Below are 72,089 nucleotides of genomic sequence, written 5' to 3'. Positions count from 1 at the left end.
TTCCTTTTTGCAACATGGACCAATCCTAAATGGCTTACTTCCAGACTTCTGTGTTATGTGAAAAAAAAATTTGTTTAAGCTGGGTTCTTTCATCTGCAGCCAAACACAATCCCAATTACTATACTCTTTTCAAATCTAATCTAGTATATGTAAGAGAAGCAAAGTACAAATATCCTTATTAACCATGAAGACCTGATTTTAGGGGTAATGGTGATCATAACTTATGTGATGAAGTCCCCTACAGCTGTTGCACACTGGAGAGCATCAAACTTCAAGGTCAAGGTCAAAGCCAATATTACACTCCAGTACGTTTCCCATGCTCTATGGTTTACCAAGATCTCCTGAATCTGAAATCAGAAGGGAGAATTTCCCTGGAATAATGAAATATTGAAATAAAGAAACATTATTTGTTTGGTATTTGTTTTTGGAACAATGACCTATTTCAAGATTTGAAAAAATAAATGATCAGGTCATTCACTAAGAAAAAAATAAAATAAAATAAATTCTAAATGCAAATAACAAGCCAGATACACACACACACACACACACACACACACACACACACACACACACACATAAATCTAAAATATTTCTAGCATGTAGTTACATTAACTTTATTTGTGATATGAGGCTTGAATTTTATGATTTAATTATCTGAATCCTCTGAACTTTGAAGACAGTTTTGAAAAATAACATTCCACCTTTTTATTTATGCAGTAAATAATTTTCTTTCAAGCTTAGCCATATGTCTAAAACTTTTATTAATTAATTAACAATAAATAATCATTGAGAGTTTGTTGTGTGTACTAGACATCACCTTAGCTACAGTTGGCTTACACCAGCTCTTGAAAGCCTGTTCTCAACCCTTCTCAATCTGCAATGGCATCGCATTTTTAGCTTGAAATCTATCATACTGGAAATGCTTACACTAAAGAAATTGGCTAATGCTGCAGATCAATCCTGTGTGTGTGTGTGTGTGTGTGTGTGTTACTAGTGTTAAACACCACAAGTGTTAAGTGTGTGTTACTAGTTGTTAAGCACCACATGCATACCACTACAAAGGATATAAACCTAAGACACCACTCTTATTTCTTCAACAAATATTAATTTAGCCTAATTCTATGTCATGTACATGTTAGGTTCCATGACTATTACAAAGATATTCTGCATGTTCTTTTCATTCATTCATGAAAATTTTTTAAATGTCCACTACAAAGAGGCATGCCTTAATGCTCTTTGGAGTTGACATTCTAGTGGGCAAGGTCTTCAACTCAAAGTGTTTGAAGTATCACAGGGGTTATTCCATCTTCTCACACACTACTGTAGTGCAAGGCAGTGTGTGTTAAGGACTGAGGGAGGGCGAAGTCAATGGGTAATGTTATTCTGAGCACAGGAGACAACTTGAGCGTGATCTGGTAAGCCTGGTGATGCTTAACCAGAGGGGTGCCATTGGTCCTGAATCTCAACGTCTGGAGAAGAAATTCATAGATTCAAGTGAGTATGCGTAGTGGGCAGGTAACTTCATTACTATTTTGAACTTATTTCTGTTATTTCCTCATATTTTATTGTAATAATGTTTATGTGTCTTTTTTCCCCATCACGCTTTGAGAACTCTTCACAAAGCAGAAGATGAATACTAGTCTGTTTTGTCTCCTGGCACAGAAACTGTCACAGTGCAAACCCTCAACAAATGCCTCTGGACTGAATTCAGATGGGAGAAGTAAAAAGAAAATGCAAGCTGTGTTTAGGAAATGGTGAGAACTGTAATTTGGTTGAATGAAAGATTATGGGAAGCAAAGTGCATTAAGACAGATAAAAAAGAAAATGAGGTGAAATCAGATCATGAATGTGTTACATAGAAACTGACCTTTAGTGGGTATTTAAAAAGTATTTGGTAGGGGAGAATAATCAAAGCATGCTCTAAAAGGATAATTTAACAGCTGAGTTTGAATGTGGATTACAGTGTAGAGAAGCAATAAGACATTTAGAAAATAATGAAATAACGTAGGTTACAAATCAAAATGGACGAATCTACCAAGGGGGCGAAAGGAATGAAATGATAGAATACAGTAGACTTTGAGGTAGATAAAACAGGAGCATTTGTTATCTTATTTCGTATAAAATAGATGAGTTAGATGAAAAAAAAAATACCTTAGAAGTTCTGAGCCAAAGTGACTGGAAACATGAATCTATTGGAAAACTAAGGAGTTTCAAAAACTACTTTTATATTTCTCTGTTTATATTTTCAAGGATGTGAGATTTTTGTACATGCTGAGTTAGTCTATTAGACGGTTTATAAATATGTGAGATATTCAGTAAGAAAAATAAATTATTCAGTATATATGTTTATTTGCAGAATATTATGACACATACTTCAAAGAAAGTCTTATTTATAACATATTGAATTATCACTGAAAATATATAACATACACCAAATGTAGTGCCTAATTTATCTTTATCTTTAATCAAAATTTCTATGTTCACCCAAACCAGTAAAGTTGAAATAAATTACCTATATTCCATCAGGTCATAAGATACTGGTAAATTTTTCTAAGTATACTTTGGGGTTGTTTAGTAGTTGTCATTCACCAATCTGAAAAAAAAAATGACATAGCTAATCAAATTGATATGTTACTTGCTAAGAGACTACAACACAATTGATCTAGTCCCAAGAATCCCATTGAACTTGTGTGTTTCACATATAGCTTAATGACTTTAGTTTTCCCCCAGTTTTATTGAGATATAATTGACATACCTCATTATATAAGTGTATAACATATTGGTTTGACTTTAGTTGTGTGACCTACAGTGCACCTTATGTTGTAAGTTCATATTTAATGAGATTGATGGTTCTTATTTAAATGACAATGGAACACAAAAAGTCAAGTTTTATTTACAACTAATTCATCTGATTGACTTTAAATAAAATGGTTATATTGACCCTTTCTGGATGGCAAGTTAACCCTTTTTTTGCCACTAGCTATTACTAAAAGTGAGCTATATTCATGTTCCTTGCTAAAATAAGGCCTATTACCATGTCTGTAAAACCATCTATGAGTTCACTTTTTCAATTAAGTAAGCAACACAGAATAATATTTGAGTCTGCCTCAGAAGAACATCTTTTTAAAGATTTATTTATTTATTTTAGGGAGAGAAAGCACACAAGCAGAGGGAGGGGCAGAGGGAGAGAATCTCAAGCAGACTTCCTGCTGAGCAGAGCCTGATGCAGGGCTTGGTCTCCCCACCCTGAGATCATGACCTGAACTCAAATCAAGAGTTGGCTGCTTAACCGACTGAGCCACCCAGGCACCCCTCAGAAGAACGTTTGTGAGAAAGAATTAGTTTTAAATGCTTTGAGTTGTTAAGAGGAGAAATTTCCATTCAATAGCTCCAAAGTACTATGTGTTCTGCCCCCTAAGTCATCTTTCTTTTTTTTTTTTTTAGATTTTATTTATTTATGTGACAGAGAGACAGCCAGAGAGAGAGGGAACACAAGCAGGGGGAGTGGGAGAGGAAGAAGCAGGCTCCCAGCGGAGGAGCCCGATGTGGGACTTGATCCCATAATGCCGGGATCACGCCCTGAGCTGAAGGCAGACGCTTAACGACTGCACTACCCAGGTGCCCCCTAAGTCATCTTTCTAACCTTATCTTTTGCTATTCTTTTCTCACGCCATTCTAACTGCATTAGTCTTTCTTTCCACCATCATCCTTGACATGCTTCCACGTTACTGTTTTCCACACTAACTATTCTGTCTGCTTGAACATTGTTTCCCCATATATCCACATGTCTAGCTCCCTTATTTCCTTCAAATCACCCTCTCGTCAAGGCTACCTAGACCACCCTATTTAAAATAACACATACCACACAATATTCATGGCCCTCCTAACCCTGCTTTACTTTACTTTATGGTATTTTTTGCCTTCTAACTTGCACATAATTTACTTGCTTATTATGTTTATTGTGTGTTTCCCTGTTGGAATTTTTCTTGCTTTGATCACTGATAAATCCCAAGCCTTAGAAAAGTAAGGTATAGTAGATTCTCAACAAATATTTGTTGAATGAATGAAGACTTTACTACAGTTAAAAGAGTTGGGGAAAAAACAATAACCTCTTACTATTTCGAGAAAAATTAGCCCAACAATAAAGCTTAGAATGCCAATTAGTCAGTGAGCATAAATAATTAAACTGCTACTGAAAAATAAGACAGGTACTTATTAAAAGTCTGCCTTCCTTTATATGATTTAAGTGTCTGTTGCATTTCTAGGCAGATTATAAAGAAAGCTATAGAGCAGTCATTGTGTCCATAGAATTCTTGGTTGGCTATAATCAGGGAATTACTTAGAGAAACCACACCACTATTTTCTTAAATATTAAATTCAGTGTAATATCATACCACTGTATTTTAAATAAATATAAACACAGTATATATTAGGCAATAAAATAATCTGAACTTCAAGCATACGAAAAATATATGTTCATCTCTTAAGGTCATTCACTTACCATAATGATTATAGGAACATGGTATATTCAATGGTGTAGAAAGTATGTGAGGTTCCAGTTTCTTTAAGAGGGTCTTACACTGTCATGGAAAGTCAGTACTGGCTTAGATTTCAGATGTTCTATAAACTCATTCAGCTGAAATGTCTTTTAGCTTCTGTCGTTCAAAGATTATAATTTTTTCCTAGCACAAATAAGTCCTTTCAAAAAAACAACCAGCTTACCACTGAAAGTCCCTCTCTGTTAAGCAGGGTAGTGGGAAATACTTCTGTGCCACAGTCCACAGAAACGGATGGAAGAAACTGTGAGTTTAAAGTGTATCATTCTAATAAAAGCAAATGAAATTAGATAAAAGCTGCATTTGTTGAAATATTGTTTCATTTTGAATATAAGATAAATTCATATTAGCTCTTTTAAGCAGGACAATTGTACATTTGGCCCAAGGTCAGGATGTAGCAACTTAGGTTTCCTTTGAGAAAAAAAAAATGTAGAAAATATTTCAGCCCTTTTTTTAATTAAAAAAGAGAAGTAAAAAAGTGAATACTGCTTTTCAAACTTTATCTAACTAAGCACAAAGCACATGGAAAGATGCATAAATGTAAAATTAACTTTTTGCTGTTCAGAAAAAGGATTTGGATTTGAGAGCAAGTGAGCTAAAATAAAAACATGCATAATTTACACTACAGATGGGTATATTCTCTGCATTAAATGATACCTAGCAATTTCAAGGAGAAAGAAAATAAAGTGACAATCAACATTAAGAAGGTGGCAGAAGTAATCAAACACATGCCATGTGTAAGAAAAGGCATAATGAAGTTTCCATAAGAATCTTTTTTTCATGACTCAGACACCAAATAACTATTTCACAAGCTTCAGCAGAAGTTCCCAGTGCACTTATCAATAATGCATCCAGCCACAGCTTTAGATATTAAAACAAGAGGAAGTTGACTATATCAAAGATCCAAAGTTCAAACATATTATACTATGGAGCTTAAAACCAGACAAGGAAAATATGGGGGTAAGGAAGGTGGATTGTGTGCTGATCCAAAAAAAAAAATACTTTTGTTGAAGGTTGAGAATAAATTAGTAATGAGATACAAGGTCTTAAATCTTGCAAATCAGAGTTACACCAAAGATCCCATAGGTGTGAACAAAATGTTCACCATTTAAATAATATCTGTTAGGCAATGGAAAGATGGAGATCATTGTAATTTAAAGTATTTGCATTGCATGAGACAATTCCATTGGCAACTACAATGTTTGCTGAAAATCTCAGCAGAAGACAAAGAGCTATAATGTAGATCTTTACATTCAGGATTGAAGCACATTAATAAAGCAACAAAGTGAAGTTTCCTTTGCCAGTTTTGATAATTATAGTTGTATAATTGCAGACAGAGATTCAATCTGGCCCTAATTATAATTCATAAACAAAACGTTATGGGGAAAAAATCCTCATTATAAGAATAACTGAGAATGTTGTTTGTTGTGCTTTAACAAATATTATAGTAAGTACATGGTACTTTAATTTACTTGGCCCTTACCATTTTGCATTGCTTTTTGTTTACTATTATGTTACTGAAACATTCTGGAAGTATTTCAGTTTATTTAGGAGTCTGCAAAATACATATTTTATGTCATTATAAGTTTCTGATAAATATCTGAAAATTATCTCTTGATTAATTAATAGGAAAAGGAATTAATTAATAGGGCAAGTAAATAAAATAAACATTCTTTGCTTTCTGTTTGGTTCTATGGAAGCCAGCCAAATGAACTTCAAGTCTAGACAAAGCTATTAGGTAGCAAAAATTCAGAAGATTTAGCAGATGGCAATCACATATGTAAAATTCATGTTTTTAGAATACCAAAAATTTTAGTTTGGGTAAATTTTAGAAATTTTCTTTTGACGTTAAAGCAATTAGGGCACTGTTTTCTAGCTTGGTATCTTAAAAGTTTTGCTTGGATCATGGCTATAGTTTCTGTGCTTGGGAACCTAACTTAAAGATGTTAAATCTGATAGAGCTTATATCTGGATCATTCCCAGGCTTCATTGATTCAGATCATACTGTAGTTAAGTAGCAAGGGAGTCATGTATCTACCTTACTTCTTCATTAGACCCACTTAGAAATCTTAACTCCAAAACAATTTAAGGAAGAAAAAAATATATTAAGATAAAACTAAAAATATAAAGGTGTAAATACCTTTGTGTCCATCTAAAAGTCACCCTTAAAATAAGAAATGATGTTTATTTCCCCCATGAACTATCAATACAGTGTTTCTAGAAGGAATGGTGATTTCGTTTTCTTATAGGAAGACAATTCAAACTCATAAATAATTTCTCAGTGTAAAAATGTTTGGACTGCTAAGTCAGCAGCAGTAGGCTTCCATTCTAGAGCTGAATAGCAGGTCATTTTAAGTTGCCATATTTTTAAAACATGAGGTGCTCCTGTCAATTGACAGCGTATCTGTTAAAAACTCAAGGGGAACAGAATTGAAGAAAATATGTTCTGTTTGGCTTCACTGGGCTCAGGACACACTTAGTAACTTTAATATGTGCTTTAACCCACTTTAGAAAGAAGGTTGGTGTCACTGACAAAGACAGAACTTGTAATGGGACTTTCTTAGAGACTATTTTCACCTCAGATGGCCTCCCTGCAATCGTGGCCAACATGCAGAAGTGCGTCAGGTTGTGGACCTCAGGTGAGCAATGCCACCAGGAGATATACTTGAAATTAAACAAAACGTCACTGCTAAGTGTTTTAATTTTTATTTTTCTGTTAATTAAGGCAATTAACATGATTATAAGTTATTATTTTGTTTTCGTATTGCAACCTAAAACCAAGTAAATTTGGAAATGAAGTAAAAATTAAGGAAAGAAAATTCAGGAATATTGACTTTGATTGCTCTTAAATATAATGTAACTTCATTTGATTTTCACTTCAAATTCTGCTTCAAGCAATGAAGGATGCCCTAAACTCCTTCCCCCAAAATGTGACCAGTGCAAGCCACTTATATACAGTTAAAAATAGCTATTTGACACAGTTGCCCTCAGAAATGCTTTTTGAATTCTAGTGATTGGATTTCACAAATGAAATTTATATACATTTTAATATTCTTCATAGATACTATACTAGCCTAAATATTTCTTTCAGTCAATACCAAGCTTCATTCTATTGAAAAGAAAGACTACAGTGCACTGAGTAAAAGCAAGGATACTAAAATCAGACTATCTTGTGTGGAATTCCAGAAATTCCAGTTATAAGCATTGTGATCTTGGGGAAATTATTTCCATATTTTGTGTCCCAGTTTCTTCTGAACAATGGGATAATAATGGCTCTATAAGATTGTTGCATCAACTATACTCAAATATAAAAAAACAGATGTATCAGCAAAAAACAGTAATCATGCTGCTGGCTTACGGTAAGCTATCAATAGATGTTAGTTACTCCTACTTTTAAAAAGTCTTCTTATTCTTCCTCAAGTGTAAACTCTTAAGAAAGCTGAGCTGTTGTTCTTGTACTGAAAGGTTAAAGCATATTTCAAGCAAGGCGCGTTTTAAGTTTCTGAACATAGCCGTTGAGTACTTCTATTATTCTAGGGACCCATAAGTTATATGGGTCAAATACATAAAAACATTGTTGTACTTTGTTACTAATATGCTGAACAATGTTCAGCTAATGAACTAATGTGTTCAAAATTGTCATGCTTTCAGGTTAGTTTTTGCAATTTTTGTATAATTTTTATTTTTCCAGGATAATGCTCAGCAGCAAGGCAAAACAATCACATTAAGACAAAAGTTGTCAAAATGACAGGATAAATGCATAAATTACAACTCTGCTGATAGATTACCAAAAAACTGAGGCTAGGTATGCGTAGTGAGCCGATTGTATTCAAACCTGCCATTTAATTATTTTTTCTGGTAGCTTATTTGATTAACGTGGGTGATACTAATGCAAACTGGGGAAGGAACTGCTGCAGGTATAAACAATGCTACTTCAGCGCTCTATTTAGCTAAATAAAAACCAAAGCTACACTGATTACAAGTAGCCTGGTTTGTCTTTTGCAACATGGTCATTTTTCTGATTACTACTATGAGCTAGCTTTTCTCTATAAGATTTCACCATTATCTAGAGTTCTTTGTGTACAGATATTATCTCTTCCAAGTGATTAAATAGGCTCTTTGTATATAAGGAGTATTTCCCCAGTATCTAGCAACTCTTTGTTTCAAAATTGAAGTGAGCAAAAACAATCAAGTACCTGGGGAAAGAAGAAGAAAAAAAAAAGAATAAAATGGAACTCATGAAGCCAGAAGTTCAGAAATCCTTGAAAAATAAGCATTTCATTATAATCAGTAGAATTGTTCAAAAATAGATCTAATCTATTTTAATTTTGAACAATATGCCATAGTTCATTTTAATATAAACAGAAAAGGAGCATTCCACTAGTTTGAACAAAAAAAGGTTCCTGATTATTTCTCAAAACGTTTATACTTTTACAACAGATGTTATTAGGCAACTTGAAAGATCTTGTATACTCACTCAGTTGCCTCTAATGATTTTACTATCTCATTGTGTATATATTTCCAAGCATGAAAACAAATGATTGTGCTAAAAGATAGTCTATGTAGTGAAGTATGTGGTATTATCACAGATTTCAAATGAAAACAATTAGTAAACTGTAAACATAAAAAGAAAATAGCTGTCAAAATAATATTTAGCTTATCCAATAAAAGATAACTTATTTTCTCTGCATTCATGATGAAATTCAAGATTGATTACAACAGTGCAATAATTGAGGGATTATTTTTTTTTAATTTTCATGATAGTGGATTTCTTAAAATGGAGTTGAAGCATCAATGAGAGAAGAGAAAACATAAAAGTGGATATGTACAATACTACGCTACAATAATCCAATTACTTTCCATAGTCCAGAAATAACACGTAATTTCCACACATGGGAATATAGTAGGATATTACTTACACAGTTTGATTCTGAATATATAGAAAACTTATTTTTTTCTGGGCCTATTTTTTCCTCCTTCTCTATCCCTAAGTTAAAAGTGATGTTTCTTTCAGCCTGCTGTTTGGCTTGACAAACAACATTGTTCCTTCTTCTCCTGGGATAGACTTGATTGAAGGAGATGCATCAAGTAGGGAAGTAAAAGTTTGTTTCCCCATTGCTCTAGTAGTACCGGCTGCTGACTTCCCTTAAGGGAGATGACAACACTTTCATAAGGTCTTTGCAATTTCATATTTGCCTGAAAAGGGACATAAAATTTAAACCACTTATAGGAGCAATATACAATCTGGATTGGAAGGAGAAGCAATTCTATTTAAACTTAATCCCCCCTTTCAATCTGGCAACTCTTCCACTGAAAAATGTTAACATTTGAGACTTACTATCTGGGAAAGAACCTATGTTGTTTTGATGAAGGGAGAAAAGTTTCCATATTTTACCATTTGCCTGCAAACAAAAATACATTGACTTTGTGGTTGAATTCTTAGTCCTTAGAAATACTAAATTGACTTTATTTATTCAGATATCTATGCTCTTCATATCGTTTGCAGAAATGGAGAGATTATATTTGTTTCTGGAAAAATGTTTATTGTGAAGTCCATGAATTAAATACAGAAATAGCAAAAAATAAAATAAATAAAATAAAATAAGCCAATTTTGAGAAAACACCATGAAATAGTGTTTTGATAGGCAAAGATGTTTTTCTATCAAATCACTTGATTCAAAATATTTACCTTCATATCCATACAACTGAGATACACTAATCATAACTAAAAGAGTCTTAGCTCGTTAAATCAAACACTAATAAAGCGAGCCTGATTTTCCACATATCATTCCTTTCATTCTTGATTTCTAGACCTCTTCAATTTTGATTCATCATTTAAGCCCAAACAGGCATATTTATTGGATGCATTGTGATTCCTGTCATCTTCTTTTTAAGTGCCCAGTATTTTGTGTTGCCTGGTCATTTGGTGGTATGTCAGTTTCGCAAACACTGAGTAGGTGAACACTCCCACCTCACCCTCAAAAGCACCACAAATATATCTTCCAATACTTGGGTTAATATAATGCTATATTATAAACTAAGAGAGATCTTAAATCAATAACTAAACTACCACTTTAAGACACTAGAAAAATAGGAAGCTAAACCCAAGGTAAGCAAAAGAAAGGAAATAGTAAAGATTATATTAGAAACAAATGACACAGAGGGGTGCCTGGGTGGCACAGCGGTTAAGCGTCTGCCTTGAGCTCAGGGCGTGATCCTGGCGTTCTGGGATCGAGCCCCACATCAGGCTCTTCCGCTATGAGCCTGCTTCTTCTTCTCCCACTCTCCTGCTTGTGTTACCTCTCTTGCTGGCTGTCTCTATCTCTGTCGAATAAATAAATAAAATCTTAAAAAAAAAAAAAAACAAATGACACAGAAAACAGAAACAGTAGAGAAAAGTGAACAAAACCAACAATTAGCTCTTTGAAAAGATTTTTTATTTTAAATGACTAAATCTTTGGCTAGACTTACCAGGGAAAAAAAGGGACAAGACTTAAGTTACTAAAAGCAGAGATTAATAAGAAATGCAGGAATTATAATGGACTACAATTAACAATTGTATGCCAACATGTTAGATAACCTAGATGAAACGGACAGAGAAACACAAAGTGCTGAAACTGACTCAAGAAGTAAAACATCTGAATAGATATATAACACCTGAAGAGTTTGAATTAGTAATAAAAGAATCTTCTACAAAGGAAATACATGAGCAAATGGCTTGACTGGTGAATTCCCAGAATGGCTATAATAAAAAAGACAGATAATAATAAGTGTTGACAAGGATGTGTAAAAATTGGAGACCTCATATATGGGTGGGGATTATAAATGGTCACAACTGCTTTGGAAAACATGTTGGCAACTCTTTTTTTTTTTTTTTAAGATTTTATTTATTATAGACAGCGAGAGAGGGAACACAAGCAGGGGGAGTGGGAGAGGAAGAAGCTGGTTCTTAGCAGAGAAGTCTGATGTGGGGCTGGAACTCAGAACGCTGGGATCATGCCCTGAGCCGAAGGCAGACGCTTAACGACTGCGCCACCCAGGCGCCCCAGCAATTCTTTGAAAGGGTATGAATTATCATACAATCCAGCAACTGACTTGCTTTGGTAGGTAATATTTTAAGAGAATCAAGCAGAAGCCTAAAATGTACTTGTTAGTTGGGATTGCTTACTTCTGCTTCTGTAATAAATATGCCGTGCACCCAGCCTAGTTCAGGGTCCCAGAAGGAAGAGGAGAGAAGTATGAAGTAGTGCCATCCCACCCAAGCTCTGCCGAGATTAGATGACCTACAGTTTATATGCAGCCAACTGACGTGATGTTGCTAAATAAATGCTGATTGTTATAAATTACTAATATTTTATAGTTTGTTTCCCACAATAGTAAACCAATTCACCTCTACTTTTCCTCTTCTCTTGGCAGTCCATAAAGTTTGAAAGTAGCTGAATTAAAAAGTAGCTGAATTAAAGTAGCTGTCTAAAAAAACTGGTCCAATTAAAAAACATTACTGATTATAGTATCGTATTATTGAAACAATCTTAAAAGAAAAAGAAGGAATGGAACATGACCCATAAATTCAACTAGATCTAAATAACTTCTTCTTGACACATGACAAATTTTAGTATATGATGAAAAATAAATTTCTGTCCATCAAAAACTATTTAAAATTTAAAATTTATCGTTGATTCCATTTCATCACCCAACCTGAGGTGTATTGTCTTCTGAATTTCCTTACCAACTCTTGTCTTTCCAAATTCACACGTTTTTTGTCTTAAATTTAAGCTCTTATTTAAAATAATATCATCAAATTATATTTTATTTTTTTAAAGATTTTTATTTATTTATGAGAGAGAGAGCATGAGCGAGGAGGAGGGGCAAGGGCAAGGGAGAAGCAGACTTCCCCACTGAGCAAGTAGTTCTATGTGGGAGTTGATCCCAGGACCCCGGGATCATGACCTGAGCCGAAAACAGATGCCTAACCAACTAAGCCACGCAGGTGCCCCTCAAATTAGATTTTAAATTACCTTAAACATTATAGAAACATTCTCTATTTCTTTATACCTTCCTACATATTATGGAAAATCAATTAATATCTGTAGATTTGTTTTCTTGTGATTGTTACCACAACATTTCAACTAGTTATCTAAGGCTGGCCCCGTATCTAAACCAGGTTGAATAAATGTAATTTGTGTTTTAAAAAATTATGTAATTGTACACATTCTAAGTCATTAAACCAGTCATTAAGTTATATTTCATGTCATACTATCTTACTTAACAAATTTCTTTCTTTTTTCTGTCTTTGGTAAATCACTTTAACCTCTAAATTAACACTTCTGTAAAAGGTTATCTATAAAATATTCTGACTGATTTTTTTAAGATTTTATTTATTTGACAGAGAAAGACACAGCTAGAGAGGGAACACAAGCAGGGGGAGTGGGAGAGGGAGAAGCAGGCTCCCACTGAGCAAGGAGCCCAATGCGGGACTCGATCCCAGGACTCTGGGATCATGACCTGAGCCGAAGGCAGATGTTTAAAGACTGAGCCACCCAGGCGCCCCAAAATATTCTGACTGATAAACCACTGTTCCTCCTAGGTAGAATATTCTGCTTCTAACTCTCTACGATCTGCAGCTAATGCTCATTTTTGGTTATCTTTTAAACTGTACATTTCTTGTCTCATTAGATGAATCAGAGGAATATCATAGTGTTCTTTGTGGAGTTGGAAAGAATTGTTCATGGCAAATTTTAATATTGAAGCTATATCCATGCACAAATGCATATGCCCAGATTGTACTTTTAAACCCTTTTATTTTGAAATGTAAATTGTGGTTCTGTAATGGTTGTCTCTGACAGCTTTCACTGTGTGTGAGACTCCGAAGTGAATTTAAGTTTATGTAATCTCATATTAAAGCAAAAGGAAATAAGATAGAAAAAAAACATACTTCTTCAAGACTGAGATTTCTGAGGTTAGTTTGATGTCTCATCCTCCGTAACCTCAGGTGCCATAGCAACAAAATATTCTTTACAATTGAGAAAATTTGTCTTCCATCTGTGAGATAACGCTGCTGATTTAATGGATAATGGCTAGGGAAGGGAAGTAAGGCAATCTCCTCACTGTCTCCTCTAGGAGCCACGGATCCTCGATAGCCACCTGCTACCACATCCTTTGCATTCAACAACGTAGTTCTCAAACTTATTTTGACGTTTTCTATGAGAGATCGATGCCATGCCCTATTGGACGATTTTTAAAACTGAGCACCTACTGTGTGCCAGGCTGGGCCTGGAGTACACCACAAATATTTTGCTACTTTCTTAATCTTGAATTCCAACTTGGAAAGGATTTAGGCAAAAGCAGTAAAAGAAACTATTTTTATTTCTTCACAATATAAACTTTGTGTTTTCAAAATAGCTTCAGTGATTCACACAATCAAGTTAAACTGTCATGTATAAACTATTGTGTTTGGTAAAATAATGGCTCTAAAAGATACCCAAGTCATAATGACAGAATGTGTGAATACATTGCCTCACATGGCCAAAGGGACTTTGCAGATGTAAGTAAGTTAAAGATATTGATATGGTAATATCATCTTGAATATCCAGATTGGCCTGATGTAACCACAGGAGTTTTATGAAAGGGAGGCAGATATGATGATGAAAGCAGAAGACGAAATGATGTGGGGCTGGGAGCCAAGGAAGGAGGACAAACTCTAGACGCTGGAAAAAGTCGGGAAATGAATTCTCCCCTCCAGCCTCCAGAAGGAATGCCGCCCTGACAATACCTTGGTTTTAGCCAAGTGAAACTGATTCCTGATTTTGTATCCCCAGAATTACAAATAATAAATTTGTGTTGGATCAAGCCCCTAAATTTGTGGTAATTTGTTACAGTAGCAACAGAAAACCAATACATCCATAATCTCCCAAGTTTGTCTTTTTTTCTTTCCTATTATAGTTGTCATTGAGAGATAATACATCCCAGGAGGCTTCACAAAATAGTATGACCCCTTATAGACTGCCCCTAAATTTATCTACACATACCTTCCAGGAGAAATACGAGAAATAATTTAAATGCTCCATACCTTTAGCTTTTCAGCTGTGATGGCTCCTGTTGCATTCGAACATAAGCAAAACAAAATGATTTTAATATGTGCTTAGTAATAAAACCCATGTAATTTTTATGCTTTGCTCTTAAAATAGAGGTCATCTCTCAACCAATCATTTTTTTTCTTATGAAGAAATGACAATAAAATGAGAAATCTTTTTTTTAAATCTTTGCAATGTATATATTTTATCACTCCATCATCCAAAACCATTACCAGTTTTCAGAAATGTCAGTTCTGAGAACAAGAGAATGAACACTCAAGAGTACATGTGTGTGTGTGTGTAGAGACACACACACATACACAGCTTTCTTAGCAACCGGATATAAACTAAGCATCAGAAGCCACCCAAAGAAAAACATATTTTTCTTGCCAAATCTGAAAACACATTTTCAAAACACCTCAAATGCCTCCTGTATCAAAACTGGAAGAGACTTTAAAACAATTTTTCAAATAGTAGAAAAGGAGGCAAGAATGGCCCTATGTATTTTGCTTTATAAGTCATTTAGCTAAATATCCTGTAATAGGTTTGACCAAAGTCACTTCCACTATTTTTTCATTCAAATAAAACAAGTAAGAATGAGTAGACAACTGAGTAAAAAAGTACATGAAATTTAAATGTTTAAGGGTGTCAGTGGAAGCAGGAGACACAAGAATTCAGGGTATGTTCTTGTCCTACTTTAAGGTAATTTATGTTCTCTCATTTCTGAGTGAGTTACGGAGTTTACCTTGCAAGCTTCATCTGCTGTTCTCATATTTTTCCTAATTTCCTCTCTATACTTGGTCTCCCCGTTCCTTTGCAATCCACCCTGACTTCATTTTACGAAATTAAAACCCAAGTACAGTTTCCATCAGTGATTTTAGTTATAAGGAATAAAGTACAATGTTTCTGTTTAAATTGTATAATATTTGTCCCAAATTCAAATGGAGTCTACAGGGGAAGAACATTTTGCATCCCAAAACTAGACAGAATGAGAAAAGATTTAATTGAAAATCAATTAATTTACCCACTTAATAAAATTTTTAAAGAGATTTTATTTTTAAGAAATCTCTATACCCAACATGGGGCTTGAACTCAAAATTCTGAGATCAAGAGTTGCACACTCTACTGACTGAGCCAGCCAGATGCCCCATCAAATATTTTTTGAGCATCAAATGTATGCCAGACAATAGGGTTGAAGAAACAACATTGATCAAAGTTTATCCTCATAGAACTTAAATAGTGTTTAGAATATTAAAAATGCTCTCCAGATATCTCCCCTGACTTCTGATCGTAGTACTTTTGATCTAAATCACCATGTCGCTCTTAAAATCTGTGACAGTATATATAATCTCCCCATTGGTCATCAAAAATAGGAAGTGAGCGTCCCCTTCCAGAGCGCCAGACAATCTTGGTATATCTTTACTTCTCCTTTGATGCCTATGAAAGAGGTTAAAAAAACCTCTTTAGGGTTTTTTTTTTTTTAGGGAGGGCTTATTGTTTTTTGTTTGTTTTTTACAACTTAGTTTTCTATAAGTATATGAGAGCCATGGCTTTTGATCATTTATCCAATTAAGGTTATACCTGCCCTCTCTAAAGTGTCCTTGAAAGAATTTGAAGTGGAATCATTTGGCCAAACTCTCCAGGTGTCACACAATTATATACATTCATCTTCTTTTCCCTTGCAAGAGGTATTAAACTTTATTTGCAAATAACTTGTTCACATAGAAAACCAAAAACTACGAACAGACATTATTGATTCCAGAACTAATCTGGCACATGTTAACTGTGAGTTACTAGTTCTTTTTTTTCTTTTTCTTTTTTTTTTTTTTTTTTAGATTTTATTTATTTACTTGAGAGATTGAGGGAGAGAGCATGAGCAGGCTGGAGGGGCACAGGGAGAGGGAGAAGGAGACTTCCCACTGAGCAGGGAGCCCTATGTGAGGCTCAATCCCAGGACTCCAGGATCATGACCCAAGCTGAAGGCAGACACAACCAACTGAGCCACCCAGGTGCCCCTAAGTTACTAACTCTTAATGTAATCCTTCAAACTCTGGAAACATAACCGTCTCAACCCTTTAAACCTTTAAGAGGCCGTTCAAAATGAAAAGTGCTACTTCTCTTGTTCAGATATTTTAAATATTTTGTTAATTTCATATTTGTGTTTCTAGCCCACTTCTTCTATTGACATGTTCTTTCCTTTGTGTGTTTAAGATATCTTTATAGACTTAAAAATATATACCCTTTCTTTTGTTTTATATGGTTTAATAATTTTTGAGTTTTCCCTTTTTACTTTAACTTGATTTACATAGTTTAGACTAATGTAATTTTATTGGCATTGTGTTTGATTCACAGATAAATGTATGGAGAATTGATACATTGTAACTGAGTGAATACATTCAGGAAGTTGATATGATTCATACTCTAATAAATTTATGACCCTTAGGTGATGTTTAATCTTTTCTCATTCATTTCATTCCTTTTCTTATTAATTTCATTCATTAGTATTTAATATTTTTGCTTACTATAATACATGGGATTATTTTGATCAATATATTTTTAAATGAAATTTATAAATATATATTATATCCTTTTGAGTTTGTGTATTTATTTTATAATTGGTGACTTTATTTAGTTATAAGCCATTTTGTCTGGCATTTAATACTGAAACATTTAATATTATGATTTCAGCTAGAACAAATTAATTTACTTATGTATGAAAAAATGTAGGGAGACTGATCTGTGGTAGATTTTATCCTCAATCTTGAGATTCAATATTTTAGGATACATCTGGATATTGGTTATGTTACATTAATTTTGTCTGCAAAATTGTGAGCCCCTTTTTCCTACAGATCCATAAAAGGTGTAAGTATAGAGTTGGCTTTCCAATACAGTAGCTATTAGCCACAAGTTCCTAAATAATTTTTAGTTAATTGAAATCAATTGCTCAATCACCTCACATTAGACATATTTAGGTTGTTTAAAACAGAGGAGAAAGCTATTTTGTAGGAGGGAGAGAATTTGGAAATAAAGAAAAAGTAACAAATTACCACAAACTGAGTGACTCAAAAATAATGGAAATATATTCCCTAGAGACTAGAAGTCCAAAATTGTGGCTATTGGAAAGAATCTGTTCCATGCCTTTCTCTTAACTTGGGGTATTACTGGCAATCCTTGGCGTTCCTTGGTTTACAGATGCATCACTCCAATCTCTGCCTCTGTCATCACATGGCATTCTCCCCTGTGTCTCTGTCTCCACTCTTTTTTTCTTACAAGGAGACAAGTTATATTGGATTAAAGCCTCATCCTACTCCAGTATGACCTCATCTTAGTTTCAATGACCCTGTTTCCAAATGAAGTCACATTCTGAGATTCTGGGAGGGTTATAAATTTTGGAGGGAACACTACAGTAATCCAGGACTGTCCCCAGCTATTCCCTACTAGGATGTGTGCTCTTTCAGTTGTGAAAAGTATACCTCCACTTATGAATAAACTGACCACATAAATCCACAGGCAAATAGACTTGCTTCTGAAAATTGTTCATCTTAGGTGGCATATGGTTCTAATTAGATTGCCCTTTACCTCTTGCCTCGGCAATACTCACCTCAAATCCTTGCCCCTCACGTTTACATTGGATTCCTTCAGCTTCATGAGATTTCTTCACTGTGCTACTCTTGCAAGCCTAGTTCAGAAAGGTTCACTCTTGAAATATAACATAACATATATTTCCTCTTCCACTTCTGATTTGGTGGATTTGAAATGCTACTAATTCATGACAGTGAAAATGGTAATTGATTTTAAATATGTGTATATCCAGCTAACGTCTTCTAATAGAGAAGGGCATTTGCCAACTTACCCTTAACTAAATAGAGCTGGGTCCTTCCATTGGGAAAACCATCCTATTTTTCTTGAATGAAGGATGGGTGAACATGATAAAGAAGGAATAAGTCTCCTGTCTAACCACCTAGAGAAGAATATTAAATCTTGGGAATTGTTTGGCTTGTTTTTGTCAGAGTCAGATTGATTTCATATATTTGTTCCACTAGGCACTTACTTTAAGTGACAGAAAAGGCCAAAGTGAAATTCTTCCCTATTGATTTTACAAGCACTAATAACAATTTAAGCACCTAAAAAAAAAGATTAGACATTAATTTAAAGATGAAAGGTTAAATACATGAAATACTCAGAAAACCCCAGTGAATGGGAAATAAATCAAGACAAATATACAAAGAATGGAGAATGGAGAAAATTAATACATAACTTTGGTAACTGAAGGCAGATAAGCAAAGAATAACTGACTTATCAGAAAGGAGAAATCTGTCAGCAAGGAAAGCACTATGTTTTGTTTTATTTGTTTGTTTGTTTGTTTGTTTGTTTTAGAGAGTGTGCCAAAGGGAGTGGGAGGGACAGAGGGAGAGGGAGAAAGAAAAGGCTCTGTGCTCAGTTTGGAGTCTGAGTCAGGGCTCGATCTCACAACCCTGAGATCATAATCTGAACTGAAATCAAGAGTTGGACACTTAACTGACTGAGCCACCCAGGCACTCCAGAAAGCACTGTGTCATGCATAGTCACTCAAAGGGGTATGGATTGGTGGCAAAAGATCACTGAAGGTCAGAGATTGAATGTGGGGCTGAAATAGGAGACTTGGTAACAAGTCCATATAATAAGTCTTTATTTATTTATTTATTTTAAAGATTTTTATTTACTTATTTGACAGAGAGAGAGACAGCCAGTGAGAGAGGGAACACAGGCATGGGGAGTGGGAGAGGAAGAAGCAGGATCCCAGTGGAGGAGCCTGATGTGGGGCTCAATCCCAGGACTCTGGGATCGCGTCCTGTGCAGAAGGCAGACACTTAACGACTGAGCCACCCAGGCGCCCCAATATATAAGAAGTCTTTAGACTTCCAGATCTCCTCCACAGTGATGGCAGAAGATTGAAAAGATTAAGAGGGTATGTGGATTGAAAGACACTAGGCCCATTGTAGTATGCCATATCATACTCATAAAAGGATGGTAAAAGTGAATATTTACATGATGAATTCTGGGATTCCCAGCACTCCTCTCTCAGTCATGTTTAAAATGTTAGCAGACTGGTTTATTATTCAAGATTTGGAATTAGAAATTTCCTTCTCAAAATCTAGCCATTGCAAAAAAAGATATTTACATTAGTGGTCCCCAGTGAAATGGTCCAGTCAGATTAGCTAAAAATGAAGTTCACACATTTGGTATGTTGAAACTGCACTCGTAGTTTCCAAATAGCTTTTATAGTCCTTCATTCTGAACTCTGAACAAACGGTCAAGGACTGCCAGTTATCTAAGAAATAACTTCAAAGTTAAAGACCAGAAGGAAGGAAGGAAAGAAGGAAGGAAGGAAGGAGGAAGGGAGGGAGGAAAGGGCAAACAAGCATCAACAAAACTAAGAGGAAAGAGGTATTTGTTGGAGGGAGAGAACTTGAAAAAAAGAGTAAGATTAAAAATTATTATTCTCAGAGAGACTATTGAAAGTATCATCCTCAAAATAAAGAGCAGCTGCTATAAAAAAGAAATTTTGTGAGATCAAGATTTAGCTTTTAGAAATATAAAGCACAATAGCAAAAAAAATTTAAAACTTAATAGAAAGATTGGAAGATAAACCTGTTATGTTCCTGAAAATAGAATAAAAATGTAAGAAGATGAAAAATTATTTTCAAGATGATTTGAACAATGAATTTCAACCCAGGTTTTACCAAGTTAGAAATACTTTGGAAGTACATCAGTGAAAACTTACACATCTAAATTTCAAAAAGAAAAAGTTCTTGATATCAAACATTAGGACTATTTTAATTAAAAAGAAAAAAGACAATTGTCATTATGTTGACATTGTCGATTATGATCAACCTTAGCCACTATGGCCAAGGAGGCTGCACTGGTCTTGCGGTTCTTGGTGCCCCATCTGTTCCAGAAAAGCCTACTACTCTGGATATCCAGAGTTGATGTTTAAATCCTTATGACAATGATGCAAATCACCCATTTGTCTTGGCAATATCCTGAAAGGTGAAATGGGAATTGTCTGAGACTGAGGAAAACAGGACTAGGTCCATCTTCACCCCTACCCTGATGAGTAACAAATATGCTACTTACCTTTTGGTCATTTCCTCATATTGGGTTGTCACTCTTTGAATTTCGTTAAAGTTCAAATGTCCTATTAATACTGAATCTTCACTGGAACTGTAGAATGTGTGTACACATGCATATGTATTTTGTATATCTGCTTTTCCTAGCCGCAGATGGACATGGACATCATAGTGCTGTCATTACATTGCTTTTGGGTTATTCACACTGGACACTGCTTTCCAGTTTAACTATTCATTCCTGGGTCCTGCCAGTTCTGTCTTGTTTTAGGCCTGCTGTGCTGTTGCCAACTACTCAGTGGGACATCGAAGTGACAGTGAATTGGTAGAAAAGTTGATAAATGATATGGAGTGAGGGCCACTTTGAAGTCCTGCAGAGTCACCAGAAATGCCACAGTGAAACCAAAACAATAAGAAGTAGGGGGCAGAGCATGAACCACCCCAAGAACTGGTCCTTAGGGGATAGAAAAACAGTTCCCAGGAAAACTCTTAACAGGGAAAGGAGAGGATAGCAGAAGAGAAAAGACAAAAAATAATTGAGAATATATAAATCTTTTAGTTTTATTCATACAGCTTCTTAAAATTCATGAAGAGTTGGCCTCAGAGACTTTTCATTTAGGATTTTGCTCGGGCGCCTGTTCAACATGTCCGCCTATAAACTGTGTGATGATAGCGCTGATAGACACTCATTATGTGGACTTTTATTCTGAGCATCATCCCCTCTGTTTCATCATCTGTTTCATTTTTGAAAAGTACACTTGACTACTGAAGAAAGGGTCAGAAAAAGTAAAGGGCACAGTGATGCTATCTATTTAGTGATATGTGAATCCACTTGATGTGAATTCTCAAAAGTAGAAGTGAAAAAACGTGATCTACTCCTAAGAAAACACCAAGAGTATCAGGTGCAAGTGTATCAAGCAACACGCCCCGGCAGAAACAAACCTCATTAGGGCAGCATCTGCTTATTGGGCTCCAGAATCAATGTCAGAGTCAGGTAGGAACTAAAGTATATGTTTCAGATACTTTTTACAGAGTCTGTAGGAATTCTTTACAGAGACTTTATCAGGACAACAAATTATTTTTGAAGAAAATTAAGTGTACACTCTAAAAGGAAAACTTCCCTTAAAAGAAAAAAATATATACATATATAATAAAAAACTGAACAATCAGCCGATAGCGAGATGATAGCTAGCTTAGGGTAGATAATATAAATGAGCAAAAGATACATATATATTTTGTATTAAACAATTGATGAGGGAAGCAAAATTTATATATCTATCTCTTGGCTAAGAGACTATGATCAACCTAAGCCGCTATGGCCAAGGGGGCTCTCCTGGTCTAGCAGTTCTTGGTGCCACATCTATTCCAGAAAAGCCTACTACTCTGGATATCCAGTTGTTACTTTCCCTAATACATTTTCTCAAAGCACTGCTTTTAAAACTAGCTTTTGAAGGGTACATATCTCAGTCCTCAAATCCAGGTGTACATGATACCTAAATTCATTTGCATATTGACTATATACAAATTCAATGTGTCAATTTGCTGTATCAATTCTCTAAGAATTCATTAAACACTGAAGTATTCGTGAACATGGGGTGGATATGGTCTACTAGAATCTGGTCTTCCACGTGATTGGTTCATGCAGGCATCTGCTGGGATATCTCTCACTCCTCCTGGCAACACAACCTTAGATCTAGCAGCCTTCACAATTAATTCTGTGCCATGCATTGGCGCACAGAAATCATTCGGCCTCTTCCAGGTCATGCTGCGGCAGAGAAGTATCTCTAAAACCACCGAGGTCAATATATGCCCAAGTACATCACAGAATTATTTCCACTCTCAGGTGTTGCCTCCTCTCGATGGCATAAATCTCCTCAGCTCTCAGATTCAGATGCTTAATTTTGAGATTTTTGCTATCTCCCTGTTCTCTGCTAGGGAAGCAAGGCCTGGAGTCTCCCTCTCAATTGACCCACTAACTGTGCACTCTTACCACTTCTACTCCCATCCCTGCATTTGCTGTCGTCTCCTGTCAAAGCTGCAGGGTCCTTAAACATACTAATTTTATGGCACATTGTTTCCATCCTAAATACTTTACGTAATCAGAATCTTTTCAATTTCATGAAAGCAAGGATCTCTTAGGTAGCTTCAGGCTCAAGGCAGGTAACATAAGTAAATCTAGTAGTTGTAAGATAATAAAGATGACTGATATTGTGCCTCAGTGCTGGAGAGATAAAGGCATGGAGAGTGCTGGAGAGATAAAGGCCAAGGCCAATGAGAGAGCATGTGTCCCAGACAAAGCAGACAACTGATAACCAGATTCTTCCACTGGTGCAATTTGGGAAAATTGCCCCCGTTGCAAGATCTGAATCTTCTAGAGAAGCCAGAAGGCTAGATATAAATATTAAATCATCCAATTTCCAATGTTCACCACCATTTCTAATTTAAAACAATGTGGGGGCCAAGACTACACTAACCAATAAAACGTTTTCTCCAGGAAGGATTTGGCCTGAAGACTGCTAATTTGAGACTTCTGCGTTAAGTACTTTGCACCATTAGAAACTGAAGGCAGGAAGATTCCTTAGTTTCTACTTTCCATAGTGACAGATCCCTCCCTTGTGGTAATGAGCTGAGAATGGCCTAGTTGTTTGAATAAGGGGAGGAAGTGGAGGGAAATGCTGGCTTAAAATAGGAAAAGCAAGTTAATAATTCAGTAAAATCATACCACTGCAGGCTAAATTTTTTAAATTTTGTAATAATATGGAAATATATATATGAGGTAGATGAGGTCTCAAAACCTAGAAATCAGATATATTGGGGTAGTTTTAATACCCCAATTTGTGAGTTGATGAGTTGTTAATAGTTTATGAGAATACATACAAGAGTTTCTTCAGTTTGGAAAGGACACAAAACCAAAACAATAATTTTGAATGATAAATAGCCAGTAATAAACTAAAATAATTATTGATAATTTCACAGAGGAGTACTAGGATGGTTTGCACCCTTGATTGTCACTACTTTCCAGACCATTTTCTGAGAGGAGATAACAATGCTCAATGGCAGATGATTGGTTAACGATCAGCCAAGACCTTGTTGGCTACACAGCAACTTTCAATTCTCTTCCCTTAAAGCCTATTTGAGAAAGAGAATCTGATCATTTGTGAATTCCATGGCTTGCCCTTTAAAGTGTCCTCCTAAAGAACTTAGTGAAAAAAAATTGGGGGAAAGTGCAGGCACTCAGATGCCAGGCATAAGATATTTATTTACCTCATATAGTTCCTTCCGTTAGTTTAGTCCAAGAAATTGTCTAAGAATGAATTATTTTCTTAACAAGCAATAAAGATTACTTTGTTCCTTAGCACATACAAAGTCTATAGCTTACAAATTAATGTCCATCTTCCCCAATTATCGTTAGTTTTTCTGGAATGTACTCTGATTTTTACTATCATCTCTTCATCAGTGGAGAAAATTCCTCTATATTCATAGTTTACTGGGAGTCTTCATCATGAATGTGTGTTGAATTTTGTCAAATGTTTTTTCTGCATATATTGGTATGATAATGTGATTTTCCTTTTTTAGTTTGCTGATGTGATGGATTACATTAATTAGTTTTTTGAATGTTGAACCAGCCTTGTGTCCCTGGGATAAATCACACTTGGTTGTGGTGTATAATTTTTTAATACTTTTTTGCAATTAATTTGCTAATATTTTATTGAGGATTTTGAAATATATTTGTCTTTACTTTTTTTTTTTCTCATAATGCCTTTGTCTAGTTTTAGTATTAAGGTAATAATAGCCTCATAGAATAAGTTAGAAAGTTTTCCCTCTGCTTCCATCCTCTGAAAGAGACTATAGACAATTGGTATAATTTCTTGTTTAAATGTTTGATAGAATTCACCAGTGAACCAATCTGGGCCTGGTGCTGTTTGGGAAGCTTTAAAATTAATGATTCAATTCTTTAATACAAATAGGCCTCTTCAGATAGTCTATTTCTTCTTGTGTGAATATTGGCTGATGTGCTTTTCAAGAAATTAGTCCATTCATCTACATTATTAAATTTGTGGGCATAGAGTTGTTCATCATATTCTTTTATTATCCTTTTAATTTCCATAGGATTTGCAGTGATGTCCCCTCTTTCACTTCTGATATTAGTAATTGGTGTCCTCTCTCTCTTTTTCTCTTAGGTTTCTTCTGCTTACTTTGGATTTACTTTGCTTTTCTTTATTTAGCTTCCCAAGGTGAAAACTTGGATTATTGATCTTAAATCATTCTTCTTTGCCATCATCACTTTCCTTTTAAATATCCGATAATTTTGTCATTTCGTCCCTTAATCTAAGAAGATATACACACACACACACACACACACACAAATTGGTTTTATAAATAATGATTAAATATTCTATTTCTTCTTGAATGAATTTCATAGTTTGTGCTTTCTGGTAATTTGTCCATTTTACCTACATATCTAATATGTTGGCTTTGGTTGTTAATAATATTCTCCTATAATCTTATTTATTTCTGTAGGTTTCATGGTGATATCCACGAGTTTATTTCCTGCTTAGTAATTTGAGTCTTCTTTCCTTTTCTCTTGGTCAGTATAACTTAAGGTTTCTTAATTTTGTTGATCTTTCTAAAGAAGCAAAATTTGGTTTTGTTAATTTTCTATATTGTTTATTATTGTCAGTGTCATTTATTTCCTCTTTAATATTTATTATTTCCTTCCTTATGTAGTCTTAGGGCTTCTTTTTCTAGCTTCTTAAGGCCTTAGGTTATTGATTTCAGATCTCTCTTTTTTAATAAAGGCCTTTAAGATCATGCATTTCTCTGTAAACACGCATTAGCTCCATCGCATAAATTTTAGTAGGCTGTATTTTCATTTTCATTCATTTTGAAGTATTTTCTATTTTTACTTATTATTTTTTCTTCAAACATTTTGTAATTTAGGAGCATATTGTTCAATTTCCATATATTTGTAAATTCACCATATTTCCTTCTACTATTATATATAATTTACTTCCATTTTTATTGAAGAACATAATTTGCATGATTTCAGTCCGCTTAAGTGTATTAAAGTTTTTTTGATGGCCTACCATATGGTCTACTCTGGGGAAAGTTCCAGGGGCAGTTGGGAAGAATATGTAACATGTTTACCTTGGATGTAATGTTCTATAAATGCCTGGTAGTTTTAGTTTATTTATAGTGTTATTCAAGTCCTCTATTTCCTTGATGACCTTCTGCCTAGGTGACCTATACATTATTGAAAGTAGGGTATTGAGCTCTCTCTTATTTTTATTTTTTTATTGATGTATACTCAAACTATTATCTTGAGTTGTCACTTTCTCCTTTCAATTCTGTCAGTTTTTGCTTCTTGTATTTTGGGGCTCAGTTGCTGGAGATATATGTGTTTATAATCATTATAATTTCTGGATGGATTAACACGTTTATCATTACAAAAAGTCCTTCTTCGTTCCCAGTAAGAATTTCTGTCTTAAAGTCTATTTTGTCTGATATTATCTTAGCCACTCCAACTCTTTAATTAATATTTGCTTGGAATATCTTCTTTCATGCTTTTTCTTCTTGTTCTTTATGCTATTTTTTGAGTATTTTTATTAGTGGCTATCCTAGTAAAGACAATTAACACCTTAATTTAAGCAATCTAGTTCATATTAATACTAACTTAACTTTAATACTATACAACAAGTCTGCTCTAATAGAGGTCCGTTTCCTCCTCCATCCTTTTTGCTGTTATTATCACCCAAACTATGTCTCCATTATTTGTAAGCCTATCAACACACCATTATAATTATTGCTTTATGCACATGTCCTTTAATTCTGATAGGCAAAGAAAAGAATTACAAACAAAAAATATTTTAATGCTGTCTATTATACCTACCTGTGTAGTTAATTTTACTGGTGCCCTTTATTTCTTTGTGTGGGTTCAAGTTTCAGTCTAGTGTCCCTTCATTTCAACCTGAGGATTTCCTTTAGTATTTCTTATAGAGCGGGTGCTAGTTAAAAGCAAATTCTCTCGTTTAAAAAAATATGAAAATGTCTTAATTTTTTTTTCATTTTTGATGGATATGGAATTATTACAAGTAGTTTCTTTTTTTGAATTCAACATTTTGAATATGTGACCCTATTGCCTTCTGAACTGTTTAATTTAGTTATTAATCTTTTGTGGACTCTGTACATGATGAGCCATTTTCTTTTTCTGCTGTCAAGATTCTTTCTTTGTTTTTTGTTTTCAGAAATTTAATTATGCTGTACCTACATGTGGATCTCTTTGAGAATAGCCTGTTTTGAGTTCATTTTACTTCTGGATGTGTTGATTAATTTTTTTAATTAAATCTGGGAGTTTTGAGCACTTATTTCTTCATATGCTCTTTCTGTCATTTTTATTCTCCTCCACTTCTGGATTTGCATTATGCATATGTTGGTATGCTTTTTGGTATCCCACAGGTCTGAGCTGAAGACAGATGCTTAACCTACTGAGCCACCTAGGAGCCCCAACTCCAGAATTTCTATTTGCTTTTTTCCCCTCTAATTTCAATCTTTTATCTATATTCTTTATTTGATGAAATATTATATTCTGCTTTCTTTTAATTCTATAGACATGGTTTCTTTTATTTTTTGAACATACATATATAATAGCAGATTCAAAACCTTTGTCTAGTGAATCCATCATCTAGACACCTACAGGGACAGATTCTGTTTATTGCTTTTTTCTTGTGTATGGGCCATATTTTCCTGTCTTTGTGTAATGTATATATATATATATATATATTTATATATACACACACACACACACACACAAGGAAAGAAAGCATTTGGAAATTTCATATCATATTTTTATGAAATATACCTTATATTCCAAAGCTATAGATATATAATTTGTCTAGTAAAAGAAATACATTTACACTTTTGGTACTCTGCCTTTTTTTTTTTAATTCTAAAATCTTTGACCAACTGCTATATTTTGTTTGTAGCATACATTTCTTAGCTTAAAGCAGTTATTAAAGAATGAAGGTTAACAAGGTCAGTAACATAGATTTTCTAATTGAATCATAGAAATATATTGTTGTATAAAATTGACTTAAATTGAGAGATATCCAATAAGGGAGAACAAAAACTGCTCCCATATACTACCCAAATACCTTTAGATTTTTACTGGTTTAAAATATAAATGTGAGTAATTTCTAAATAGATTTTACAGTCTTTTAAATTATTCACAATTATTTTTTATTATAATAATTTTTTATTACGTTATGTTAGTCACCATACAGTATTCACAATTAAACAAAACTTGGAAAAATATAATCACTTGCAATAGTACATAAATGTATTTTACATAGAAATTACAGTATACAAGGGTGCCTGGGTGTCTCAGTTGGTTAAGTATCCGACTCTTGATTTCAGCTCAGGTCATGATCTCAGGGTCCAGGGATGAGCTCTGCAATGGGCTCTGTGCTCAGTGGGGAGTCTGCTTGAGATCCTTTCCCTCTCCCTCTGCCCCATCCCCTGCTCACTCACTTTCTCTCTTTCTCTCTAATAAATAAATAAATCTTTTAAAAAAGGAAATTACAATATACATAAAAAAATATATTGTATTATATAGTGTGTGTGTACATCAATCATATATTATCAGTCATAATGTTAATCTGTTTTAAGTATCTGCATGTTCTGTGAATATACATATATATAATATACACACACAGTTAATGTATATGTTATCATGTGTTTCTTTTTCAGAAGAATTCATTTTTATTAGATTAAGAATTGAGGCTGGAAAGCTTGTTTCCTTTACTTGGGAGAACAAGCTGTCATTGTTTACTTTTATTCTCAGAGCTGTCTTGCAAAAATAAAAGAAAAAAGAAAAAAATGTATTTCCACAATGTGATAAATCCTTCTAACTTCAAGCTGATGTTCAGAGAGAAATTAAGAAAATAAGAGGAAAAATGAAAACCCACTAACACACTTCCCATTACTCACTGAATTTACTTTTAACTGATCAGGGCAAGGAATGTTGAAGTTTGAATAATGAATATATCATGGCATCAATATGCTTTAAAAAAAAAAAAGGAGGGGCCAGGGGGAAGATGTGTTGTCAATTGTTGATAATTACCATGTTAATCTATGAATGTTTCATTGTGAGTACCGATAGTTTAAAACTGTATTCTCTTGTTTTGGGGGGAAGAGAATATTGGGATAATGGATTACTCCCTACATTTGTATCCAAATAAACCTTTTAAAATTCTAAAAGAGAAATTCGGAAGCCAAACACGAGGAATTGTATTCCAAAAGCCGTAATTGCAGCAAAATCAATTAGACAATTTTTCTTGATCGCATTTGAAGCTTTGACATCACACATTCCGTTTATTTGCTTCTGGCCTAATAATCCTCTGCATGCTGGGAAAAATCTTTGTTCTCTGATAGAAGTAATAAAGCTGTCTGCACGATTCCCTCTGGTGAGACATGGAGTGTTCCTATTTTATTTAATCTATGGGTGTGCAGCCTTTTCAAAGTAAATACTTCACACACACTGAACAGAGAAAGACATGCAAGGGGGCTGGCCCGAGAAGTGTAAAAATTAAAAAGTGCCCTGTGAAGAAATAATGATGGCTCTCTAAAAAATTAAATAAATAGGAATCTCAGGTCAAGCGGGCCTTGACTCTCATTGCTGCCGGAGTGTGCGGTGCTTCATATTCTCCCAGCCCCCCTGTTCCATTCAGTTGTTCCTGTTGAATAGAAAGCATCGAGAAAATGAAGAGATCTAAATGCCAGCAGGAGACGAGCTGCATTCTTCTGGGCATGTCCTGAGCCTAGTCACCCAGAACAACTTGTGATCCCTGGACAAAGCCGTTCACAGCAGGTGGCCATATCAAGAAATTTTCCTCCTGGAATTAGATATTATCCCAGGAATCACTACTGAGTCAAACATAATGCCCCATCCTGCTGGGTCAAGTAGGATTCCATTTCAATTTCTTTACACAACGATGCGTTTCATCTTGTCTGCGTACAATGACAGTGCTCAGGCATGAAATAAATTGAAGTGCCTGAAAGGCAGAATTATCCCTTGAACCTGCAGCATTCCCAACCCCAGAAACATACATTGTCAAGTGAGTTCCAGATAAGCAGGATCTTCAGCAAGTGTTTGTGCTGCTTGGCTTCCTTTAATCACACTCCCTTTTGTAAAACGGATTTTCGAGGGGAAAGATAAATCATTGCTGAGGAAAAAAAAAAAAGGTCATTTTAAAAAGGCTTAAGAGGTTCATTTTGTGTGGCTTTCCAAGGTGAAACAGGTAATTCAGAGTAGTGAAAGTCTTTTGTGATCAACTTAATGCATCCTTCATATTATGAAGAAGAAACTATTGAAATAAAGCCGAATAAAGTTCTTTACAGCAATGTTCCTGCAGATAGAAAGTGATTTCTTGTTTGCTAGGGTACGATCCAACTCCGGCAAATGAAAGTTTGGGTTGAGAAGCAGGTTTTTCTTCCACGTTGTCTTCAGAAAATGTAGCAGTTTTCCAGGATGCCTGGCAGATACATTTCAAACTTGTATCAACAACATACTTTTGCCTCCAGAGCACCAAGCTAGCTTCAGCGTGGTTCTGTAGCCAAAGGACATTTTTCTCCAACATCAGGTTACTTTTGAGCCCTTAAGATATACAGACATATGAGAAAATCTAAGAAATCGGCTCTTATTTTTGCTTTATGAGATGAGAGATGTTTCTTTAGCAGTCAAATGTTTTCTTAATCTTAAAGTATAGTCTGCCTGTAACAATAGATTTTTGAATATATTTTGGAAAGTACAGACACAAAAATTAGAGGTATCTTAAATTTTAATAATTATGGACAGCTTAAAAAAGTTCTTATCCAAAAATCACCATTAGAACAAAAAGGAAGAAAATTAAAATATATACAATAGCTTGGGGTTTAAGGTGTATTTCCTATAAAATTATTCTTTTGGTTTACTTTCTTTGATTTAAATGTTCATTTTTAAGCCATGTGGATGGTTCTTTAGAATGAAAAAATAACTGTTCATTTCTAGTTTTTACCCAAGTTTAAAATTCTGTTATTGTTATTTTTATCTATGCAAATGAGTATTCAACAGTGATCCCAACATTTGCTTTCTTCCAAATTGTATAGATTATTTGGTTGTGTATATTGTGGAATAAATTGCTTTAATCCTGCAAATTAACTATAGCTAGAAAAATCATGCAGTTATAAATGCACATATTTGCCCACTAACCACATAGAATCCGAGTGGTCTAGGGAATCTAGAAAAAGAGAAACAGTTGTTACATGGTATTTACTTGGGAGGGTCAGTTTAAAAACAATCCCATCTAGAAAAGGAAAACACTATGCTTTTGGAAATTATGTTAAAAATATAAATCAATTACTAGGTGCTTATATTAATATGCTTCTTGTTTACTGACTTTAATGTTTTTCATTATTACTTCGTTCCCTTAATTTTGAAAAGATCCACTGAAGCTTACATTTAGAGCTCTGAGAGAATCTGTAGTTTCCCCAAGCAGGTCCAGATATTTACCACTCTGAGAAAAGACAATATGTATTAATAATGTTTTTCTTTTTCTCCAAACTCTTATAGCGTTTCTTCTTTATTTAGATCAATATCTGTATTTCTCTGAAATATTTATGTTTTTCCTATATAAAAATACACTGAAGTTGTAACTCATGTTACATAGTTTTATATACCTCATTACACTTAGCTCAGTGTTTTATGTCTAAAGTTGGTCAATACCTGCGTAATAAATGTACTAAAAATTAAATGTTGTATTGAAAAAACAAATCCATATTTGAAATCAATTTATAAAAAGTAAATAGTTGATGACTATTTGCCTTATAAGATTATTTTCATTTTGAAATTGATATTTCTCATTTTTAAATTTAAATATCAATATTTTAAATCTAGGAAACAACTTAATACCTAAATTTTAAATTCTACATAATTTTCCAAAATTCAATTTCAAAATTCTAAAAATAGTCATTTATATACAAAATATTATAGAAGAAATTTCTCACATAGATTCTTCATTAATATATATTAAGTTCCCTCATAAAGCATTTCCAGGGGTAATTTTCCAAAGCACTGAGAATTTTTTGTTTTTCCCACTTCCATGTTTTTGTTTAAGACTATTCCTTACAAATATTTGTCATAAGCTTTGCCTGAATGTTCTTATTCAGCCATGTGTGAGTCTCCAAAGGAAAGACAAGATTTTCCCCCTCCACTTTTATAATCTATATGAGGAAACAAAATTTTCTGCTCCAAAGGAGATTCTCTATGATGTTGTCCACTGGCAAAGAGATGATGTGATAACAGAAATGTTAACTTCTGCTTTCTAGTTTTGAAAATGTAAAATCATCAAGGTTTAAGGAAAGGCATTTTTTTTTAACAATCTAATAAATGGTGGAATATGTTTGCATTCAGGGTCCTGTGCAAAGATATTAGAACAACCAAATGTGTCAAACAGGCTGGGCTGGGATATGGTGCGGTAACAATTACCCACCAAGTCCCATCCACTTACACCCGCATCTCATTTGTCCCGCGTGACCTTATGTGGCACATCAGGGCTCTCTGCTCAGTGAAGTGTTTGGACGTCCAGGCTGAGGAAGCAGTGATCGTTTCAAACATGGCTCATCACCACGCCAGAAGGAAAAGGAGAATGTGGCAAATGGCACATGGGCTGTGAAAGCTATTATGTGGAAGTGACACAAGTCACTTGTGTCACTTCCACTTAGACTTCACTGGCCAAAGCAAGCCATATGCTTCCCACTAACTATAAGAGAGTAAGGAAGTGTAACCCTATCATGTGCCTGCAAGGGAGAAGAAGCAGAATTCGTAGTGAGCAGAATTCATGATTCCCATCAGTCTTCTTTTTAATTTTTTTTTTTTTTTTACTTCCCCAAAGGTTGCAAACCTCTGACTTGAAGAATCATCCAGGACATATTCATTTAAAGCCTCCTATTTGAAAAATGCCAGGCTCTCCATGTGGAAATATGACATTCTCCTCACTCTTAGCTGGACTCCTCTTAAAACACTTTTGTTTGATAACACTGGTGATAAGTTTCCACATATTTTTAATGGGATATCCCACTGATTAGTGGCCACCACTGCATTCAATATTTTTTCTTTATTATTCACATCAGTATCTTCGTTATTAACAAGAGTATCTTAATTAACTAATAAAAACACCTGTGAGCACTTTAAGACAGTGAAGCATTGTATTGAACATAAAGGCTCATAGTTCACTTAAACACAGGCATTGCCCAACTGCTATCCAGGGTCAAGGATAAAAGGGGTGGAGGAACAGCCAGGTTCTGAGATGCATTCTGGTAATAAATTCTGTGCCCCCCGCAGCTTTGTGTCCTGAAGATTATTTCTCTTATAGCATCTGTTCTCAAAACAGTTCAGACCCACCATGGGAGAGACAGTATCTGCCCCCAGGGACAAGAGAAAACATGTTTTTAAAAGAAGAAGAAAGGACTGTTTGTTTTGGATGGTGTTTTAGAGATGTGAAGGAAGAAACAGGATTTGGAATACACAGAATGTGGAATGAGAGGTGGTATGGCTGTGAACCACATGTCTGAAAGACAAAAAAGATGATATTGATCTAATCATGGTAAGAAAAACAAGACTGATAGAACACAGAAGACTTGTGATGATTTCTGGTTTTGAAGTAGGTTAACGATTTCTCAGTGGAAAATATGAAAGCCTAATTTAGCTTAAAATATGAAATCTAGAGCAGTTAATCTTGCCTAAAGAAAGGAATCACAAAACCTTAATTATAAAAATAAAAATTATCCAAACAAAAAATAAACCATTAGAGTTCAGATAAGCAATAGGAGATAAAATGTCAAGAAATCAAGAGGATAATAGTTAGTTGTCTTAATTTTATATTGAAGATGAATACATATCTTCTGTTCAAGATGTCTTCTATTTTTCTATCTTTTGGGCAAAAGAAAATATTTAAACTTAGTTGAAAGTATATATGTAAATGAATGTGTTATGGGGAGAGAAAGAATACAGCTATCTTAGATATTTGAAGTTAATGAAAATAGTGAATCATTTTCTTCCCATACCCAAGGGTTTTGAAAGTAGAGATGAAAAATGGTACTATGACTACTTTGTAGAAAAAGGCCAAAGAAACGCTAAAGAAGAAAACACGTACTGTAACTGAAGAATTCCTGGCAAACATAGAAAAATAAATTGTAAACTGTACTGTTGTAAGATATAGGAAGACTTACTCTTACCATATAACGGAAACAAATTTCTAAGCTAGTGTTTTATAACAAACTCGTTTTACTTCCATTTTTACTGAAGAAAATGGGCCTTTGATATAGAGATGTCATGGAGAAAAAACCCAAAAACAACAAACAAAAAACCCTGCTATGTACACCCATAACTTCCTGAATGGATGTGAGCAGCAACGGTGGACAGGGAGGTTAATGTGGGGCTGGTTAGAGCTGAATCACTTTGAATAACTGAGGGAGAAGAATGTGAAGGGAGGTAGTGAAGCAGAAAGTGGAGAAAGCAATCAGAGAGTCAATAAGGTGGCATGAAGCTAGGGACATTGTGCTGGGAAGGGATCACTAAAAACTCTCTGGTAGTTGATCAAATGGTTTTTAGAAAAACTGTGTGTAACACCAACTATTAAAGTTGAGGTCATTTATGTCTACAAAATTAGCACTCCATCCGAGCCTCACATCCCCTCGACAAAGTCCAATACACATATTTGCACACATATATATCTGATGATGGGAAATTTTTTGGGTGTGAAACTCAACGATAGTTCAGCTTTATGTCTAGGGCCCAAGCAATTTGAAACACAGGTAACATACAGGAGATGGTGACAAGAGCTAAGGAGTGAATTAAGAAAAGAGGTGAGATACAGAGTTAAGTATGAGAACATAAGGCCATCGGATGGCCTTCAATCCAGCAGAGAAATCTTGGAGAATGCTCAAGCACTCCAGTACGAATGATATGAGGGAGAAGTATCCTTGAGGCAAATAGTTCCATTTCAATGGGCAGGGAAACTTCTAATGACATCTGGCTTGCACAGTAAGGTAAGGACTATATTCTTAGGTTGTTCCACGTGATTATTAAATTCTTCTGCAATGTTCTTGGCTAACGGGCTGCATGTTTCATCTCTTCAGTGCAATTGACAGACAATTATTGGGGTCCCCTCATAACAATTATGTAAGTGTCGGACATACAAGTGTGAATAAAATACAGCACTGTGAGTAAAGTCCTCACAATCTATTCATCTCTTGAGCAGGACTGAAGACAGGGACGGCAAATGCACCCTTACGAACACAAGGAAATAGTTCTGCGGTGGCAGTGTGAATCAAGGGCTATGAAGGTAAAGATGAAGGGAGTGGGAAAGGATCACTTCAGAGAAGATAACGCTTTTGATCAGGAGCTCAAAGGATGAACAGCGTTTCACTAGACAGAAAAATATGGCTATTTGGAATCCGCCAAATAAGCATATAGAGAATGAAATTGCCTTGTGTGATTGGGGCCACTTGGGATTAATTCGGTGTAACAGCAGGGAAGGGTGGGTGCCTCCACTGGCTACTGAGCAGGCAGGCATCAGTACTACAAAGAAACAAGATGCAAACAATAAAACAACATGAATGAGATGTTATAAAGCTTTCCTTATTGCTGATTCTATGTTACTGAGTACAACTATTGATTCACATTTCCCAAACCATTCTGTTTGTCTCTTCTCACCTAAGCCTCCCTCCTGTACTTGTGTCCCAGTCACTGTCAGCTTCCTCCAAACAACCGAGCCAGAAAGTTTAAGGTCACAATTCATAGTACAAATTTACCTTTTCTCTTTCCAAAATCTTTGGGTTTGGGGAAAAACAAAAGCAAAAACAAACGAACGAAAAACAAAAACAAAGACAAAATAAAACACACTCCTCCTTACCATAACCAACTTCTAAGTGGTCCCTAAATTTACTCAGTGCATCCTACACAATGTTCCCAATTTTGCTGATTTCTCTCCATTCTTATTGCAGAATCCCTAACTCAGATCTTCATAATTACAGATTTGAATTTCTGCTTTTATTTTCTTACTAGCTCCCCTGCATTCTCCTTATCAATTTCTTCAAGCCATTATCCAAACCGCCTCCAGATGCGTCTCTCTGAAGTTCAGAAACAGGCATGTCACTTCTCGCATCGTGAATCTCAGTAGCAAAATGTTTGATTTGACATTTAAGACCATTATTTCCCTGCTGCAAATTGCAACTAATTTTGCAAAATTATTCTCTGTCAATAACAGTTAACAATGTTAGAGCATTCTTGGAGGTATCTTTCCTCTGATCGCCTTTTAAATCCTATATATGGGTATATGGAAAATGGTAAATAGAGCCTCCACAATTCTGTCAACTGCACTATCTGAAATACATATTATATAAATATAAATATATATTATATAAAAATATATATTTGCTCTATATATATCCTCTATTTATCGTGATTTTCCCATCCCAAGCCTCAGTCCATTGGAAACCTAATACTAACTTGTACTCTCCTACTAAGAACATTGTGGCTTTTAAATTGCTAAACATTTACAGAAAACATTTGAGGGGATTAAGTTGTTACTAACATAAATTCTAAATTTGACTTCACTTACAAATGTTCCTATTAACTAAATCTATAGGGCCCTGTCCTCACGGGCTAGGTTGAGGTGAGAGGTGAGGGACGTAAAACAGAATATGGAACGCATGACTTTTAGATACAGTGCCTGATGTTTTGCAACTCAGAATGTATAATTCCCAAAGGAGTGGAGCTGGAGCAAAGGAAGAAAGTCCTGAAGGTCCTGATTTATGGCGGCTTTCTGCCTGTACAGCTGCACAAGCCCTGGGTGAACTGTGATTCACACTGTTTGTTGTGTCAAGCTTTTCTCGTGTTAGTGAATAGCATCTCCTTTTGGTGTTAAGAAGGAGTGGGAAGCCTTACAATGGAGCCAGGTCCCTCTACCGCGTATGATTTAAAGCTTCCTTTTTAAAGGATTTACTCATCAGCAAAGTTGCAAAACTTATCATGGTATCATATGAAAGAAGAAGCTAAATCTGACAAATTAAGTCCAGGAAGGCAGATAAGGCCTTCATTGATCAAGTTAGGAAAGTAACTTGTCCTCATTTTTGGTAAGAAGTATCACATTTTCTTATTGTAGCTTTCTTGTTTCTGAAAGAATCACCTAAATTTATAATTTAAAACCCAAGGTCAGAGATTTTGTGAGCAAAGGAATGGTTAGGATGAAATGCATTCAGTGAGTTTGACTGGATTAAGACAGATAGAAAAATAGTATTTTATATTTTAATATTTTGTTTGCATAGATTTGCTGTTGAAGAAAAAATCTTTACATAATTAGGGCAATCAAATGCAATCACTTTTTTACCTTAACATGGTGAGTGACCTTATCAATTTTAAATCCTGTAACTGAGAAAATCTGAACATGAAAGATCAAAATATCTTTCTATATTGTATGCAAAAAATGGCCAAGTAGAGATTCTGTGCTAAGGGAAAACACAGTACTGGAATCCACTGAAACAAGAAGGTTGCATTGAAAGGACTTTATCATTTCACTGAAGGGTTGAAAATTAACCTAAGATTATCCACTTCACATGACATCAACACTGAGCATCCAAGGCAACAATTCCTTTACTGCTTTTATAAAATCCCACAGCATAAAAACAGTTGTCAGCTTTTGAATATTTTACGGTGGAAGTTTATTTAAAATAATCTTTGAAAGGATCTTTCTTTCTTTCTTTCTTTCTTTCTTTCTTTCTCTTTCTTTCTTTCTTTCTTTCTTTCTTTCTTTCTTTCTTTCTTTCTTTCTTTCTTTCTTTCTTCTTTCGAAGTTCTTTATTATTATTAAAGTGGTAACAGCACTAGCAGCAACAGGAACCACTTAAATAGAGGTTCAAATTCCCTGTTCCATATAGGACAAGATTTTAGTATTTATATTTTTTTAAAGATTTTATTTCTTTATTTAAGAGACGGCACAGAGGGGGAGTGAGAGGGAGAAGCAGACTTCCCACTGAGCAGAGAGCCGATGCGGTGCGGGATTCGATCCCAGGACCTTGAGATCATGATCTGAGTGGAAGGCAGACACTTAACCGACTGAGCCACCCAGGTGCCCCAGTATTTCTTTTTTTATTTTTAAAGATTTTATTTATTTATTTGAGAGAGAGAGAGAGAGAACATGAGCGGAGCGGGGAGAGGGTGGCAGGGAAACAGAGGGAGAGGGAGAAGAAGGCTCCCCGCGGAGCAGGGAGCCAGACCATGGGCTCCACCCAGCCTGGAGAGCTGGGGCCGATCCAGGGCTCCATTTAGGGCTGGATCCTGGGACACTGAGATCAGGACCCCAGCCAAAGGAAGCCACTTAACCAACTGAGCCATCCAGGAGCATTAGTATTTAATACACAAAGTAGACTGATACCATTTCCTGTGCGGTTTCTTCAAAATATACAGTAGCTATTATGATGCAACAAAGTATTGACATGAAATTAATAAAGTGCGATTTTTACCTTCCTTTCAGCTCCCCCTTCCATTCTTGTCTAAGAATATGAGATAACTTACAGATAACCAGAATTCAACTGAAAAATGCTTGCAGAAGAGACAATATGGTCCACTCATGTGGAAACTCAATTTCCCTTCTTGAAATTGTAAACTTTTTAATGTAGCATCTAGCTGTAGAATGGTATGGCATAGCAAAAGGGAAAAAATGCTGCTTCTCTGATATTGAACTTATTCTGATCAAAACTATATACTATGTATCAATTTGTAAAAACACATTATTCAAAAATCAAAGAGGCCAAGATCAAGAATAACTAAATAATTTTTCAGCTTTTCATTTAAAAAAATTAAATAATAATAAAAACCTACATTGACTCATCATAAAAATAATCACTGGCAAAAATTTTCCAATTTATTTCACAAGATTAACTAAATTCTTTTTTCTGGTACAAAGAGGTGTGAAATATTCTTTAGGAGTGAACACATCATGCAAAGTATTTCTTCAGGTAGAGAAGTATAAGAGCTCTTCACTTTTGAAAAGTGGCAGCGTGAACATAGACTAACATTCCTCAGCTGTTCAATGCCTTTTTCATGCTGCTTATGTGCACGCGAGCTCGCGACTACACGCGCGTGCACGCGCGGGCGCGCACACACACGCACAAGCACTATACTCCGTTAATGGCAAATTGTTGCTGTTTCTGTTTGAACTGATTAAGATATATTTTTAAAAATAGGCTTTTGGCTTTTGAAATGGCATCCGTAATACCAAAGTGACATAACACTGCACTTCTGTAATTCAAATGGGCTGCCATTTAGGCAAGGGAAGCAAGAGCCTCTGTGCAATTTTCCTCCTTTTTTTTGTGAGTTAAGCAGATTTACTCTTTAACGGTGGAGCTTCAGCGGATGATTATGACATCAAAGTGTGACAGACAGTGATTATGTACTGCAGGGAGAAAAGGCGGTTAAAAAGAGACAATTCATTCCCATAGCTTAAAGGGACAATTTCCTTGGCCAAAAGTGAAATAAACTGTCTTGCCAGGCCTCTTTTTAAAAGAAACGAGAGTGGAGGCTTAGTCTGTTCCGTTTGATTTTTCATTTCCTTTCATATTTTGAATCAAACAGTCTCCCCTCGTACCCAAGTACCTTTCCCATCACACTCACTGACCGTCTGCATATCCTATGCGATCTGTTTTTTGACCCAATTATTTGGTGGATTTGAGTATTTTTATCAGCAGATTTCTCAATATCAGGAGCTTTTACTTTAATGAAACTGACATCTGGTGTTTCAGCCTATTTTTTTTTTCCAACTCAGCTATAATCTTTCTCAATTTGTGACCTCTCTTTGGTTTTAATAATGCCGTTGAAAAACTGTACATGCAGCGTTATTCAGTCAGATCATTGGGCATGTATTAGAAAGATGAAAAATTTGTCATTATTTGCTTATTTTATATTTAATTTTACTGTTTCTTTTCTTGGTCCATTCAAATACCCTTTTTTCTCAAATATACTAATTACATGAGCTAAACATTATTATCATATGTTACTGAATTTAACAAAAGCAAAGGTAACTTGCAATATTTAATTTGTAGTTTAGTTAACAAAACCCCATGATTATTAGTCAGATGGACAGCTCTAAATACAAAACTAATGTATAATATCTGAGATTTTTTAATGAATATTTATATATTATTGTGACATTTTAAATAATTTAAATATTCAACTTGGTTTTCTTTTGAAAAAATTGTCAATCCTTCTTATGGTGTGTGAATAGTTTTTAAATACACTCTTAGAGACCTATAGTTATACATCTTTTTATTATGCTACCTATATAATGAAAACTATATATTATTTAAACATATGAACACCTTTAATATTAGATTTACTTTCATATTGATACTAAGAAAATAAGCAAAGAACAGAATGGCCATAGTATGTTTATTCAGAGCATCAGTTTGTTTTATTTTGTGAATTGGGTGTCACCTAAGTAGAATTTGTAACAAAATTCTGTTGAGGTGTCCATAAATTTTCTACTTGGGAAAGAAAACAAGCTATATAGAGTATATTCAAAATGTGGATAGTTCCTATTAAAAGTATTTAAAAATAAAACTTAGTAACACTCAAATAGATTATTTATTTATTTATTTATTTTTTAAAGATTTTATTTATTTATTCAACAGAGATAGAGACAGCCAGCGAGAGAGGGAACACAAGCAGGGGCAGTGGGAGAGGAAGAAGCAGGCTCATAGCGGAGGAGCCTGATGTGGGGCTCGATCCCATAATGCCGGGATCATGCCCTGAGCCGAAGGCAGACACTTAACCGCTGTGCCACCCCGGCGCCCCTCAAATAGATAATTTAAACAATATTTTCTATGGATGGAATTTCTAGCACATGCATGTTAAATGTACTATATTCTCATATACTGAAATTTGGATTCCATAGAAACAGAGTATGCTGCAAAAGTATATTGTAATATCAAGAGCAAGTATTAAATAAAGAGATTCCTAATCCTACTATTTTACTATCCAAAAACACCCAACTAATAGTTTGTCATGTATTCCATAATCTTCTCTCCTTATGTGCTGTGTTTTAAAATATTTATCATGTTGCTGCTCTTGTTGCTGTTTTTGTTTTATTTTTATATTTAAAACACCGTGCCCTTAATTTAGACTAGTACCCGCTTACATATTTGCTATGCCAATGATTTCAATATTGTGTGACGTAGTGTTACCTGCCTAAACACAATGCTGAAGAGTTATCAGACTTGTTTGTTATCTAGTCTACCTTGTCTCTCTGCCTCTCTGTCTTCTGTCTATTTTAGTGGAATAGGAATGTACCTATAGGGAAGCAGATACATAGGCATATACACCAAATAATAAGAAACACTGTGTTATGGTTTAATTGGCAGTTTTTTCCCTTCTCAGTAGTATATAAAATAATGGTGCCTCTTAAAACCAGTAACTTTGATGTCATTCGTTGTAAGTACTTCTCCAAGCTCACTCCAGTAACTCCCTTCTTACTATCTGTGCACCTGCAGCATTTATCCTTCCTAGTACTCCTCACCCACTTTTCTCTCTCAATGCCTATGCACAGCTCAGCAAAATGCCTCTTCCTAATTTGTCCACTTCATATGCTCAATTATTTTTTAAGATCATTTTATTTAAGATCACTTCAAAAGGCACTTTCTTGGTGAAGTTTTTCTCTATTATCACAGAATTATTATTCTGTCCATACTTTTAGTTAGCACATAGACGGTGGATTTCTCTCCATGCCCTCCCGGAAATGATGTATGTACATCAGGAGAGTGAGACAGTCTACTATGACTCTAGTACATATATTTTTATATGAATCGATTATCTACTGATCGTAATCTCCTTGAAAGCGAGGGCTGGGTTCTACTGAATAATGCCACCTCAGAAAGCAGCACAATGCATAGAATGTAAGCTATCAATAAATGATATCTGTTATGTGTTTGGTGAGGCTCAGTAAGTATTATTTGAAATAATAAGGAAATAAAAGTCAATAATGGATATATCATATATTTTCCTAATATATATTTTACAACTATAGTTTAACAAGTTAGTTAAAGTGACAGCGTTGAGGCTAAAGTTGGATTTTTTTCTGGCTCTATTATCCATTTATACCCATTATGGACAAACAATATTTGTTCTTGGTTATTGCTGAAACTCGAGAAGATTCTGCATGGATTAGTGCAATTTACCCTCAGTATGTGAAAAAAATCAGTACTTGTTGATGGAAGGTTAAAATTTGTCAATTTCCAAAAAAAAATCATATGCAGTAAAATAACATGTTTATATTAATATATTGATAATACATATTTTCAAATAATAACTCAAAAAATAACCTCAAATGTATAACATTTTTATGTTTATCTTCCTTTATTAGTTTTCAAAAGTATTTGCAAGATTAAGATATTTAGGCTATAAAGCTATTTAAGCCTTTTGCTTTTACTGTCTCCTCAAACATAATGAGATGACACAGCATGAAGGAAATATATATGAACTTAACATTGGCTTGAATATTATAGTTAAGGTACCAAAAGCTATGGGTAAGAATTGTTTTTAAACACTGATCGTGCTTAAACTGGAATATTAGCCTGATCACAATAGGACATCCACGTTGTTTGCTGCCTCCTTATTTATTTACACTTTTGCTGTATGCTTTTGGTTGCCATTACTCTCCAAAAACATTTTATAAAACCACTCAAAAAATGTTATTCAAATACTTTCTTCTGTTTTCATCCCCATTTCTTTGATAAAATGTTTCATTTTTCACTCTGATGGCTTGTTATTTAACTATGCCTGTTGTAGGCATAGTTAAATGTAGGGTCTATCAGTACACCCCCCACCCAATCATCAAATATGGCAGAATGATCAACTGTCGTTGTCTTTGATTTTTCACATTTGAAGCTGTTGGTTCTGTTTTAAAATACATTTTAATTTGAAAGAAGTTTTAATAAATCTCACTTCTCCTTTTAGTATCTTTGTAGTATGGGGAAGTGTTTTACCACTGTGTGCCTAAATTTCCTCATCGGTAAAACTGAGATACTACTACTACTAGTATTACCACCACCACCTGCTTTACAGGACTTTTGTGAGGATTAAGTGGATTAATACATGCAGTATACTTAGAACAGAGCATATGAATTATTTGAGAGTTACTTTTGAGGTTATTGTCATTATTCTACTTGGTTAAAAAGAGAATTCCTGACCAAAATGCACTATTATGCTTTCCCATCTCAAATAAATCAATCTTTTGCACTGCAGAAAAGAAGGATAGGCTTACCATGTGATTCAAATACGGCAGGACAGAAACGTGAGAAACAAGAAGTAGATTTCAGCTCAGTAAGTAATAATGTTCTGGTAGAGTCTTCAACCACTTGCTTGAAATTACTTGCTTCTTCAATCAGTTTGCTTTGTGCCTAGACAACTGTCCAGACAGTCGCTGAAAGGATTCCTTAGTTTGGTGAGAAGTTGGCTTAGAGGACTCTTATTCTTACCAAAGAGTTGGTATCATTTAAAAGTAGAATAGATGGAGCTAAGTGGGGTAATCTGAGGAATATTTCCTTTATTCATTCCCTGACATAATGTCTGCAATACTATGTCTCTTTGAATTTTGAGTCCACAGGTGAAATACAGATAAAAAGCAACTCCTCTTATTGTGTATTATTTAACAATCACCTAAGACAAAAAGGCATGTTAAATTCTAGAAGATGTGAAATCTCAGAAGAAAGTAAATTGGTGGAGCATTAAAAGCCAATTGTGTCTACTTCTTAATTTGAACCAGTTAAACCTGTTACACAGTCACCAATTCTCACAGTTATGTCACAGAGGAACGCCTGGGTCTCCAGGTGTCTTCCTGTGGGAGGAAGTGACTCTCAGCAAAGGTCAATGCTGTTAAATCAGATGAATAAGTCACAGGACAGTGAAGGAATACCTCATAAAGATTTCTTCCTGGGAGCGTGTACATAAAGCAGCTACTAATGGGACCACTGCACTTCTGAAAAGCTTTGGTTTGACCTTAGAGTGTTGGAATGCAATTATACACAATAATAGTGTTCAATAGAGCTTCATTGTATTGCAATGTGAGAGACCTAGTCATGAAAATGGTAAGGAAAGTGACCTGATTAATTTTATTAATTAAATTTCAAGGCTACTCTCAACCTGGCTCCCACTTTGCAAACATATTGTTCACCTTATGGGTTCTTCCAGTCTTGACTATTCATTCAGTCATTGTCATCCCCCCCATTTTGGAAGTTTCACATGTGCAAATATTGGCATGGTACAGCATGCAGCCCAGGTCTTGCCGTGCTCTGGACTGGAGCTCCATCACTAATGAGTTTTTGTTGCTGCCCCTACCAGCCCTTCAGCAGGCTTCTATGGATACCGATCTAGAGCAGCCCGGCGTATACTAGCATGAATCCAAATCTTCACATGTTCAGAATCCTCACTGACCTCATTGAGACTTCCATAAAACAGATGCACCAACTAAATATAGGGAGATAATTTTAAGACACAACTCTCTTAAATGGATCACCTTTGTTTTCACCTTCCATATTTGCACAGATAAAGGTACAGTGGGAGAACACTCAGAGTGAAGGCCAGGACTCATAATCACAAAGTTGTAAGAATGGCCAAGTATTCTTCCATGAACATTTAAGTTTTTAAAGGTATAATTAAACAGGAAACAGCAGAAACATAGCTAGAGTGATGTGCTGTAAATTTTATCGATGAATATATGTGCTCACTTGTCTGTAAAAATATATAAATATGCATCCTGGCTACAGTCTATCCAGAGCTTAAAAAAACTCAGAATAAAGACAAAAATATCCTACATAAATTTTTTAAAAAGCTTTTGTTGATGTTAAATGAATTTTAAAAGAATAATGATATAGTGTCTTAATTCTGCAATATTTAAGTGCTATAAGTTTATTCTTTTAAAAATGTAGAATTATAAAGGCATCAAAATTTAAAATCTGTATCACTGGAAGAAAATATAATTTTATGAATTGTTAGGCAACTTTTCAATACTGCAAAACAGGTAAATTCAAATATGAATAAAAGCATTGGCTTCACATTGCTCTCCGATGTGGGGTAAGACCCTGTCAATATATATATTGCATATATCAGTTATATCTACAAATTATGAAGCTTTGTGTTAATTGAATAAGAGAACTTATATTATCATTCAACCATTTCCCTTAAATTAGTTACCAAGGAAAATAAATTCAATAATGAAGCTAAAACACGTTAGTGCAATTCTCATATATTTTACTTCAGAGTGAGGTTTTTATATACTTTTTTTTTTTTTTGTCAGAGAGAGATAACACAAGCAGGGGGAGCAGCAGGCAGAGGGAGAAGCAGACTCCCTGCTGAGCAAGGAGCCTGATGTGGGACTCAATCTCAGGACCCTGGGATCATGACCTGAGCCGAAGGCAGATGCTTAACCAACTGAGCCACCCAGGCATCCCAGATTCTTATATTCTTATTTATAAGGCTTGGTTTTAATTGAAACTATCATTAAAGGAGGATTATATTTTCCTATTTGAAGGTATGCATCCCTCAAATACAGCAACTTACTTGAAAGTAACATTTATTTAGATATATAATATTGATGACTTTAGTTTTAAAAAAATAACATCATTTTCTAATATTCCCATGTCTTCATTCTTCCTTCATGCTGGACAATATCCTTAGAAATTGGGATAAAACTCACTGATATTTTTTTTCATTTTAGAAAGAATTTCTAATTGTGTAAAATATTTTATTTTTGTTATAAATATGCTTATATTTAGTATTGAATATGAATATTTAAATTTAAATAGCACTTTATGTTTCTTAAATTGTTTTACATATAAAAATAATTTGGAGAGTCATCACTATTATGCAATGTTGTGAATTGAATATTATCTCCCCCAAAGTCATCTGTTACAGCCCGAAGCCCCAAAGTTACTGTATTTAGAGACAGAGCCTTTAGGGAAGTAATGAAGGCTAAATGAGATTGTTAAGTGTGGGGGGTCCTAATCTGACAGTTTGACGTCCTTCTAAGAAGATAAAGAGACATTAGAGAAAAACACATGTGAAGACACAGCAAGAAGGCAGCATTCTACAAGCCAGGAAGAGAGCCCTCACTGGAAGCCAAGTTTGTTGACACCTTTATCTCAAACTGCTAGCCTCCAGGATTTTGAGAAAATAAATGTCTGTGGTTTAAGCCACTCAGTCTTGTTGCAGCTGCCCAAGCTTACTAATACATATGGTTGTTACTATTTTTCTTACTGAGGGTCTGAAGTGCACAGAATTGATGAATCATAATTTTTGGTTCTTAACCACTAGTATCAGTTGTCCTTTGCCAGGTCATATTTTATTTTACTTATTTATTTAACTGGACAACTGGAATATTACAAATAACTTATATCTGCTGGTGTGTTCCTCACCTATATTGTCTGCCAACATTCTGATATTTGTGGTTAAAGTTCCTTTATGTTCCCTTTTCAGTTTTCTCACTAATATGTTGTTAATTTTACTTTACTAAATATTGACTCCTTGTACTCACTTTTTTTAAAAATCAGTAATATGTTCCCAAGCTCTACTCATTAAATTGCTTGTCATTGTGGTTCATTTTCACTATTATATAATATTCCATTTTGTAAATATATCACGATGCATTAATATTTTCTCCTGCTAGTGGAAATTTACCTTGTTCTCAGTGTTTTTGCTGTAACAGACAATGGGGGTATGAATATTTTTGTACCATGTTCTTGTACATATGTGCCAAAGTCCTCCCGGATATTTTCTCACAAGTTACTGCTATGCTGTAAGGTTTGCAAATGTTCAGTTTTACAAGATAATGTTAAATTCTTCTTTACAGTGTACCAGTTAGCACTGCCACAAGTTTAATAGTTTTTGTATTATAATTGTGTCTTTTGCATATGCTTAAGTGAAATCATAAAATTTATATTGTTAGAAGAATAACATATTGTTGAAAATATAGAAACTATTACATTAAATACTTTGTGAACTTTACCTTATGCTGCAGGAGATATTTATTTATAATTTTAGGCATGTTTATCATTCCATATATGAAGTGGTATGATAGAATGGTCACACAGTAAAAACAACTAAATACACTTTGAGCATCTCTTTAAAAACTTCTTTGTCTCTCTCTTATTAAAAGAAGTTCTACAGTTCCTGCCCCACTTAGGAATGTGAATATTTCAATTACTATAACATGCAATAATTGGAGGACAGGAAGAAAAGAGGCACGCTAAGAGGAAACTATTATCAGAGGCCTGAACCACTGATATCTACAATCATTTAAATGTTAATTTCACAGTCATCTTAACTGGTCAAATCAGTGGGTAAAATGATCAGACAAAAGATTTTTCTTTATGTATTTTTTTCTTCTATCCAGAATCCATTCATAATTATTGAAGTAAATAATTCATTTACCTGATGGCTTTATAGCATTAACACAGAACTTCTCACAATTCATTCACTAATTCAGTTACTTTCCGACCTTGTAATTAAAACATTTTTAAGATATATTTTGTGTCTACCAGATTTTTATCTTGTTTGCTTATAGTTGGACACGTCTGTTTTATTATCCTGTAGTTATATTTTAAATGTTGCAATGGTTTTTCAAATATTCTTAATATTAACTTAGAACTGAGTTGTTTTAAATGATTAATTAATAAAATAACCAGTGGGTAGAGTATTGAAGAAAACAGAGTACCTTACTTGCTTTTATAATGCAATAGTGAAAAAAAAAAATAACTAGAGGCCAGGTAAAATCATCTAACCATAGTTTTGCACATCCATATTCTTACTGAAGCAAATCCTGCTCTTAGGTTTTCCGTAGTTGCTTTTCAGAGATTTAGTGAGAAGCAGTTATATAGATCTGTGGGCAGAATTCCTTCTGAAATTAATAACTGAACTCATGTGTGAGAGACAGAATGTATTTTGTACATGCTTGTACTTAGACATATAATTAAGGAAAGCTCTCTTTCAGTTTTCAAGATATTTAGAAAGTAATTGAAATTGATAAAGAAAACCAGTCACAATAGCACTTTGAATGAAATCACTTAAACTAGCAAATTGTATTTATGTCAAGATGGTTCAAATGGATATACAATTTTTACTTAAAACCCAAATCAGAAGCTACAGATGTTTCTATTCCATCTCTAATTGTTGAATTTTCTGTTCTCAATGATCTGTATTTATTCGTTCCCCAACATCTAAAAAATGCTAAGAATCTGGAAGGCTTTATGCAAGGCTAGTTGTCAGAACACAAAACAGGAAACTATCTCAAATGCTCCTAGTTGATCCATCTTTGTGTTCCAAGCACAATGCCTCAAAAATCCACCTGCTGGAAGTCGGGTGGTGTGTGCAAAGGGATGTCATGGTAATTTGAAAACCATTGAATACAGAACAGAAGCTTTTCCTGCCCTCAAACTCACCACACTGGTTTGTCTGGCTCACTACATGCCAAAACTTTTGATTGATGTGCTCACTTCAGTCACGGGTAATTTTAACTCATATATTAAGTAGCTGCTGTTTCCACTCCATTATAGTTCCTTGTATGGGGCAAATCAGAGTTCTGGTTTTGTCTGTATTGGGCTGACCCAGAGCCATAGTGTGCTTTTGTTTGGATTTAAGTAGGAGGCAAGCTAATATTTCAAAACTAGCAAACTTTTACAATCTCTGCTTTTCTTAATTGTAGGGATCCCTGTGGTAAAGAGCTTTTTATTTCTACCACATAGCTCTTTAGGAGCCCCAAGGAAGCCAAAAATGTCGTTAAAGGCTTTCTAAATACACAGACTTTCTTTTGAAATGTAGGAGATTTAAGTGGATTAATTCAATATAACCAACTGTGGCAGCATTTCCCCTTTTATCTGTTTGTATTTGTGGAAGACAATATGTCTTAACAGTAATTTTTGGTTGTGTATCTCAGTACCTACAGCAGATCTGGAAACCAAGAACATTTTTATTCATTACCATCTTAGAGTTCACTGGTTGTACAGAATACTGACTCTAATAGAAATGACCATATAAATGGTAGATTAAGAGGTACATTTCCATTAAATTCCAGACTTAATATTCACATCAGTCTGCATGGAAAATAATATAAAAAGAATTCATTTATATCAATAACCTTTGCCTCTCTTCAGAAAAGTTACCTACTAATTATAATAGAATTAAAACTTGAAGTTAAACCAAACTAGTCATTAATCATCATCATCATCATCATTATTATTATAACTCAAAAATACAATTTACACTGGGACACATCCCTTGCTCCCATGAAATCGAATAATATTTCTGAAATGAAATAAAATTTGTTAAAATGTTAAAAAAATTTTTTTTGGTAAACCCTAGAGAGCGTGAACTCTGTTAAATATGCCAATATTCACCACAGAAACTTTGTAGTATATAATACGGATTATATTCAACAAATGCCTACTATATATGCAAGGAAAACAAGTCTGACAGGACAAAAATAGTTAACATTTTGTAAATTGCTCAGAAGAAAGATAAAAATTAGCCTAAAGTACTAGTCCAGAGGTATATAAAAAGACTCTCTCTTACATATTCTTTTTTGGCATTCGTTGGCATAAGAGTACATGCCAAGCCCAACAACCTTCCAGTCAAATCCCCTTCCATTTGAACCAAATAAAATGAAATTGCCCATGGAAAGGTTGTAAATATTACATTATTTTAACTCATGAGATTCTTAAGTCTAAGCTACACAATCAAAATTATAGGAGGCTTGGGAATTATCTAGTTTTAGATGCCAGTCTGGAGAAAACAGGTAAAATGAGTGTTTTTCCAAAAAGTTGGGAAAATATGTATGTATTTATTTTATTTTAAAAGTTTATTTTAAAGCTTGTATTACCCAGAAAGGTACTAATGTAGATTTTAAAATAAGATTATTTACTTCATTTTAAAATCCTTATTGTAAATAAAAATAGCTAGAAAAGGGGTCAACTAACTAAGGACCATGGCCCAAATCTAGCTTGCTTCTTGTTTTTGTAAATAAAGTTTTATTTGAACACAGGCCTATCTGTTGATGTTTATATTGCCCATGGCTCCTTCCCTGCTCTAAAGGCAGAGTTGAGTAGTTGAGACAAAGAGGGCATGGCTTGCAAAAACTGAAGTATTTACTATCTAATCCTTTAAAAAGAAAAAGTTTGCTAATGCCTGATTTAGAATAAATATTTTATGTTAAAGACAAAAGCCATAAATAATAAAGTTTGACTATTTTAAAAATACTTGAATATTTGGAAATATGGAGCTAAAGTAAGAATATAATAAAACAATTGGAAATTTATTCCTATACTCATTGTCAACATAATTATCATCTCATACTTACAATAATATACTCAATACTACATATAGCATGCCAGAAGAGTTATTCTCAGCTCTCAAGGAAAGAGAGATAATATATAAAATACTAATTCCAGGCACTATGTGCGGTTTATTCGTATATTTCTTCATATATATTATGGTGGGGGAAAAAGATTTTTAAAAGTTCCCATTTCCTAATCATTAGTTTTTATTTTATAAAAGTAAAATAACTCGACCTTTAAAAAAAAAATTCCTGGTGAGTTTTTATGATGAATTCTAATTTCCCAACGCTCTAGCACAAGCCATAAAAAAGTCACGGTTTTCTCTCCTATGAAACACAGCATGCATATGATTATAGCTCAATTAAGAAACCGGAAACCCTCAGATGAGGTACTCAACTTGCACGCTCTGGGTGGCTGAGTCAGACAAGCATTGCTGGAACAAGGTGACTCCATTAGCGCTCTTTAAAGAAGCCATCAACTAAGCAGCCATTACGTTTTTTGTGTCTCGAAGTCTTTTCTTAAACACCCTTCAATATTTAATGACGTCTTACTGAAAATTTGATATTTATTCATTATATTTTGATTTTAATAGGGGATGAGAGATAAGTTTATCTGGAGATAAAGGAGGAGAACACCGGGGGAGAAAACATAGTATATTTACTGAAATAATGAAATTGAACATAAACAGAACCAGATGATCCAAGGGGAAAAAAGTCGTAAAGGTTAACAATATTTTACTGGCTTCCCTAATTCCATCCTGGCCTTTTCCGGTTATTACTTTGAAATTTTACTTCAAGGCTTTGCTACCTTCTACTAGTGCTTCTAAAAAATGAGGCACAGGGATTTCCTAGGGATCTTGTTAAAATGCAGATTCTGATTCACTAGGTCCACAGTTAAGCCTAATGATCTGTATTTCTAGCAAGATCCCAGGAGAATGTTGCTTCCGGTTCCCGGGCACGCTCTACATAGGAAGACCTTAAATGACACAAGTAAGGACTAAAAATTAGGGTATTAGAAAAAAGGCAAATGCATTTTTCCTGAGGAGAATTTGGTTGTTATTTCACTACTTTTGTACAAACAGCTCAAAAATGAATAAAAGCTGACAAAATTTAGTCCAAAAAGGACTTTTCTACAGATATTCTTAGTAGGGAAGACATAAAAATATTCTTCCATGTCCACAAATACCATTCTACTTCACTCTTAAAATGTTTCTGGATTGCAATAAATCTAAGTATATTTTTGGGATTACTCTTAATAAATATAGATGAGAAAAATATTTTCAGTTATCTCTTTAAGTAAGCTTTATAGTTTTCGTATGTTCTTTTAAATACATAATTGATTTTGAGTATTTTTCTTACTCAGGGTGCAAAATAGTAAATTAAACTATTTCATGTATTTCCTTTCACTGATATATATGTTCATATATATATGTGTGTATTTACATATGACAGTTCTCTTTTTTTCTATTAAGTCAACGTGTGGTTATCAAAAGAGAATCTAGTTCTTGAAAAATAACAAATCTAAATAAACAGATCTAAATAAATAAAGACCGGATCCAAATAAACAGATTAAAATATTCTTAATACTTTAAACATTAAAAAAAAAATAAAGCCTTACAAAACATGTTAAGTTCTCTAGATTTTTTTTTAATTAAACCTTAATATGGAGGGGAAAAAGTGTACATTTAAAATCTGGGCTTTCAAACAAATATTCAAAAAACATGATGTAATATAGTATTTACTGTGAAATAAAACTATTTCCTAGAACATATACATATACTTTGTGATGTAGACACTCCTTGGTAATGTTTACACCTGAAAGTGCCAGGCATTATCAGAAATTCACTACAGAAAGTGCAAAGCAGGATTAAAATTATTATGATGATTTATAAAATATTAACAATTTCCACTGAATATCACAAAGTCCATATGGCAACAGACACTGTATCTAACCACTAACTTCAAATAAGAAATTCCAAGAAAAAGATATGTTATAGGATTTTCCATGAATTACATACTTATATGGGAAGGAAGTGGCAAACTGTTTCAAGAAATTCCTTTATAAATGTTGTTGAACTTCTTCAAAGCCATAAACAGGAGATAAAGAACATTATTAAGCTTCGCAGGAGGAAGTTAAGAAATCCACTTAGCCTGTTGCTAATCTCCTAAAATTCTTCCAATGAACACTGATAAAGATATAAAATCTGGGATTATCTAATATTCTTTCTTCTACTCTTCTTAATTCTCTCCATTGATTTCAGCCCTAGGAGAATTGGAATGCTTGGAGACACAGCTAGAGAAAAAGTATTCCGAAATCCCAGATACCTTTGACATTCAAAAGCAGTGCATTTTGAGATCTTCATATATTCTTAAATATCATGATAGTAAATAATTTTCTCAATAATTACATTAATACAGAACTGAAAAAAGAAAGTAATTCACTTGGAACACCAATGATTCTGCAAATGCAGGCTTAAAGTTAAATAGCTTTTTAAATAAAGCTAGCCACTTAGCATAAACTTTTTAGTATTTAAAGAAATAATCAGGAACTCACTTCAAACTTTATTCACACTTCCTATTTTCTAACAAAGAAAAACCCACAACATTTTTTAGATATTTTCATTTTTTTCTTAACATTGCTGAATATTTGCTTTTGTATATATGTGAAATATATATATGTCATACACATATATGACAGCAAAATATTTGTTAAATGCTTATTACTTGCCTGCTCATACTCTGTATTGTCTCACAACCTCTTGTGAACAAATCAATTACATATACTAAACTCCTTTTTTTCCAGTAGCACAAGTGTTCATTTTTTCTAAAAAATCAACATTTAAGAAAACATTTCACTGTTCTTTGTTCTTTAATATCCCTCTATTTCAACATTAGTGATCTTCTAAACTATTTGCTTTCCTTTACATGTGCCCTTCATATCTAAGCATCTATTTTCTGGGGAATTAAGGCATATGCAAAAAAAGATATTTTCTCTTCTGTATCATTCAACTCAACTCATTACTCTGAAATCTATACGTGTCATAAGCATTACCTTCACATATCAGTGAAAAAGGTAAGAAGAGGAGATGTTAATTTTACATTTCTAATTTGAAGGAAAAACATTTAATTGGCTCTAAAGTATATAAAAGAAAAATTCATAACCTCCATATATATATATATAACTATTTTAGCTAATAGGGTATGATTTGGAAGTAGACTGCAGAAAGCTCCAAGTAGCTCTATGAGAAGCAATTGAATTAATTTATTACAATCAGACAATCTGAAAGATGCAAGCAAAGATGAGGGGTTTCCATTAACACATTGCGTTGTTTCTACAGAAGATTTTGCTTTGATCTCTTCTGATGACAAAAGAACTACTTTGGAATCAGAATATAATACAGATGTCAGAGATGATTGATGGAGTGAGGGTGGAGGCCGGGGAGAGGTTTACAGGGCTAAGCCATTGGACACATCAAGTGTGTATTTGTGCTGGTATCATTTTATGTTTGTTGTTGTCACTGTTGTTTCCCCTTTTCCTGCTGGCCTTCCTGTCAACTACGGTTTATATAGGATTCCTTATACCTTGACTCTTGGTTCTGGCTGGCTGTTCTTTTTTACAGGCAACTACCATGAATTCTTTTTTTCAGTTTCAATACCATGGAGTATTATTGTAAAAATTCTTACCACACCCTTTTGCTCTCAGGAGATGCCTTTCTGCTTTCTCCTGTGTTTGCTATTTGTTGGATGGTTTGTTTCCTACATCCAAAACTACCTGGAGAGAATTTTCAGCGCCAAGTTAGTACTGAAATACAACTTTTTTTTTGGTAAAAACATACTCCCTTCAGCAACTTTTAGAATTGTCCTTCCACACATTGTCCTAATGAAAAACATAAATTTAATAAGCTTTAATACTTTTGACATGATTTCTTTGAAAAACTTGCTAGATATTTTCATATGCAAAGAAAGAAAACAAGATGATTTGAACTTGTCCAAGGAGAGCTCTCTACTGGCAGCACAGTGCCCCCTAAAGTTATCCTTGAGAGAAAATATCACAATATCTCAAAATGAATTATATATTTCTTAACAAAATATTATCACTTGACTTCATTTTACCAAATATATAAAACTTCCATCAAAAAATAGCACAATTCATACAAGAAATTATACGAAATTTTTATGTCAATGATAAATTTAATCACAAATAAAACATGTCCTTTTGTTATCTGAGTTTCCATTCTATGCTATTGAAAAACTAATAATAAAGTGAAATATGTTAATTCTGAGGACTCAGTTAAATGTTTATTTTGATTACAAAATATGGTGTGCCAATAATATGCCAATAATTCTAGAATCTGAATGGAATATATTTGTTGGAAGAGGGCAGAATAATTTTCAAATGTAAGCTTGCATTTAATAAAATATAAAGCAATGTCTGTGTCTCAGATCAGTAATTGAACAATCAACAAATCTGGGGAAAGTATTCAAAGAGAATGTACACAAACTTATTAAAATAAGCTATGGTTTTATTACTATATTGCATATATTTGTAAATTTTAGCTTAAAGTACACGAAATAAGTAAACTATTGAGTTGATGTTATGAAAGTAAGAATAAACTCATTTTGATAAGTCAAAACAAATCAGCCATTGCATTTGTCTTTCTTATAAATCAATTTTCTTTAAAAAAACATTCAAATCTCCCATCTTTTAGAGCAAACAGTAAGTTCATATCAACTCCCAAATATACTACAAAATATTCTGTCTGCAAGGTATTATAAGATATACCATTAGTTTCTATATATTTGTCTTGCTTAAAATATGTTTTTTTAAACATAAGTTTTTTAAAACAAATTTTTCTTATTGCTTCTGGTAGAGCCATAGGCACAATCATGATGCTAAGATACACAAGTTGGCAACAGAAATTGAACCTGTTATTACTGGTTCCATCCTGTTTCTGCAGTAACTTCTTTTGTTTAGGATTTGAAGTAAACTTGTCAAGATGAGAGGAGCTAAGTTGCAAAATGGTTACCCAAATTAAAATTTTAATGTCTCCTAAGGATTAGAAATTTATTCAGTGATAATCACAGTAGACTAAGGGTAATAAGTAAATCTCGAACATCAATTTTTACTATGGCTACAACATTTTGTTTGTGGTCAACATTCAAAGGCAAAGCATCATAAAAGCCACTGAAACTACATACTGCCGCAAATGAAGACTGTAGACAAGGCAGGTGTCATTTCTCCATAACCTTTATACTCACTGATCTTACCAGCTAGAGATGAAATGGAAATGGTACTAGTTCTTACATTATACAATGCTTTGGGTCAAGTTATACCCAGTGGGAATAGACAAGTGTCAAGCCCCACTTTTGCAGATACAGTATATATCCTTTTCCAGATGGAAAAGCAACCAAATCCAGTTAATTTGGGAAAATCCACTGAGTTTCAACGAAATTATTCCCAGGTCAGTCCATCGCTGGACCTAGGTATGCAAACTTCTTTTTGAGTCTTGGATGTAAAAGGAAGAAAATATGTATTTGATTGAGTATTTAGTTTTGCCCGTCCCTGTAATTCCATGTATGACTTCATTTAATTCTCACAATAACTTTGTGAATATGTATTATTATTTCCATTATTGACAGTCTGAGCAATCTGAGGCTGTTTCTCTAAATTGCCCAATGTCAGACTGCTAATAAACAGTAAATTTAGAATCAAAATCTCTTTTCAGGGCACCCGGGTGGTTCAGTCTTTCAAACGTCTGCCTTCAGCTCTGGTCAGGATCCCAGGGTCCTGGGGTTGAGCCCGGCATTGGGCTCCTTGCTCAGTGGGGAGCCTGCTTCTCCCTCTCCCTCTGCCTGCCATTCTCTCTGCTTCAGCTGTCTCTCTTTCTATCAAATAAATAAATAAAATATTTAAAAAATAAAATAAAATAAAATCCCTTTTCTTACTTCAGAGATAATGCTCTTTCCTATTCATCATAAGGGTCAATGGATGACTGGAAGTGGCTCAGAACTACAGAAACCTATTGCCAGAAGAGTGGATCTGGACATTTGCCCATAAAATCAAGCCATTTGTAGGACGATACTTTATGAATATATCTAGTTTGTTTTGGAAGTTCTGTGTAGCTATGTATTTCTATGTCTGTGTATCTATCTATCTATCTATCTATCATCTATCTATCTACCTAATAATTTGGAGGACCTATTCTTAATTCTTCTAAACATAATTAATGATGCTACCACATTTCATGTTTTTAATTTATAGACTGTTTTCTTAATATTTCAATTTGTCATGAAACAGATAATAGAAAACAGTCAAACATTTTTCAGTGTATTTCATTTCCACTACTACCCTGAAAAAATACAGTCCTGTTTTTCATCATTATTCATCATAGTCTTGTGGAAATATTTTCAACTTAGAAGAAAAGGTAATGGCTAATTTTTAGTTATATCCAGCTTTCTATGATCTTGGAATATGTTCATCACTTCATTTTCCTAAGCTCCTAAAAATTAAGTGATACAAAAAAATTACTATAATGCCAACTTCAGAAAGTTTTAAATTTGTGTTTAGAAAATAAATATATCCCTAACTGACACAGTGGCACTTTTTAAAATAGAGAAATGTTGAAACAATTATTTGTGTGCTTTTTGATAAAATTCTGCCATAGAAATAAAATTCCCTAAATATATTTATAACCAAAAAAAGCATGTAGAGAAAAAATGTATGTAATGTTAAATTTCATAAAATGAGCCTGATTTTAAGTGCACACTGTTAGTTAACAGCAGGGATAGTTTTAAATGTAAATCCTAAAATGACACGATTGAGCTTAATGATCTGTTCTGACAATCCTAAATCTGCATATTTAATTTGCATGACCGGAAATACATCTAAATAGGATCTCCATTATTTAATTGGAGTGAAAGAGTTTTATTGAAGAAAAGTAAATTGCAGAAACCGTATATTTATTTTCTTTCATTAAAAGGTCACCCGGAATTATAGAAAAGCTCCTTATCATTAATATGATTGTTGAAGCAGAAAGCAGCTAACCAAAAATCATGCTCCTTTCCACTCCTTATAATGACTGATATAACTTCCCTTAATGCTTCCTGGCCTTATCCTGCAGGAAGTGTCTGGGTTGGCAAGAACCTCGTAACTTTGTTTTCCTCTCCGAGCTTTTGTTTCAGATAGTCCTTCATTTGGCCCACACAGGGTGTGGTGTCTGCCCTCTAGCCCACTTTTTCCCCCTCAAATCTTTGATCCCTGGATTATTTACAGTTAATGATTTCTTTCATGTTCAAAATAATCCTTCTGCTCAGAGTGATTATATACTAGCAATATTTTTTTCAGTATCTTCTTTTTAATGATGAATATGTATATATTTTTCATTAAGTGTTGCCAATTTCAAAGAGACTATTTCCCAGGAGGTACTTTAGAAATAATCTCACAAGTAGCATATAAGAAGGCAGAATGATTTTTAGAGATTGCAAAGAGCTATAAAGAAAGACATCAGTAAAAAGACCTTCTATCTTGAGAGCCAATTTGGAAAATATTCTTAAATGTAAATTAAATAAGTATAATGCATGCATAACAAGTTAATCAACCCGTGGTATTGCTCTGCTGTAACAAGTAGTCTCAATAGATTCTATAAATGAATCTTCTTTTAACTATCTTGGTTTACTATTTCTTACAGTAGAAAAGGAATTATATATACATGTATAAATCTGACCAAAAATCACAGACACTTTCAAGTATACAGAATTGAGATTTTTTTCCTCCTTTGTTGGAAAATATACATGCACACACTACATATGGAAAAACCTCTGGCAAACAAAAATCTGACAATAATCTTCTACAGTTATTAGAGATTTTAGGTATCATTCTTGATTTTTCAAACACGATTTTTTTTTCTCAAAAATACTGACCATGTAGAGAATATCTTTAAGGAAAAATTCCTTGGCAAAAAAATAAATATGAATTAAAGCATATACATCATTAATCAAACAACATTTAGGAAAATATTTTAAATGAAATTTAAGAAATTTGTCAAACTTCAATATGAACAGAGAAAATGTTACTGTTATCTTTTGATATATGTTGATTGCTCCCTGCAGAAATCCTATTTATTGCACACTTACCAACTTCTTTGTGTATTATTGAAAATGCTAGTTTAGGATTTTTCTGTTTTGATATGCAAAACTTTTTGCTTGTTTTGAGTCCTTTTAAAAACATGCAATGATTTTATTGAACATGATATAGCAAGAGTACAGAAGCTTAGATTTCTTTAGTTCAAAAATGAAGACTTGTGCTTTTAAAATATGTTTTGTTGTTTTGTTTTGTTTTGTTTTGTTTTCACATGACTTCAGACACTGGTACATTTTGCCAAAACATTACCAAATGAATATATGAAAATTTCATCTGAGCTACAAAGATACGATGTCAGTTAGATTTGCGCATAAAGTATTTGGATAAATGCTGGCAGATTTAACATGGTTGATCTTCATATTTTTTAATGATGAAAAAAATGTTTGAAAAGAACACATTTTTAAACTTAAGGAAACTAATCCAAACGAAAATTATTTTTATTAATGACTGAGTCATTTACATTTCCTTTAAATTATGAAATTACAAACAGCATTAGTTAATTAAAGTCTGTCAGTTAATCACTTAAAGTACTTACTTGTCACTATAAAGAATTGTGAATATCTTGGTGAAAAAGGAAGGGATTTTTGTTGGAATTTAGAATTTTTAAATATACCATTTGGTGATTTCACTTCCTACAAGTACACATCCAGCAGTCTGTGTTCACGTGAATGCATCTGTGATGACTGCACATGTGCGGGTCCATGAACTCTATGAGATCTCTACCTTAGGAATGCATGATGAAGTACTGAAACATCACCAGGTGATCAGCCAATGGCAGTATGATTCATGGTTAATTTTTCACCTTGGTCAGACACCTTTAAAATTAGTGAAATCCTCTCTTATAATTAGTTTCTATGAATAGTAACTTTCTATTAGAGGAGAGTTTTCCCTTGAAATATTACTTTACATTCATTAAAAAGCATTCTCCTATCTTTTCAAAGACTAATGCCTGGAACTAGGTTTGCCTTTAAAAATATGTTTCTTTCAGAACAGATATTTTCTGTCCCTTTTTCCACTACAGTGTAAAATGCGCAACATTAAAGTTTACCCTTCACTAATTTATTTCTTATTTATGTATGTGTGTATAAATTATACATGCATAATTTTTGTATATATAATGATTTCTTTTGCTAACTATTTCCATTTTGTTTGACATTTATTGTACTTAATCAACAATACATCCATAGTCAATGTCTTTGATGGCATTAATTTATTGTATAAAGAAATTACCATATAAAATCATGCAGACAAGAAATAAAGTTAACATCTGTTATCTTTCCCCTTACATTTTATTAGAATGTATGCTTTCTAATTATGGTAAGCAAATTTAGCTAGCTACATAGCTACTTTACTGGAAGATTTTGTTTCTGTTTGTTTTTCTGATTAGCACTATCTCCCTTTTATAATAAAAATGTAACAGCCAATTATTTTTTACAATGAAAATTTTTTTCCAATTTTGTAAAAAAGATAGAAATTTAAGCTTGCTAACCTAAAATGAAAGCTGTTTGTGCATATGGAAGCATTCATATATGACAGCTTTTAATAATTATATTGTCCAAATAATTTTGTCTTATGATTCTTTTTGCATTTTTAATATACATTTTCATGTTTTATGATTGACTTTACAATTTTAATAGTTGCCGAATATTCCATGAGTTCAGGGCAATCTAACCTAATTATTAATTCATTTTGGGATATTTAGGTTATTTGAACTTATTTAGTTATAACATTATGTTTCCTTCATTACATATGTCAATGAAGCAAATTTATTCATGCAATAGTCTTCATTACCTTTGAAAAATAATATTTATTTCCCTGAGATAAATTCCAGAGAGTAGCATACTTAATGTGAACATGACCACTGAAAATATTTTTGTTATAGTTTTTTAAGCAATGAATAATCTTTTTTATTAAATTCAGTAGTTTACTGGTATGGAATGAGATAACAAATCGGTTTTCATATGTATTTAATAATCTTTCTAAATAATTCTTAATAAAAATATATCCCCAACCTGATCATTTTTTTCTTATTAAATTATTTTTATATGGAAAATTTGAAGTATAATCATATCAATGCATTACTGTGTGGTTTTTTAAATCTCTATAAAGTTTCAAGTTATTATTATATGAACTGATAAATATTCCATTTTCCTTATACTATGTTTTTTTATATTTTTATATGCAACTTATTAATTCATCAGGATTCTATATTAATATTTTGCTCCTTTGTTTTAATTGTTTCTAGACAGATAACATCACATTGTATATTCACAAAAGAGTATTGTTTCACAGAACTGTCTGGTTTTGATTTTACCCTGCCTAGGAAATTCAAAGAAAGTCTCTCTTTTTTCCCCTATCAAGGGATGCCAGGGTGGCTCAGTCTGTTAAGCGACCAACTCTTGATTTTGGCACAGGTCATGATTTCAGGGTCATGAGATTGAGCCTCGCTGTCAGCTCTGTACTCGGCAGGGAGTGTGCCTGAGACTCTCTTCTCCCCCTACCCCTCTCCCACCCGTGCATGTGTACACACACGTCCCCTCTTTCTCTCTAAAAACAAAACAAAATAAAACAAAAACACTTTTCTTTCTTTTGACCTGCAGAGAGACTGGTTTCAGCAACACTGAAAAAATGAAAAAAATGAAAAATGAGAAAAATAATTTTCCAATTTTAGAGGATAATAAAATACAATTTTATTATAAATATAGGACTAAATGCCTCCTGTATTTATGTTCTATTGTTACATGACCTTGCATTGCTGAAATAACTTAAATATATGTAACTATGTATCAAACTCGACCTAAAAAATCACTTAATCATTGAAAAGTACTAAAATCTCTTGTTATCTCTACTACGCATTTACCAAGTTCAATCCAAGGAAGCCTTTGGAAAGGACTTAAAAATTTCCACTTAAAGAATCATTTATTACTTATAAGGATGACTATTGCACCTAAATTAGGTATCTTTTATATTTCTATGAAATCTACATTAGAATAATCAATAATAGCTATATATATAATATTATATAGCATAGTTTTCTACAACTATATATAGTTATATACAAAATCTAATCATATATAATTAATAATATGATGTATATTATATATTTTATAATTATGTAATAATTAAAATATAAATATACTTAATATATTTCAAACTCTTAATGGTTTTTCTGTTTAACATTTTTACTTTTACCAGTATAAATAGTTATGTACAATGTCAAAATAATTTAATATTTGTAGATATAAATTGTCACGTTAATCAAAGCTATTTATAGGATACAAATGCCCCCAAGTTTATAGATTGATGCTATTTTGATTTCTGTACCCATAAATAATACAGTTTTTATAATTGTTTTCAGTATTTTATTTCTTATAATCAATACATGTTTTAAGTTTGAGATTTGGGAAGTTCATTTACATGTTTACCACAATCCTTTGTAATTTTTAATTCAGATTTCATAATCCCTAATTGTAGGAACACAATATTCTTTGCACCAGTGCTATGGAGAAGAATAAAGTAAATTGGGGAAGCATTATAAGGCATGTATAAATAAATACACAAGTTTCAAATTTGTTGGTGATTTGGAATGCTTTTTTTTTTCTTTTTTAAGATTAACCCCAGTGAGAAAATAAGGTCAGTTTTCAAACAAAGGGAGAAGTCAACTTTAATTGGAGTTTAGATATAACAATGGTGGATTCTAAGGCTAGGAGGAAATGTCAATGTCAGAAGTCAGATGTCCAAGTCAGAAAGTATACAGGTGATTTTGAATTTTATTCTGTGGGCAATGTGGAGCCAGTCATATTTGGCTGAAACTCATGGATTTTGACATTTTTATTTTTTGATAATAGAATACAAGTCAGTAATACTTGAATTTTCTTTATTCTTCTTAAAGTCCTTTTGTCTACTAACCACATGTAATATTCTCCATCCTGAAATTTCTAACTCCATTTTACTGATCCAGATTATGTTTGCAATTGTTTAAATTTATTGAAATCATATAACAAACACACAACAAAAAGAACAAAATCCTTAGTAATCATACTTTGAAGAATAGATGATAGATAAGGTAAACCAGAACCAGAACAACTAGTAGAGAGCACACACTTCTTTCTCCAAGGTAAACCAAAACCAAAACAACTAAGAGAGAGCACACACTTGTCTTTCTCCATTTTCTAAATGAATCATTTAGCAAAGTGGAGAAAACTCTTTCCAAATTATACATATATTCCACTATGGCTCAGTTAGGCATAAGCATTAATCTTGCAGGGAAGTACAGTATTCCTGTAGTCCTGACAGGTGAAAAGAACCAGAAATATGTTTGCATCTCTCCTGCTCAGAAAAAAGAAGCTATAAAAACAAGTTATAGTACTTTGTAGAGGATATCCTTAAAGGATATAAAACTAAAATAAGAAAAATGTCAGTCTCATAGCTGAAATAATAAAAACAATAATGTGTGCTTAAAACCCATTCACACTCTTGTGAGTTTTAAAATTTAGGAAATTTTGTAAGTTAAAAGATGGTAAGTTTATAATTTCATCCTGAAAGATATTTAAAAACAGGATATAATTTCAGTGTTCATAAAAGTTATATATAAATATTTGTGTTACAGTCTATTTTTAAATTTGAATGCAATACAAGTTAGATGTAAAAGGTCCAATCATGAGGGCAAGAAAAATAATGTACTTAAGAATTATACTCAGTCCACAAAACAAAAGAGTTGGAGAAAAAAAATCACTGAAACAACAATACAGCTTAAATTAAAAGCATAAAGCAATAAGACAAAGTTAATCCCAAATATTTAGTTTGACAATAAATATAAATGGTTTATATTTAAATATAAACTTCTCCATTAGAGGGCATGTACCCTCAGATTGGTTCAAAGCAACAGTAATAGCAAATAAAGGCACGTTTCTATGCTTTCTACAATGCATAGACATTAAATAAGCAATGAGTGAAATATAAATGCAAAAACAAAAAAGCAGGTTCTTGAATATTAATATAAAATAGAACAAGAGGCAAAGCAGAAGTTTTGTATTTGACTTTATATCACCAAACATATATTACTTGATAAAGATGATGGGAATATTTCTGTTACAAATGACATTACACTGAAAATAAAAAACAAAGTTGATTACAAATAAAATCATTTTGGGTAGATCTGATGGACACCAATGAAAATTATAGATGGTTTTTTTAACATATAAGGAATACAACAGATTTTATTTTTAAATTTACTTAATTGTGTGCCTTGCAAATGGAGAATGTTTATTTTGCAAATGCCAGTCCAGTGAACAATTACAATGACTGATCATATTTTGAGAAACAACTTTAGTTAATTACAAAACATTAGAAATTCTACACAGCACATCTCTGACCACAGGGAATACAACCAGTAACTGTAACTTTAAAAATTTTTTTTAAAAAAATTAGAAACAAATGTGAAAACACAAACCATGACATAAAACTCCCCTAACAAGAAAAATAAATCTAAAAAATTTTATGTAGACTATGATTTAAATAATTACAGGCATCACAGAATGTCAGAATTTATGAGATTCAGTTTTAAAACTATGATTAGAGAATAAAAATCATAGTTATATATATTTTATTATTAATACAAATTAAAATAAATGAACTGGATATTTAATTTAGTTGGATAAATGACAATATAGAAAGACCAAAGGAAATGGGAAGAAAATTTTCATATAATAAATTACTCGTGTTCAACTTTGAGACCAATATATCTAACAACTGATAGATGATTTTACCCAGAATTAGTATTTTTTTAACTGTGACTTTAAGGAGAAAAAGATTGTTTTAAAAATAGACAGAAAGTCACAATATGTTAGCAGTCTGAATCGATTGTATTGGTTTAACCAGGAGTTTAATTTGCCATGTAGGGGACTGAATTAATAATACCATTTTGTCTCTTTTTCTCATTTTCTTCATTATTCTGCTTCTTTCTTCTTCTCCATCTTCATACATATGTCCTTACAAAAATTATAATTTCTCTAACATTCTTCTCACAGTTATGGAGTCATCCCTCCCAATGACCAACATTACTTTATAATGTTTATTCATGAAGTATGCCAGTATCATTGCTAAATCCTAGCTTCAGTGGTTTCATGGATGAAATTTAATATTCTTTAGGTTTCCTCTTTATATGCTGGACTTTATTGCTATGTCATGCAGTACCAGGCTTCTCTTATGTTCATTTTTGAAAGTCATTTTAGAAATTTATACCACTTTGAAAAAATTTACTTATCCATTATGCATTGAGGGCTTTAGTGTCAGGCAATGTGAAAGGAAATCCAGAAATGGAAAAAAATAAAACAAAAACAAAAACAAAAACACATGTCCCTGACCTCATGAAGTTGAAAGTCTAGTACAAGGTTGCCCAAATGTGCTTGTTTATAAAACTCATGGGGCAGTTGCTAAAAATGCAGATTTTCATCAATATTCTTTAAAGAGTCTAAATTTCAAGATGTAGTAATTTTTTACTAAGCTCAGAAATCTTTATTTTTAACAAATATGCGAGGTGCTAGATAGGATCAAGCAAGTTTGGAAAATACTTGTCCTTTGACTTTAGTCATCGATTACTTAGCCTGAAATATACATGTATGTTCTCCTGATATTCTATGAACAACCCCATTTGGATTATCTGCTCATGGGGTCAGTGACTTATGTAGTACATCTTCTCTTTTTTCAATTATGTTGATCATACTGAGGAATAACTGAGTTGATAAATTCAGCCTCAAAATTCCCCACCATGATGCTTCTCAGGGCTCTTCACTGGAAAGATGTGAACTTTTAGGTACCCTAGTAGTTTGGGGCAAAATTAATACTTCCCAAAAGAACCCCAATTTAAAGAACTAGAATTTGGAAGAAGAAAACTTTCTTTATTTATTGTTTTCTTATTGATGTGATAATTTATTTCTGGTAAAATATTTCCATTTTTATAAGGTCTTTACTATTAGCCATTTATTACCATTTGCTTCTTAATGGTTCAGCTGCATCGGAATGAGCAGGTGAAATTAAAATTATAATACTAAAACTAAAACAAGTCCCAGACTCTCATACTCCAAAATTCTCACTCAGTAGCCATGGTTTGGGAAATAGCCAAATATTGTAAATGAACACTCTCTAGTTCATTGATTCTAATGCATAGTTATGGTTAAGAAATGACTTCTAGGTGGCCAACAATTTCTCTGAATGGTTATACTTTCTCTCCAGCTGAGAAGAAACCTAGTCACATTGTATAAGAAAAAACATAACTTCAGAAAATTACTACACTGCTTTACTACTTAAATTCAAGTATTTTATATATACATTCCTCAGGTTGATAACTTTCATACGGATCAAATATGTATGTATATATATGTAAATATATATATGCAAATGTAAATACACAGTATCTGGACAAATAATAGCTCCAATATAAATTGAGAGGTAAGAATGACCCTCTCCTCTGGTTCACTTTCCCTACTCTGATTAAAGAACATTGGTAAATAGTTTATGTCACTGGGCATGAAAATGGAATACTAGTATCTGGAGGAAACAAATGAACAAGAAAAGACAATATCCAATCCTCATGTTTGATAATCCTCCTGACAGAATGTTAAGATCACCCTTAAATCAATCATACCATACTACACATTATTATTCAAAAGTTCTCTGACACATGTATCCATATACAGAGCTTACAATTAACATTTTGGACCTTCATTCTCAAATATTAACAAAGTAAACACCAGTTTATCTAGTATAAAAGATAAAGAATAATATAACTACAACAAATCAGACAAAACAGAAATAGACATGACTGTTGAAAATTGAAATAATAGAGAAAGCAGAATTTACACACGCACATGAAGATATTACATCTATGAAATAAAAAACAAGTGCTTATTACAGAAAAGAAGTAAATAATCAGAGAACAACAGAAACTTTGCCAGGTGTTAAAAATAACTGAAAATTGGATAGAATGTTTAAAAGAAGAAATCAAGAAAATCTTCCAGAAAAAGAGAACAGAATGTCAGAGGAAGTAAGAGAAGTGAGTCAATGATTTATAGTATTAAATTAGGAATTCTGGAGTTAAAACAGCAGCTTGTTTGTGTGTGTGTACGCGTCATAGACCGCAACAAAGAAAAGGGGGAGAAAGAAGAGGGACCAAGGGAGAGTCTGAATGGGGAGGGGGGTGAATCAGAAGTCCCATCTAACAGAGCCAACAGCGAGAAAAGAGAACACAGAAGAGAATTAATCTTTAATGGAATAATTCCATAACATTTTTAGGACTGAAGAACATGATTTTGGATATTATAGAAGCTGAAATGCCCAGCAAAAACAGATTTTTTAAAAGATTCACATCAAGGTGCATATTTTTTATTTTTTTATTTTTCAAAACGTGGTGGAGAAAAAGAAGATCCTAAAGCCATTCCAAGATGGAGGATGGGGGTGGGGGGGCAGGGAGTAGTTGTATACAAAGAAAATACATAAGCTATGTGAAATACAAAGTCTCACTGTATCCTTTTGCTTTTGAACAGCTTATCACACTGTACCTTTTCACTGATTCTCATTATAATATATCCTATTTCACATAAAGAGTACAATAAAGAGGCAAGGTCAGGGTGAGGGAGGGTGGGGTATGTGGATGAGGCACTACAGATTTTTTTGCTTCACCTTTGCTTTTCTCTAAGACACTCTGAATAATGCTTTTTCTTTAATCCTAAAATGAACTGATCATTTTAGGATTCAGTTCTCATTTTGGCTTTGAAGTTTCCTTTCCGACTTTAATTGCCTTTGATGGTAGGGTAAGACTCTTGCACAGAAGAATTTATATACTTAGGTTAATATAGCATAAATTAAAAAAGAAAAAGGAAAAAAAAACCCTTTTGCTTGAAGCAGCGTTTTAAACTGTAAGGACACATCACATTGACACACACTCAATAATAACATTTAACAGCTTTTAACTAAGCTGGTAAGTGTTCTTTTTCCCCACCCCCTCTTGGAGACAGCTGCCCCTTCCAGCTCATGTACTGTTTTTTTGCTGATAGACTGATGTCTTTATTTAGGGAGTTATAAAGAATTGCTTCTAGTCATCAGCAGTTTCAAAAACTAGCCATTGAAGGAGGGATAAAGCCTATTCAGAAGATGGATGACAGCTTTTCATTTGAGGATCATACAGAAGGATATTTCCTTCTATAAAAATAGATTCTACAGTGTAGCTTGAGACTTCACATTTTGCAAGGGATAGCCGCTCTAAAACATGATGCTGAAAATTGGAGACATTCTTTCTTTTCATGTAAAAAGGGCCACACATGACAAAATTCTTTCAAATCAAGTTATACTATTTAACACACAAAAGAGGTTTCTGAAACTTGGGCTTACCATAATCCCATTTTCCTAGAGCATTATACTTGAGGAAAAATGATTCAGTTATCTTATTTAAATAAGCATTTTGTTTTCTAGGACCAAATTCTGTCTAATATCATTGATTAAAAAACACAGTTTATAATGAGGTAAAAGGAAAAAGAAGCATATCACATTTATGAAGGTACAGAGTGTTGCTCTATGTTATTTTCTATTATTTAAGAAGATGACAAAATTCTCAGTTAGTAAAGCAGGAAGTACGGAAATGCCACCAAAAGTGATTAAAATTTTTGAAACCGTGGGTGATGATTTTTTTCTCATTAGTTTTTTAGCAATTGACACCCAAAAATATGGTCCCATTTTCTTAACCTGAAAGTCTAAAGAGAAGAGAGAGGTAATGAATAAACTTCAGTGTACCTAAGAACTCTCTAAAATGTATGCATAGCTTGGTGTGTCTGTGTATGGATGCTTTGCTGGCCGCTGATGTTTCTATCCAGGTTCTGATCAGAAGTCTATTGTTTTTATTGAAGTTTCTCCACGATGTCCACTTCTGAATCACCTCTCTATTAAATCCTACATAAATCTAAGCTAATTCAAGTCCATCGTTTGATTTGAATAGTGAAAATGACTATCTTCTTTTCCCAAGTTGTAGAAAAACATTACCTTGTTATTTCCACTCTTAGGTTGCACAACCCAAAAGTTGGAGATGCTACTTTTTTTTTCTTTTCACTTATCACATCTACCAATAATAAAATGTTTTATTTTATGCTATAGGATATTGTTGTAAGTCCCTTATCTTTTTATTATGTTTAAAATTTTAATTGACATATAGTTGAAATATATTGGTTTCAGGTGTACAACATAGCGATTTGACAGTTTTTTTTTAAGATTTTAATTTATTTGAGAGAGAGAACATGACCGAGAGAGAGAACAGGAGCAGTGTGGAGAGGGGGTGGGGGAAGCAGACTCCCCACTGAACAGGGAGCCCCATATGGGGCTTGATCCCAGGACCCAGAGATCATGACTGAGCTGAAGGCAGATGCTTAACTGACTGAGCCACCCAGCCGCCCTTGACAATTACATACACTACAAAATGCTTACCACAAGGAGTGTAGTTACTGTGTTATCACACAGTTATTAGAATAATAATCACTATAATCCCCATGACTTATCTATTTTATAACTGGAAGCTTACTTCTTAATCTCCTTCACTTATTTTGCTTAGTCTGCCACCCACCTCCACTTTGGCAACCACTGGTTTATTCACTGTATTTGAGTCTGTTTATCTTGTTTTGTTGTTGTTTGTTTGTTCATTTGTTTTTGTTTTTTAGGTTCCACATATAAGCGAAATCATATGGCAATTTGTCTTTCCCTGTCTGACTTATTTCACTAGGACAATACACTGTAGGCTCAACTATGTTGTCATAAATGGCAAGATTTTATTCCTATTTATGGTTGCATAATATTCCATTGTGTAGATAAGCCACATCTTCTCTATCCATTCATCCATCAATAGACACTTAGATTGTTTCCATATCTTGGATATTGTAAAAAAATGCTGCAATAAACATAGGGGAGCATATATCTTTTCTAATTAGAGTTTACCTTTTCCTCAGGTAAATACCCAGAAATGGAATTACTGGATTGTATGGTACTTCTATTTTCAGTTTTTTGAGGGATCTCCATATTGTCTTCTGTAGCAGCTGTACCAATTTATATTCTCACTGTTACCTTTTAATATAAAAGATTATTTTAAAGTGCCTTATCTTTTAATGTAAAAAAGAGTGTATTTTTTTTTTTACCCTTAAACACCTTACAATATTTTAATTCTAAGACTACTGTTCCGGTATAGTAACCACCAGTTTTGTCCACTAAACTAAATTGGCAAGAAATGTGACATTATTTTTCAAGAATGCAATTCAGTGTTCAAGTCTTCATTCCATCAGGTGTCTGAAACCTGGCTCTGTTGACTCAGAATACCTCCAGACCCTACACTCCCACTCACTTTCATAGAACTCTATCTATACCCAGATAGCCTTTTCTACCCCCAAGGCATTGGGTAGAATGCCTTTACCTTGAACTGTGTCATCTCTGAATGCTGACATGCATAAACATCCTGGTCCCTGGGGCACCTGGGTGGCTCAGTTATTAAGTGTCTTGCCTTCGACTCGGGTCATGATTCCAGGGTCCTAGAATCGAGTCCCCTGTCGGGCTCCCTGCTCTGAGGGGAGCCTACTTCTCCCTCTGCTCCTCTCCCCACTTATTCTCTCAATCTCTCTCTCTTGCTCTCTCTCTCAAAGAAATAAGTAAAATCTTAAAAAAAAAAAATCCTTGTCCCTATCTAGTCTTCAGGGTTGCTGAAGTGTTGTTCCTTGTACTTGAATACAAGACCTTTCCAGGTCCGGCTCTCTTTCAATCATTTCTAAACCACACTGAAGGCTGTCTAGAATTCTTTCAGAATGCTTGAGGTTCTTTATTATCTTTGTTATAGCACACTGCATACACAAGGAATCAGGGTTGTGGATACAATTACATTGACATTCCAGGACATGGGGAAACTGAGTTTTTGCCATGTCTCCAAGTTTAGCTAAAAGTGGAGTACAGATCCCCTCAAGCAGGCTCCTTGCCTGGCCCAGCATGGAACGTGACATGGGGCTCCATCTCAAGATTCTGAGATCATGAGCTGAGCCAAAATCAAGAGTCATATGCTTAACCGACTGAGCCACCCAGGTGCCCCCACATAATTCACATTTTTAGTTAAACACAATTGTAGTGTTTTTTAAAAACTGACCCCTTCCTTTTTAATTGGCTAAATTTCATTAGCTAACCATTGAAAATAATAGCACTCAAAATTAAATTAGTTTTAGATGGTGGTTCAGTACTTTGATTAATAAGTAACCTAGTAAACATTAAAAAAAAAAACACAAAACTTCACTTCCCACTTCAGCAAAATAGGGATAATAATGCTTAAATATTAATGTTAGAAAGATTAAATGTTAGAATACATAAAAAGAATTTTGGCAACATTGGTAACTGGCAGCTATGTAGGCTAGCATAGTACACTCATACATTTGTAGGAGGCTTTTGCAAAGAGGTGTTAATAGATCAAAACTGCATGTTACAAAGCATATTTTAGAATACATTATCATGAAGATTACTTTTAGTAGGAAATTTACTCTATATCTAATTACCGAGTGCCCTTAATCCTCTTATCCTGCTTTATTGTTCTTTATGGGACTTAACACTGCATCTATGTATCTATGTATTTATCTGTCTATATTTTTTCATTTGACATTGTCTCTCTCACTTACCTTAACTGAATACATGAGCATAGAAACATTATTTTGACTCTACTATATTCCCAGCTCCAGATATACAGTATACGATTAGTATGTATTTATTGAAAATATAAATAAGTAAAAAAAAAGTGAATTAATTTTATATTGATTAAATTTAGGCACTCGAAATATACAGAACATAAAAAAACACATGTGCATGTTTGTTAATTAAATTTATATCATGGTGAACATATAACATATGAACATAAAAAAAAAAAAGCTTGTTTCTTACCATTTATCTGCTGCCACTACGTAAACACTTGACAGAGGCCAACAGGAGGCACCTATAAACAAAATGACTTAGTGCTAAGGAGTGGAAGCGTCTTCCTGATAGCATTCAAATAGGAAGTTATTTATTTAAGTAAATTCCTCTCACCACATCAACACAATAAACTTTATACATAAAAGAATTTGGAAGAGTAGAAGTAATTTCTTACTTAAAAAAGATCTGTTCTCACTAGATTAGAATTCCTACATTTTGGTTTAGCCTACACAAAAATTTAGGCATTAGGTAACAAGAATAGAAGAGTAGTAAAAGTGCCTTTGATAAATCTGAACTTTTTTACTGCTGAATTCTGAGCAATCATAGAGGACTGATAACTCTTGGTGATCCAAATGTTAGGACTCACATATTGAGAAGGAGAGATGACAGTATGGAACTTAGGTTATATGGATCATGGATGTAGATCAGCCCACAAAACCAACAGGATATTAAGAGAAGATCATAATGAGCCAGAAAGAAGCCATTTAAGTAAGATCTTAGGAAGAGTGGACACTGTAGATGGGGTTCAAGGCTAAGAATGGAAGCATCCAGGGGTAAAACAGAATGCCATGGGCACACAGTCAGGAAGTGTAGGGCATGTTTGAAGAATTCAGCAGTGGTATGTTACTAAATATTTAATAAATGGCTCTTTGAAGGGAAATAAAATCAAATATGATTTGTGGCATTTACAATTTCCATGGTACAAATATCCTTACTATGGCCTGTGTCAAGTTAAAAATGTTTACTAACTAGATTGTAAAATTATTGAAAATGTGTCACATACATTTGGCTCGGCACGCCAGTCATGAAGAGGAATCATATCTAGGTGAACATGT

Source organism: Ursus arctos, unplaced genomic scaffold (genome assembly GCF_023065955.2).
Source record: "Ursus arctos isolate Adak ecotype North America unplaced genomic scaffold, UrsArc2.0 scaffold_13, whole genome shotgun sequence".
In the NCBI taxonomy this organism is placed as follows: Eukaryota; Metazoa; Chordata; class Mammalia; order Carnivora; family Ursidae; genus Ursus; species Ursus arctos.
The sequence above is the reverse complement of the archived record's forward strand: the minus strand, read 5'-3'. Positions refer to the sequence as shown.